General features: G+C 36.3%; 1 protein-coding gene across 1 annotated transcript; it reads left to right on the top strand.

The window, feature by feature from the left end:
• The first annotated feature begins 719 nt into the window (after positions 1 to 719).
• LOC306853989 (galactose-3-O-sulfotransferase 2-like) lies at positions 720 to 12,281 on the top strand. Its single transcript, XM_079391748.1, has 4 exons — positions 720 to 1,245; positions 6,902 to 7,012; positions 7,354 to 7,990; positions 9,326 to 12,281. Exons 1-4 carry the CDS (start codon positions 1,172 to 1,174, stop codon positions 10,316 to 10,318), a joined length of 1,815 nt encoding a protein of 604 aa, XP_079247874.1. The 5' UTR covers positions 720 to 1,171; the 3' UTR covers positions 10,319 to 12,281.
• The last annotated feature ends 48,667 nt before the right edge of the window (positions 12,282 to 60,948 follow it).

The raw sequence follows: 60,948 nt of genomic DNA, 5'->3' as shown, positions 1-60,948 counted from the left end.
ACTTAACCAAAAAAATAATATAGAGAATATTGCCTATTTTATATTCAACTAGACATGCTCTTGTTAAAGTGTTGTTAAACTGTTTTTATAGGGAACATCTATTTGAAATTTACAGTGAAATCAGTAAAAGCATGTTCTCGTATGTCCCTGAATGATGCATTGATTATATTTTGTCAATAGTATTTTTTTTTCTCATTATTTGTTGATTTCCAAAAGCGTGTTTTGTCGTTTAGTGACGCTGTGCACATATTGTATTATTTTATACATGCATGTTTTCCTAAGGCATGTTTTCTCAAGGGTTTGTTCTAAAAAAAAAAAAACACCCACCCACACACAAGATTCCAATTTTGTTCCCAATTGTCATTATTTTCTTATACGTAAATTTGTTTTTGTATAATTTTTTTTCTATTTGTAAATTTTCTGCTAAGCATCTGGCTAAAAAAAAGAAACTTGCAAGTCACCCTAAATAAAGACTTTAAGCAGTGTATACACTAAGATCCTTCATGCTTTACTCCATCCTCCTCTTTCTTGTATTCTTGCCTCCATTTTTTACCTGCTGCTCCCCTGATACAGTACATTTATTAGGGCACAAAGATATCATTGTGCTCTAAGCAGTCAGAAAGAGCTCAGAATTTCAGCATCAAGTTCCCTCATCAGCGAAGAACAACAAGGGGACATAGAGCGGATTATACTTCTTGCTCTCCTCCAATACCATCGGTGCAGACAGAAAGAGAGAGGGAGGGAAGACAGGTGTGCTCAGTCTGTAATGAACTCAGTATTATAGGATCACAGTAAGACAGGAATGGATTATGTCTGTTGTCATTAGTATTAACATCATTGCTTGTGTCTTAAATAAACACCAAAGTCACTGAAGGAGCTTTTGGGACTGTTCTTCAAACTTCAAGTGGTTTCTACATTCTTCCTAAAAGCTAGGCTACCTTTTGTGCAATGGCTATAAATTTAGCCTCTGGAAGCTCTCTTTATCTGTCACTCTTTTCTCTCTCTCTCTCTTCCTCGGAACCAATCCGTTGTTAGCGGGAGGAGTCCCACCAGTGGACCTGAGGGACGGGTGGCAGTGTTTCACGAGCTCGGCGGAGCATTTGACGACTCCGAAGGTCCTTGGTCCGGTGGGGGGGTTTATCGGGGGTGTCTGCTCCGGTAAAAGCGAGACATGTTCCCGCATCAGAGAACCGCGGGCCGAGAGCGGAGAGCGTTTCACTTGCGTACCGCCTCACCGTGGACCACGTAAGTGAACTCCGAATGTACAATATAGATGCTTCTGTATCAGTTTTCCCTCAGAAAGACTCTTACTTACCGTCTTCGTCGTAGAAAAATGTGAGTTTAAGTGACATTTCAACGACCGTGTCTTCGGGGAGCGCCACAGTGTTTTCCCGCTGGATGCGCGAGCCGCGCAGGATTAGTAACGGTCGCTTCTCATCATCTCGCACGAGCTTGATAAAATATTCTGGCGCGAAGAGTGTGTGATGCGCGCGCTGCTCCTGAAATTATTCACTGATTAGTGTTTTCCTTTGGGTTTGAAAAGAACCGAGTCGAGTTTGATTCCGGTCTCATTCAGTCCGGTTTTGTTTTATTTTTCACTTATACTTAATATGTACACAGTTCCCGCATTCGCGGAAAATAACAGTGTTATTTAATGTCATAGATATTATATTGAATACGGCTTTGTAGTTTAATTTTCTCTAATGTAATTAATCAGTAAATAATCTAAACGATGCACTTGTTTAATCAGGACATTTATGTCTAGGAATACAGTTTTAATAAAAATGTGTTTGTGCTTTCCCTTATCAAAACCAGATTCAGTTCTGCTATAGATTTGGAGTCTATTTATTTAGGCTATGTCTGTTTATTTATGGGTTAGTCTTTACATTAAAGGGATCATGTTACTTTTGGTTTACATTAGCATGTATATTAGGTCTATACACTTTAAAATTGCAAAAGATACTTGAGAAACCATCTGTAGTTTCTCAGATCACCCAACCCTCTGGAGAACTTCTAAACCCTTTGAGGAACTGGAAGATAAAACCATAAGCTCCTGTTAGAAATCTATAGACTGTCAATGGTTGCTCCAATATCCTCTTATTAAAGAAAGCTTTTGAGGCACTTGAAACAGGTATTGAAGTTCCCACAACAATAAAGGGTGCTTGGAGGTTCACCAGAAATCTCATGTTGCTTGAGTGAATTACTTAAAGTAACATGGACACTGTGTAAAGTGTTAAATTTCATTGTTTACTGTTTATTTATTTATGATATCCATTGTGCATTTAAGCTAAAGCAATGTTTCATATGCATGTAAAGGCTGTTGAAGCAACAGGCTGCAGCCAGATGTTTGTGTTAGATACTGAAGCTGGTTGTGGTCCGTGGATGCATAATGTCATACTGGGAAGATGTGTTCATGTATTCATCCTCTCAGTTAAAGAATTCAATCCTATTAGGGAGAACTGGCATGCATGTGTGTTTTGTGTGCATATGTGTTATGTGACGAGAAGAGGTTGAACTCCCTATTCCAGATGTTTTTGTGGCCTGAGGGAACGTACAAAGTTTTGTTAGAATTAAAATTTTTTCCTGATGTTTGCATGCGTTTCTTTCTATGTGACCACCAAATCATTGTTTGCAGAATGAGGGGGAAAAAAAACAATTAAAAGACTAATTACTGTGCATTGTGGTGTACAGTTGAAAACAAGTTGAGTATAAACATTCAGTACGTGTAGGAATATAATTAGTTTAAAATGTGACAATACTAAGTCTTTATATGCCCTCCAATTCTTATAAAACGTTTTAATGCACTTGTTCATGAGTTCATAATAAATCCAGGCTGCTCTCATTAAAGGAGTTCAAGCGTGCCAGAAAATTAAAGATGTTTACCTCACTCCTTTATTCTTCTTTTGATAAATTAAATGCAGACTTTCATTCCAAACTCAATTTCATGCAAGTCAATATGGTTCTTATAAAGCATAGATTCACAAGAAAATATGTTTAGCTTTGTAACTTTCATAATGAAATGCATTTGTGGATGCTTAAAACAGGATCCCATTTAGACAACAATTTAATTTAAACCCCCACATACTTTAAACTGGATCTCTTGTGCTTTGCATTGAAGACACAAAGTAAATTAGCCTAAGAGGTAGTCATTTGCAACAAGCCATATGAAGTACATCATATTTTAGAATACGTAAATGGAGCAGCCAAAGCCAGTTAACACACTATAAGTAAGGTTTTCTGTTGCCTGACTGTGATTTGTGCTGTCTTTTATGAATTGACTTTGATGTTAAACAGTTTTGCTGAAGTTTTTGCACTAGTGCTGTTTCAGCACTAGTGGTTTCCTTGGTCTGAAGCAAAACATTCTGTGTGTGTGACTCGAAAGTGCAGTCATTGGCAGCCGCAGTCTGTAATTCATTTATGCTGATCTGTAACATGACTCAAACCAAGCAATTTATGCTTGGGCCAAATAAAAACAAGATCGAGAGAAAAAGAGGAGGAGAGAATTACACTGCTTAAACTAATGCCCTCTAAGGAACACATTCTTTTCTCATTTTGCAAACAGCCAACTGAATTGCAATGGAAATCAAATACTCACGAACTCTCTTAAGATGAAACCCTGGTAAAGGACCAACCAGTGGGATACAAACATCAAAAACAACCGGCTCACTTTTGATATGTAAAGAATGTAATATGAATGTGTATATATAGCATGACAAACTTTGTGTGTGTAAATATAAATAATATTAAAGTCCCCCTGTAGTGAAAATCAAGTTTTTTGTTGTTTGTCTTGGTAGTGTTTTTAATTTGCTTTTAGACAAACCATGTGCCAATCCATTAATCAACATCATTAAGTATTTTCTCCTTAAAAGGCCCAAAGGCTGACCCAGAAACGCCATTTGAAACAGCCCTAGGTTTGCTATGTCAAAAAAAAAAACTCAACCAATCACGTCAAGGGATAGATTCCTAGTATATCCCTCTCTCCATTTACACAAACGCGGCACGCATAGAAAGAGATTGCATGCAAAATATGCAAATAGGATTACCAGCAAAAAAAAAAAAAAAAATAGTGCAAAAAAAACCAATGAAGCCGTGGTTTAATGTGAATTTAGAACCGCTAACTTGAATAATAACCCGCGGCAACAGTGTAAAGTAGCCCAGAGTGTATGCTTCGCGAATCAAGAATCACAAACTTGCCTGCGTTCGAGTGTTCAAGGCATGTTGAGGACAAAACATGTCAAGTGAGTAACTTTAGTTACTGTTACAGTATCCACTGTAGTTGTCCGCTATTAAAACATTTTTTTTCCGTTTTCTCCGTGGATTAGGAGGACCTGGCTGGTGTGACTGAGTGGAGGGCAGGGCTAATTTGCATATTCATAGATCCACGTATAGTAATTGAGGCAAGGGTGTAGTTACATTCAAGGTATTTTAAGGTACGAGAAAATTTTCACAAGAAAAAATAAAATTGATCAAAGATGAGTTAAGGGATAGAGTTCCTGACTACAATTTATTCATTTAATATTAATCCAACTTTTACTCTATCAAAATAAGACTGCATTTATTTGATCAAAATGCTTTGTTTTTAGATATGTTGTTTGTAACTGTGATGCAAAGCTGCATTTTCAGCATTGTTACTCCAGCCTTCATAGAAATTCTTTATAATATGCTGATTTGCAGCTCAAGATGTCTTATTATCAGTGTTGAAAACCGTTGCACTGCTTAATATTTTTTAAAGATTCTTGATGAATATGAAGTTCAAAACAACCGCATTTAAAGACAAAATTTGTAACGTTTTAAATGCCTTTAACTTTTGATCAATTTAATGCATTCTTGCTGAATAAAAGTTACTTTCTCTTATTTTCCTTTTCGTGATATTGTACTGCCATAAGACAATTAGTGCACCGGTTTTCAACAGTGACTCTTTATTACTTTGCCATTTAGCTGCTCTTTACCCAAAGTGTTATGGTACACTATAATACTAGTGGTGGCTGCTTTCAAAGCACTGCTTTGTGAAACTTTTGTGAATCATTTTTCAAAACAGTGGTTCAGAGCTCGCATCAAACCGCCAAAGTCATGATTTCAGTAAACGAGGCTTCATTACGTCATAACTGTTTTTGAAATGTTTAGAAACTTCAATGATTTGCCATTGGGGGGGGGGGGGGGGGGGGGGGGGGTCTCTGTGAACCAGTGAATCATGCGACCCCCCCCCCCCCAGCGGAGAACCATTGAACCAACGTCTATGGTTTTTACCTCATCTCGGATCAGTTTCATCAATTTGTAGACATTTAGAACGAGTCACTTGTGTAATTAAAAGGATGATTAGTAAAGTCTCTTTCCGGCCACACACACACACGATCTCCATAAAACAAAACAAGCCCTGCATATTATACAGACACTTCATATTTAATGGTATTATATCATTTTATGGCATTTAATGTATTAAGCTGTTTTTATGCACGTTTTAGCCTGAGTTTGTTGCATTTACACACTTTTGACCAGCAGGCATCACAAGCGCTTTGAAACCGTGAATCATTTTGCAAAGCAATTGGTTCAATTGATAGTTTTCATGTGATATCACACCTAGGAACCCCCACCTGAAGGGCAAAACGAAGCTTTGCGCCACTGACCGCCAGTTATTTTTGTGCAGTTTGCATTTAGTAATGTAGTAAAACGCAGATATAAAGGCGAAATTCAGTAAACACCTGATTATGTATATTTTGTACAGGCAAGCAGATGAAACCAGAATATAAACGCAATGTGCAAAGTTTCAGGTTAAATGGTTTCTCATAGATAACCATTAGAAGGAAAACACTAAACCATTAAGCAGATTGCGTTCATATTCCGCACTCATCTGCTTGCCTATGTAAACTATGCATCATTAATATAGAGAATATTACTGTTTTAAATATACTTAGGCACTTTAAGTGTTTTTACAATGTTTTGTCGCACTGTTTAACGATTGAAATATTGCCACGGGTGCTTAATATGGATTGCAAATGGACAAAACTTGCATTTTGTTCACATACCTTTGTTTTATTCTTTTCTAAATCTAAATATGTGCGGCTCTGAAACAGATGGAACATTGACAGGTTTGTCCTGTAGTTCTATGGATGTTTTGCCCTCCAGGTCTTCGAGCCAGTCACGTGACTGAAAGCTATGAATTGATTCAAAGCTTTAAAAAGGTTTGTTTCTCCCATCACTACTTAATGCTGAGAAACTCCGTCTCTGATCCTTGAGATAAATGTCATACAGGTACACTTGTTATATGGTTCTTAATAACAGGGATTACTGATGCCTTCACAATGTTTGCATCACTGACCACAGTAGTCAGGTAGTCACCAAATGATCTCCCATGCTGCTTATATTTGCACATTTACACTTGACCTTATCTGTAAAAAAAAATAGTCCACTGGAGGCAAGTTGTGATGAACCCAAGTGCAGTTTAATAATGTCCTAAGTAAAATCCAAAATCCAAATGAAGTCTTGACTGGAACAGACTTGACATGAACAGAAACACAAACTCACCAACAGCAGGTTACACGGATCAATACACAACAAGAGACAAATGCTACATGAGGGATATATATACACCAAACAATCATGGTCACATGACACAATCCAGCCAATGGGAAACAAGACACATGACTGAGACAACCAATGAGAACATGACACATGAACCAAAGAACCAATCAGAGCATGACACATACACTAGGTAGGAATACATAAAGGCAAGGGAAGCAAGACACCAACATTTTACAAAGTAAAAGACATGAGACCAAGAACATGAAACCAATCGCAAAACCAGGCGTGACATTATCATCTGTTCAGCTAGGATGTATATGCACATATATCACTTACATTTATTTTGTTGTTGAATTTCTTTCTGAACTGCATGTGTTTACAGGTGTGTGAGTGTGGCATGTTGCAGTCGCCTGCGCTTTATGTGGTTCGCTCTGATGGTCCTGACAGTCCTCTGCGTGGCGCTGCAGATGCTGGGAGTCGTCCGACAGGCCAGGTTGATCATGTTTTACAAACAAAAAAAATGCATGGTGACTTATACAAAACAAATTATAAACAGATTGAGGAAGACTTTGAAATTAGATTGAACAGTTTGCAACAAAATTTCAAGCTAAATATTAACAATTATATATTATATTATAAACATTTAGAGAGATATTTTAACAGCTTTTATTGGATGGTCTTTCTATTACAATTACCTTTCTTGACAAAATTTCACACACACAAACACAGAGAGAGAGACAGACAGACACACAGAGACAGACAGATAGATAGAGAGGGAGACTTTTTAACTCATCACTGTCTCTTTCTTTCTTTCTCTCTCTCTCTATCTCTCAGAAGTGTCAAGGTTTTGAAACTTGTGAGTGAGCAGCTGGTCAGAAAGCCTGCAGAGATCCACAGGCCCATAAAGCGCAAAGACTGGGAAAAATTTTGGTCTGTCTCAGCAGCTATTGCTGAAGAACCAGTGGACCAGCATCCTTTCATACAGAGACGAGACGAGAGCGAAAATCCTCGTTCAGAAGAGGGAAGGGACCAAGTCTTGGAGAATACAAGAAAACAGCTTAGTAGCACCACCAAAGCAGCTTCACCAATAGAGGCGAATAAACTCTGGCTTGACCAAGAATTTCCAAAAAGGCATAGACCAGCTTTCACTAAAAGGACCCCAGAAATAAAAAAAACACCACACTCTGATGACAATAATGATAAATATACAGTAAAATCACGAGCTGTCACGTGTCAGCCCAAAAACCACATCGTCTTCCTCAAGACGCACAAGACTGCAAGCAGCTCTATACTGAACATTCTCTATCGTTATGGGGAAAGCCATAACCTGACCTTTGCCTTGCCACTGAACATGCACAGCCAGTTATTTTACCCAGCATTCTTTGCAGCACACTTTGTGGAGGGTATCAGGACTCGCAGTGTGAAGGAGTTCCACATCCTGTGCAATCATATGAGATTCAGCTCACAAGAGGTCAGTCCGAGAGCACAATACCCATACCATTGTACCAAAGCATGCATCCAAAAGTTGTTTTGCAAGATTGGATGAATAATAGAATATTCATGACATTAAGTCAAGACACTACAGGCACAACATTATGCAAACTCTTATGCACTGGTCAATTTTGAGACTTTGGGCTTTAAGCTTCCATGTCTTTTAGACTTGTGGATAGAAAACATCCAAAATACACCTTTAAGGGTTTATTTTGATACACATTTTCTATTTGCTTCTGTAGATTTCGATTACAATACATATCTTTAAAGGCCATTTTCTCAAAATGAGTTTTCTCATGTACTGAGCCAGAAATCTCCACTTTACCAAACCCATCTATATTGTATTGTATAAGGTTTGTTGTTCATAGATCATTCACCTGATTTAAATTACATTTTAGTCCTACAACCAATGAAATTTTTTTTTTCCTGGTTGTTGACAGTATTTTTTGATTTATGGTGTGATAAAAAAAAAGAAAGATCCCAAATTACCTCTGTAAAACCCTTTATCTTTAATATGTCACCAAAATGAAACAAGCCATATACAATTTTCAGATTTCCATTGTGCAAAGGTATGCACTTGTGTTTATATTAACATTTTATAATGTTTAATTTGCATATTTAAACAACATTTCAGAAAACTTGTAATACAAAACAATTGTCTTAATGTACTGTGAATAATCAACTGGGGAATATAATCTATTAGTTAAAAAATGTACCATATTTGCCTATATTGTTTTGTCTTTAAAATTAAAGAGTGTCAAAAGAAAAAAAATAAATGATAGTAAATATTAAATAAATCATGCAATGCTTTAAGACATGGTAACTGTTTTTGATTAAATAAGTAGCATGATAGGAGTTTTTTAATTTTTTTTATTATTCCTAATGATGCATGTGAACAGAGACTCCAAATAAAAAATAATGCTTTCTCTTGTTTATTTTTATTAAAAAATTTTCTAAATGATTTATTATTCTGTATTTATAATGTTATATTTATTTGCCCATATATATAACTGCATATACCATTAAACACCTTTTGAGGTGAAAATGTTTGCAACTTTATCAAGACTGTGGTGTGAAAGCAATCCTAGATATGCGTAGACCACTTAGCAAGCACATAAATCATTTGATACAACTGACTATTTTCATTTTCAAGAGGAAGACGAAGCATGTAGATTGCATTCCGGGATGGAACTTCAGTTGAGCGGAATGTGTTTATGATTCTGAAGCAAAGAGCAAGAGGTCAAATTTTTATCGACTTGGAAAGCTGAATAAAATATTTTATTCATAAGTTCATATTGTTTTTTCTGGCTTGCAGGTGAGGAAAGTAATGCCTAAAGACACGTTCTACTTTTCCATTCTTCGGAATCCAGTGGCGATGATGGAATCCTTGTTTGTTTACTACAAAGCGATCCCAGCTTTCCGTGCTGTCAAAAGCCTTGAGCAGTTTCTGATCCAGGGTGGGCGGAACTTCAATGCGTCTGTGCCTAATAACCACTATGCACGTAACATTTTGACCTTTGACTTTGGTTTGGATAATACACCACCTGAGAACAACACCGAGCTGGACAGACGTAGCGCCGAGGTCATTGCCGCTGTGGAACACGACTTTCCGCTAATCCTCATCTCAGAGTATTTCGATGAATCGCTGGTGCTTCTAAAACACGTGCTCTGCTGGTCACTGGATGACGTTTCATCTTTCCGCCTCAATAGTCGCAGTGAACGCTCTCGCAGGCCCTTGAGTGCAGAGACCGCAGAGCGGGTAAAAGAGTGGAATTCACTAGACTGGCGATTGTACCAGCACTTTAATGCCACTTTCTGGAAACACATAGACTCCACACTTGGGCGGACAAAGCTCCAACAGGAAGTTGAACTTCTGAGGGCAAAGAGGAGGAATCTTGAGCAAATGTGTCTTCGGGAAGGAGGGGCAGTAGATCCGGCGCAGGTCCAAGATTCATCACTGAAGCCGTTTCAGTATGGCGCAGCAGTTATTCAAGGTTATAACCTTCGACTGGAGTTAAATAATGACACTCGTCAGCTTTGTCAGAAGTTGATTACACCTGAACTACAGTACACCTCAGCTTTGTACACCAAACAGTTCCCTCAGCTGGCAGCCGCTGCAGCAAAAAAGATTGCGGCTTCCAGAAACACTGCAACACACAGAGCTGTTAAGCGCTATATTGAGACAAATGCTCATACAGCAATGATGAAAAATACCTCACATAGCAATACAAATAAAGCCATTGTGGATGAACATAGCTTACACATTTTAGCTAACTCTGTTGTTCATAATGAGACAAAACTATTTTGATGTAACGAGTATAAAGAAATAAAAAGAAACTCACGTAAACATACCACACAAAACCACTTTATAAACTCAAACATAAGGAACCACAAGAACCTGGTTTATTGAGATGAATTCATCAATTAGAACTCATAACAGAAATAATTAACTAAAGAACAGTCAGAAATGAACGCATTAAAAGATTTAGCTGGCAAAAAATCTCTGCTGTCCAATGTAAATAGTGTTGCGATGTATGAAGCACAGTTCGTATAAAAGTTACTTTCAAAGCAAGCAATTTTTGGTAGGTGAACGCTGTAAATTCACGTTACCAACTTGGAAAAAGAGGGAGCTTTTTTGCCGTCACTCACTCCTGATTAGGGTTGGTTTGGTGTCGTTTGAATTTTATCAGTTCCGATTCTGCTTATCGATTCCAATTCATATCGATTGCCAGTTTCAATTCCAATGCGGTTAAAAAAATGAAGTCAAACATTTAGATATCAAACATATTTATTCTGTGCCTCTTTTTGCAAAACATTTAATTGCTGCTGAACACCATGAACAAAAATCAGCCAGCTACATAAAAACTGGACTTCATTTAGAAGCCTGCAAAATAGAGCTACACGATTCTGGATAAATTGAGACTTTTTAAAAAAAATTTTATGGAGGTTGTAGTTTCTAAAAAATCTCATGGAATTTATGAATGGAATCAGTGTTTTTGAATGAATCTCTTGAATGAATGATTCAAAGACGAATACATTTTTTAACAGTTCCTTTTTGCCTCCAAAAAAAAACAAAAACAGGAATTGATAGGCGGAATTGGAATTTACAACAAGTATCCGATTCTGAAATTGGAATTGATTTTTGATTCCCAACACTACTCCTGATTCCAATTGAACTGACTGGATTTTGCCAGCAAAATTTAGCTGAGCAACGTTAAATTTGACCTCACATTTAGAATACAACCAACACCGTTCCATTCAGTACAGTTTATATTTATTTTTTACAATGCATTTAACAACTGTAATCATCGCAGTGCAACTTTATACATATTTAAGGTGTTCCCACCCAGTGAGCAGTGTTTCTGCATCGCTTTTTCAGCAGCTGCTTTCCTCCATTGCTCAATCGCTGCAGCAAAATAAATCATATTTTACCTGAATTGCAAATTTGAATTTGATGCAACAAAAATAAATGTTTTGCTATTGAGTTCTCACAGACTGCTCGTAATAATAAAAATACAGTACAACGATACCAATGTAGTCCGATTCACGGACAAATGACTCTTATGAGCTGGTTCTTTTTGTGAGTCAAAAATATATGAGATGACAAACCATCGACTCCTACGATGAGATGGTTATTTTTAGTGAATCAAAAGCATATATCGAGATCAGTTGTAGTCCAATTAAGGAGGAAATTACTCTTATGAGCAGGTGCAGTTTAGTGAATCAAAAACATACATTCCAACCAGATTCATTGAAGAATGAGCCGGTTCTTTAATGAGTCGTTCAAAAAGATGAATCGAAGACGGAGAGACAATGAATCAACATCTGATTCACTTACGGAATTGGCCTAGTATTCATTATTTTTAGTGATGTCTGTATCGAAATGAATCAAGGTTTATGTCAGTATCATTAACGATGTTCATATGACAGCGTTTTGTTAAAGATAGCCTACAGTTTTTTGTTGTTGTTGTTGTTGAAATAGGCTTCATTTTTATTTTTAATATTTGTTAGGAATGGTAGCCTATTATCAAAGTTTTGATTAAAATATTGTGTCTCCATATGACATCTATTAATGTATTTCTGATTTACCCTCCAGCAAAACCAATGATACCTAATGTACCTGATAATTTGGGATCTTAAAATGTCACAGGCTATGATTATGGTGTGAGACAATAATAATCATGTGTGATTCACTGTCTTAGAAGACTAAGTAATGTCTCGTTTACCTTGTTTGCGCTTTCTCTTTGGAAATAAATCATCTCATTTTTATGAAAATGATTTTCCATTTGTAGACCAGAAGAGGCTTATTGTGCCTGTTCAGCTGTGTTTTGGAAAATGCAATGCTTTCTGCTCATTTTGGCTAAGCTATTTCTCTAAAACTAATGGTTTGAGTTTCCAATGCGAGTCAGAAGTTTATATAACATGGATAAAGTGTGTTTTTGGCCTCTGTAGAAGTACATATTCAGATCAACTAGGTTTTTGTTATAATGCTAATTGGAAATTGACCTATACAGCAATATTGTGGATAAGCTAGAGAATAGGCATACACTTTTTTAAATCCAGCTATTTATTTTTGCACCGTGTGGCTTTTCAATTTGATTTGTTGTTAAATGTCACTGGAAGAAAGTGGAAAATATGTCACTGGCATTTTCAGACACATGAATCAGAGCCTAATGCAAAATACACTGAACAGATCTATTAGATTTGTCTGTGCTATTTCTGACATTCCAGTATTAGAAATACAGTGGCCTCTGAAAGTATTCAGACACTAAGGACACACACCTAAAGTTTGCTAGTGCTGTGGCATATTTGTGCAAAGGACAATAGGAGCTGTCGGCTCAGGTTTGAGCCTGACCTGGTTCATGTCCTGATCCCATTTTATTTTAAATCTGCATTCTGCTGTCCTATAAATAACAACAAAATGCCCTAAAATAAAATGATATATAAACAGAATGTATGAACTTCATTGTATTAGATAAAAATATCAAACCAGATGAAATCAACAAACAAAACATTAAAGTTTTCTCAGAATTAACCGATGTTAATGTGATGTTTATGAAGTCGGGTTTACACATCAGATCGGTTACTTGTAGTTCACTATGAACATGATCCAAGTCTAAAAGTCCAGATAATTTGGTTTTATCGGTTAATCCTATCATTTAAAGTCTAATAAATGTAATTTCATACAATAATTTAATTGAAAAGTGAGCATTCTTTTAAAATTAACACTCCTTGGTTGGGTATTTTATTATGCAACACAATGACAAGTGTGTGTAAGTATTTGAGTATTTAATGGAGCCTCTGGTTCTCACAAGTGGAACCCTAATTAATGTAAATGTTCTGTATTATGATGGATTTAATACAATGGCCATCTACAAAACCAGTCTGCAAATCCAATGCATTATTGAGGCCAATTTGAATGAAGAAAGCAGTCCATCTCAATGAAGAAAGCAGACTTCTGCTAAGGGATAATGCTGATTGCCAAGTTTTACCAGCCTTACTGAGACTCTGAAGGACCTGGACATTGACTTGCCAGCTCTCATAAAAGATCATCTGAACCAAAGTCTCAGAGCTTTAATCTAAAGTTGGCTTTGATGTTAGAGAGCAATATACTGTATATGTGCGGCACCTTATTTCAAATCTCTGAAAGCTACAGTATATGTTTCGTATTTATTAATAAAAGATTATTCTCTGGTCTTCTCTGTACAAAACAAGAAATTTGTGCCCTGAGGTCACATATTTTCTAGTGGATTGAGTTTTGTGGCATAAGTTAAGAACCAAACCAACAGTCTTGTGTAACTGTGGATTTGTCACTCACCCAAAAGCCAAAAGAGCAGAGGAGCTGTTGTGTTTGAAGGTTAGCGCTCAGAGATGTTTTTCATCAGTATTGTTAAAAGAATGTGTTTGGACAGACATGAGAGACTTTTTAATCATCTTGGTTTTAGAATGGAGATCTGAATTCATCACCTGTAACCAAAAAAGCTTGTAGACCCATGTCTCAACAGCAGAATGTTAAACAAGTGCACAAACAATTCATCTGCAACAACAACAACAAAAAAACAGTTATCGATTTGTGAATGCTGCTATTTTCATTGACTGGCAAAATCACCAAATTTGCTGAACTAGAATTGATGTTTATAACAAACAGTAGAAGTTAAATTAAAACAAATTAGATTGAATTAGATTGTCTTTAGATTGTCTAATTATATATTGGCTATGGGTGTCTTATTTGCATTATAATGTGCATGTGTTGAAGTTACTGTGAAATATTTTAATATTAATCATCCATAATAATTATATATATATATATATATACATTAAAATAATAATAATTATATATATATATAATTATAATTATTTTAATGTATATATATATATATATAATTTATTATAGTTAATCTATTAATTTATTTTTATTTTATTATTTAGTCTCATCTTAAAGAGTGGACAGCCTTAAGTATAATTATTATTATTTTAATGTATGCAAGATAAAATTACACTCCCTTTGTTCAATAACCACACATAAAAATGATAGGTGAACTTTTATTTTGTGGTTGAAGGTGTTTGTGGCAATGCTTGTCTCAACACTTTAAGATGAGTGTAGAGAAAAAACAATTTAAAATATTATTATAATTGTTTTAATGCATACATGATATAATTGCATTCCATTTGTTCAATAACCATGCATCAAAATGATAGGTGAACTTTTATTTTGTGTTTTAGTGTGTTTGTGGCAATAACTGTATAAAATAAATTAAAAATAAATAAAATAAAATAAAATAACAACAACTTCGGTAATAATAGTAATAAATCCACTATAATACATTTTAAATATTAAATGTATTATTATTATTAATTTTTAAACAACGTGTACATGATAAAAACGGCATTCCATCAGTTCAATAACCATGCATCGGTGAAACAACTTTTATGTGTGTTTGAGTCGATGACTGTCACCCTCTTGTGGAGACATTTGCAACATTTAGCACGCAGAATTGCAGATGAAGTTGCTGTAGGCTCATGGCTTCCCTCCAAACACTAACAGCTGAGGATGTCTTTTCAGCTTTGCATCTACAGATCCAGTTGGAGATGAACCAGATGGACTGGTGCTGGTGAGTAACTTACCAGATATTACATGGCTGCTCAGCAAAAAGTGGAAAAAGTACGCTAGTTACCACAAAACTGAGGAAAACCAAACAGACTCTCAGGCCAATTGGTATCAGAAAGGCATTTACTATGTTATTTAACATCGATTTATTGATTTTGTTGTTGTTGTACTTAATTAAGTTTGATGCGGAATATCAGAATAGTGTTCAAAAGTGATCTGTCCATAAATAGTGTAAACAATTGGTCTCGAACTCAATTCCTGGAGGGCCACAGCTCTGCACAGTTTAGCTCCAACCCTAATCAAACACACCTGATCCAGCTAATCAAGCTCTTCAGGATCACTAGAAACTTCCAAGCAGGTGTGATTGGACCTGAACCAAGATGGCGCCGAGCATGGCAGCCGTGTTGCGAGCTCCAAGAAAACTCTGCAGTTTTTCTTATGTTTCTTATGTTTTATTTGTTATTTTGTTGTTTCACGTGTTAGATGTTGTCAGTATAACTGTCTACGATAGACAGACGCTTTTAAACATTGGTTCCTTCGTCGCGCAACGCAAACCGGACTTTGAGTTCCTGAACGCCGGCGCCTTGTTTACAGACACCGCATCAGAGCCCTTTGTCTGGGCTGCACGATCGCGACCGAAGAAACGCCGCCGGAAAAGGGGGAAGAGAGCCGGCGTCCTTGTCAGACTCAGACGCCGTCCCCTCCGACCTCCTCTCCCAACTATTTTGCTGGCTAACGTTCAGTCACTGGACAACAAACTCTGTGAACTGCGGGCACGCATCTCATACCAACGGGAAACAAGGGACTGCTGCATTATTTGCCTCACAGAAACCTGGATGTCGGCAGTGGTTCCAGACTCAGCCATCGAGCTCACGGGGTTCTCCGTGCACCGCTCGGACAGAACGAAAGAGCTCACAGGGAAAAGCAGAGGTGGGGGCGTCTGTTTATTTATCAACAACTCGTGGTGTGATGAACGGAACCTACACTCTATTAAATCCTCCTGCTCCCCTGATCTGGAATTTCATATGCTTCTGTGTCGACCATTCTGGCTACCGAGGGAATTTACAGCGATCATAATCACAGCTGTTTACATTCCCCCTCAAGCCAACACAGACCAGGCACTCAAGGAACTGTACGGGAATATAAGTGAGCAGGAAACCGCGTACCCAGATGCAGCGTTTATTGTTACGGGGGACTTCAACAAAGCCAACTTCAGAACAATAGCTCCAAAATACTTTCAACACATCACCATCAACACGCGTGGTGATCGTGTACTTGATCACTGCTACTCTCCTTTCCGGGACGCCTACAAATCGCTCCCCCGCCCACCTTTCGGCAAATCGGACCACACTTCCGTTCTGCTCCTGCCTGCTTATAGGCAGAAACTGAAACGAGAAGCACCCGCCCTCAGGACAATTCAATGCTGGTCGGACCAATCAGACGCTATACTACAGGACTGTTTTGATCACGTGGACTGGGACATGTTCCGGGCAGCGTCTGATGACGACATAGAGGTGTACTCAGATACTGTAACGTGTTTCATCAGGAAGTGTGTAGAGGATGTAGTACCGACAAAAACAATCCGCATCTACCCCAACCAAAAACCGTGGATTAACAGCGATGTTCGAGCAGCCTTGTCAGCGCGGACATCTGCCTTTAAATCCGGAAACTCTGACGATCACAAACAAGCCAGTTACGATCTCAGGAAATCAATCAAAGCTGCCAAACGACAATATAAAAACAAAGTTGAAGAACAATTCAAAACCAACAACGCAAGAAGCATGTGGCAGGGTATCAACAACATCACAGATTTCAGAGGGAATAAACCAGCTACTGTGAACATTGCCGCCTCTGTACCGGACGAACTTAATCACTTTTATACTCGTTTCGAGGCTCACAACACAGCCCACACAGAGCGCGCTCCCGCGGCTGTAGCAGAAGAGGCGAGCGCACTTTCCTTTTCCGTCGCAGATGTAACCCGATCCTTCCGACGGGTGAACATCCGCAAGGCTGTGGGTCCCGATGGCATCCCAGGCCGTGTGCTCCGAGCATGCGCATTCCAACTGGCCGGGGTTTTCACAGACATTTTTAACCTTTCCCTCTCTCTGTCTGTGGTTCCCGCATGCTTCAAAAAATCCACCATTGTGCCCATACCAAAGAAAAATAAAATCACATGCTTGAATGACTGGAGGCCCATTGCTCTGACACCCATCTTCAGCAAGTGCTTTGAGAAACTCATCAGAGACTACATCTGCTCTGTGCTGCCTGACTCACTGGATCCCCTACAATTTGCATATCGCAGAAACCGTTCCACAGACGATGCTATTGCCTTCACCCTGCACACTGCTCTCTCTCACCTGGAAAATAAGAACACCTATGTGAGAATGCTGTTTGTGGACTACAGCTCAGCATTCAATACCATAGTGCCTGCCACACTGGTTGAGAAGCTCCAGACTCTGGGACTAAACGGATCTCTGTGCAGCTGGATCCTGGACTTCCTGACAGGCAGATGTCAGGTGGTCAGAATGGGCAACAACACTTCATCCCCGCTGACCCTCAACACTGGTGCTCCTCAGGGCTGCGTCCTCAGCCCACTCCTGTACTCCCTGTACACACATGACTGTACAGCAACACACAGCTCCAACGTCATCGTCAAATTTGCTGACGACACAACGGTGATAGGCCTGATCACTGACAACGATGAGACGGCCTACAGAGAGGAGGTGAGAACCCTGACTAAATGGTGTCAAGAGAACCACCTCTCACTCAACATCGACAAGACCAAGGAGCTGGTGGTGGATTTCAGGAGACAGAGCAGAGAACACACACCCATCACCATCGACATGACACCTGTGGAGCGAGTAAACAGCTTCAAATTCCTCGGTGTTCACATCACTGAGGATCTCACATGGTCCGCTCACACAGATGCAGTGCTGAAGAAGACACACCAACGCCTCTTCTTCCTGAGACGGCTGAGGAAGTTTGGAATGAGCCCCAGCATCCTCAGATCATTCTACACCTGCACTGTGGAGAGCATCCTGACCGGCTGCATCACCGCCTGGTTTGGAAACAGCACTGCTGGCAACCGCAAAGCTCTGCAAAGGGTCGTGCGAACTGCCCGTCACATTGTTGGAGGTGAGCTTCCCTCCCTCCAGGACATCTACACCAGGCGGTGTATAAAGAAATCTCGGAGGATCATCAGTGACTCCAGCCACCCGTCCCACAGACTGCTCTCTCTGCTGCCCTCAGGAAGACGTCTCCGCAGCATCCGATCCCGCACTAGCCGACTGAGGGATAGCTTTTTTCCTCAGGCTATAAGGCTAATGAACAGTCAAAACTAACACACCCTACAGCACACTCCCACTTTACAATATACCACGCACTGCACTTTAATTCCATACAGTTCAAACTGGACTACCAGTACACTACTGCACAAATACAACAATCTTTTTGCCAGCACTGGATACCATCCAATGCACATCCATGACATTTGCACATCCGGTTTATATATAATCTGCTGCATCTCGCATATTACTGTGTGTATATAACGTAGAATGTGTACTACATACTGTGTATAATGTGTATCGGTAACTGTATGTCTGTCTAATAGTACACTGTGTGTACTGAGTATATGTATGTGTATATTACACATTGTCATCTGTATAAGTCTGTACGTATGTATGATAATGTCTATATGTAAATTGTTTTTGCAGTGTCTGGAGCACGCTCTCAAGAATTTCACTCACGAAGGCACACGTGCTGTGGTGATGTGACAATAAAAGTGATTTGATTTGATTTGATTTGATTTGGAGCTAAACTCTGCAGAGCTGTGGTCCTCCAGGAATTGAGTTTGAGACCTAGTGTTTTAAGCCTAATCGTTAAAATTAATGAGGCAATTGACAATCCTTCAAACACTGTAAGCTGTCAAAATGCTATTTAGTTTGTTTCATTTTTATATTGACTTTGATCGACAACACCAAATTACCTCAGTTTCGTCATATAACTATGTGAACAATGGTGTTCTGTTGAAAACAGAAAAAAGTTGGTTGTCTTGTCTGTTTTATGATTTATAATGTAACATGAACTTTTCAGACAGAATTTTTCACACGCCTACTGCTTAATCTTTGCTTTCATAAAATGTGAAATTCTTTCATGTTTCTGCTTTTGATCATTCCACAATCGACAGAGAGGAGCAGAACTGATTATGTATATTCAAAGGAATGGTGAGGCTGATGTTGTAATGACTGCCAGGATAATGCCTCAGGATTGTGGATCTTTTGGAGCGTAATGTGGGTTGAAAACACCTCTATCCTTAGAGGTTTCTATCTTTCAGGTGTGTTGCATTTGGAGGAATGTTGCCTGATGTAATTTTGACTTTATTTGCACTGGAGGTTTGTCGTGACAGAGTCTGTGCTGTGCCTGGAGAAAGAAATGAAGTCATGTGGATCAAAATACAGAAAGACTAGAAAGTTAGAGAGGGTTTAAGAGAGACATATTTGAAAACTTTTTTTCTCTTTTATTTGTCATAATTACAAGCAGTCCAAAGTTTCACCCTCCCACAGCGTCTCCAGCATCCTCAGACACGGACTGAAAGCAGCAGCCGTTCTGAAACACCCACACCATCCACAGTAATACAGTCATTAGTGTCAGAGTTTCAGCGTGAATCATGAGACCTGAAAAGCATATGTGCTCACATTATTCTGACTGACAATCCAGCAACGAAACAATCCACCAGTTACGATTCACTGTCGCATTGTTCTGAAAGTGTAACCATAACGTAGTTAAGCATTAGCGTTGACAGTGTGAGACTGGAGTGATTCAGTCATTACTGACCTGTGCAGAGTTGTAATCCAGTGCTACACTGTAAAAAAAGAAAAGTTGAGCCAACTTAAACTTGAGAAAGTTGTGAGAACTCAAAAATCTGCTGAAGCTGGTTGCCTTAAAAGTTCGCTCAACTTTTATTTTTTAATTTTTTTTTACAGTGTATTGTTCACCTATTTAACACAATTTAGTTGGATTTAAGGCCAAACAAATTCTGTTTAAATATATATAACATTATTTTTGAGTGATTGATAATAAATATGAAATATGACGGCGATGCTGGATTGATTCACACAGATATTAAATTAACAGCACTTACACTTTCAATCAAAAGTTTGGAGTTGGTAAGATTTTATGTTTTTGAATAAAGTCTGCAAGGCTGCATTTATTTGATCAAAAATACAGTAAAAATTGTAACACTGTAAAAAAAAAAAAAAAAAAAAATCCGTAAAACTGGAGAAAAAGTGCTTTTAGCGCATTACACGTGATATTATCCATTAATTTTACGGACATTTCTGTTAACTCTAAAACACAATATGAAGTGCAAAATTCAAAATACTGGTTTAACACTTGTAAAAAATAAATACGGAACAATTCCTTCAAATTATACAGCATATTGTGCCCTATTTTTTACTTTTTTAGAGTGAAATATTTAAAATTGTAAAATTTTAATTAGAATATTTCTAATATGTGATTTATTCTTGTGATGCAAAGCTGCATTTTCAGTATCATTACTGCATGATCCTTCAGAAATCATTCTAATTAGCCGATTTGCTGCTCAAGAAACATTTATTAGCATTATAGGCCTTTTTTTGTAAATTGCAACATATATGTCATGATTAAGTCCCTGCTGAATAAAAGTAAATAAAATGTCAAAAAAAATCCAAACAATGGTAATATAATTTCTTTTATATTTTTCATTATTGTATTTTAGAATTTATATTATATGCATATACTATGCATACTATATTATATACATAGCTACTAATGTTTACATGAACTCTGTCTTCAATATCTTCAGTGTGTGTGTATGCCATTACGCTGAGGGACATTAATGAGCGCGTTTTAAGCATCCAGTTGGCTAGTTTACAAATGACCGGTGCTCTTTTTTTTTTATGAGGTTTATGTTTATGAGGTTATGTAGCTGCAGGCTTTCACTGAAGAAGTGCAGTTTGTTGAGTGGAGCTGAACATGTGCCGTTCTGATGACGTCTGATAAAACGCTAGACGTCAGACATCACGACTCACAAGATCAGCGGTGATTTATTTATGGTTACACACAGCTTTAAGACCGGTTAAATTAAAGGACATTGTTAGACTTGAATCCATTTGTGGATTTATTATGAATGGTAATAAAAAAGCAGTCAAAAACAAGTCCAGATTTTCTCAAACCAAGCTAATAATAACAGCCATATTCATCATGCAATCTCACAAAATCCATGAAATTAACACAAAGGGGAGTAAATTTAAACCAAAATGTAATAAGATGTAGGCTACCACAGACGAAAGGGAGTATTTAACTGCTCTTTAATTACTTTAAAATGTAGAACAGATGTGCTGTGACTGAAGCAATGAATCTTTAGCAAGTCTAAAGAGAGTGCCCTCTACTGACTGATGCAGATATTTCATTTTATTATTTGTTTTAATAATTATTATTATTTTTTTTATTTTATATTTTATTATAACATATTTATTTTTTATTTAATTTTAGTATAACTTTTTTTTTTTTTTTTCCTGGAGTCATTTAATGATCTCCATTAATTTGCTGTAAGACTGCGATCTTGTCTTAGACCATAAGCCGAGACCCAGACCAGGACTCTGCTGTAAGTAATGAGACCCCGAGGCAGATGAAGGCCAGGTTAATGTAGTTTCAAGAGTTCACAGGACCGCGACCGTTGGTTAGGACTCCGGCTCTGCCATATGATTATTTTAAGAGCTTCACCAGGTTTTCAGCACCTGCAGGCAGAGCCGTTCACAAGGGGGATCCCAGGGGTCAGAGTTTGACTGGTTAGCATGGCCCGGATAGCCTCTGCTAGCAGATGTCATAGCTGCACCATCTGGCAACAAAAACATCTCTCTTCATTCACTGACAGACTTTCAGAAGGAGTTTTGTGTTCTGGTGGAATACAGTTTGGTGTGTCCAACCTGAATTGCAAACATTATATTAAAGAATATGGTTTTTAATATTTTATGCAGTCCAAAATGCTTTTCAAAGATATACTAAACATGAACAGCATGGCCTAAGGAGATATATTTTTAAATTGACTTGTTTGAACCTTCAAATGTACTAATTTATTACAAAATGTACTTAAAGAGGCAAGATAATATATTTCCAGTCTTAAAATATTGAGAAATATTATTACAATTTAAAATAGCTTTTCAGTGTGAATATATTTTAAAATGTAACTTATTTCTATGATTCAAAGCTGAATTTCTTGTCCAGTGTTTAGTGTCACATGATCCTTCAGAAATCATTCTGATATTCAAGAAGCATTTCCTGTTATTATCAATGTTGGAAACAGTTGTGCTGCATATTTCTGAAATCTTTTGTAAGATTATAAATGTCTTTAGTGTCACTTTTAATCATTTCAATGCATCATTACTAAATAAAAGTGTTAATTTATTAAAAACAACATCTTCAAAAACTTCAATAGATTTATTAAAATAATATTTTCATATATGCATTTATATCAAAAGGACAAGAAATAGAATATTTGTGTGAATGTTTAATTAAAAATCTGTATTTGCTATTTGTGACCCTGGACCACAAAACCAGTCTTAAGTCGCTGGGGTATATTTGTAGCAAAAATATATTGTATGGGTCAAAATTATTATTATTATTATTTTTCTTTTATGCCAAAATTTATTAGGATATTAAGTAAAGATCATGTTCCATAAAGATATTTTGTAAATCTCCTACCGTAAATATATCAAAACTTAATTTTTGATTAGTAATATGCATAGCTAAGAACTTCATTTGGACAACTTTAAAGGTGATTTTCTCAATATTTTGATTTTTTTGCACCCTCAGATTCCAGATATTCAAATAGCTGCATCTCAGCCAAATATTGTCCTATCCTAACAAACCATACATCTTATTTATTCAGCTTTCCGATGATGCATACATCTCAATTTTGAAAAATTGACCCTTATGACTGGTTTTGTGGTCCACATTTGGCCTTTTTTGTACATTTTAAAATGAATGTAAAATATATTTGAAAATGTATATTTTTGTATATTTTGAAAAATATTAAATGTTTTTTATCTAAAAATATATATACATTTTTTGTTTTGGAAAAAAAATCTAAATGTAAGTCTTATATTTTGTATGTTTTATGAACTGTCTAAAAAATATATATATTAAATATATATAAAAAAAATCTAATCTATTTTTTATATTTTGCAATTAAAAAAATCTACACACGCACATATATATATATATATATATATATATATATATATATATATATATATATATATATATATTTAATAATATTATTATTATTGATTGATTGATGTAAGGGATGCACCAATTGAACATCTCGCATTGAAATGAATAGTGATGCTATATAAAGGATAGCTTTCTTCATATTATATGGTTTGTATTTCTGTGTCATCTTCTCCATAAGTCTGCGCTAAATGTCACAGTAGAAATTGATCTGACTTTTGTTATCTTCACAATAATTGCTTGGATGCCACTATTAAAGGTCTGTAATGCCGTGATAATTGCTTAATTGATTAGAATCAATAACAGAACGGTCCTTTTCAATTAAAGTCCAGAGGCGATGTGCTGGATGTCATGACAGTATGCACTGCTTTCACACATCAGGTGGGTGTTGTACGGCTAGGACTTCTGTTAACAAGGATGCTTTGGAGGCCAGTATCTGTCTCTACACCGGTTCCACACAGACAGACTCTTCAGTGAACTGTCATGTGTGACTGCTGATAGAGCAGAAGGGGTTAGTCAGGCAGGCAGTTTGTCTTCCTGTAGGGTTTCAGGAAAATAAAAGCAACCACTGCAGCTCTTCTTGCTATTCCTTCTGAATACCGATTCCTCTTGAAGTGTTTTTGTGTGTGTGCTTATGTTTCAGTCATATGTATATATTACATTTGTTTTTAAGTATTTTCTGCTCACAAAGACTGCATTTATTAATGAATAAATACAGTAAAATAAATAATGTTATATAATTTAGCAATTTTTCTGTCAATAAATTTTAAAATGTAATGCAACGCTGTATTTTCAGCATCATTACTCCAGTCTTCAGTGTCACATGATCCTTCAGAAATCATTATAATATACTGATTTGCTGCTCAAGAAACATTTCTTATAAAAATGTTGTATACAGTTGCGCTGCTTCATATTTCTGAAAAACTGTGATATTTATTTCCAGGTTTCTTTGAATAGAAAGTTATAAAAGAACAGCATCTGTTTGAATTTTTTCCATGTGCGTGTGCAAATTTAAAAGTATTTACTCTGGCTTTTCATCTGTGTAATGCATTATTGCTTATTTGAATAAAAATATTAATTTCTTAAACTAATACTTTTAAATGGTATGATATTTGCTTTTTGTTCCAGATTTATTTTAATCTAGTAATTAATTACTAATAATGGCAAAACTGCTCTTTTCCATGTAAAGAAAGTGAATGGTAATAATAACACTTAAGTTTTGTTCTGTTTTTCATATAAAGTTGTCATATGATATTACAAAGCTTATGGTAAAATGCATAAGTTATATTGACTACTGTTATTCTTTTTATGGTGCTTTATTCTTTTTTTGTATGTATGTACCTCAAACATTCTGCTAAACATTGATATTACACTAAATTATGCCAGGTTTATGGGTTCTGATGTCACAATATTAATTTATGGGTGAAAAATTGCTTTAAGGAACTCAATTTACTCAAATACAAACAAAACTAAACTCATTTTGAGGCCTGTCAAACAATCTCTCCCTTACAACCCGACCCTTAGTCCCCTCTAGAGTTTTATGGGGAAAAGAAGTTAAACTGGAGGAAAAGCAATTACCTTCAACAAAGCCATTGTTTGACACACAAATTTTTATATATATATATATATATATATATATATATATATATATATATATATATTTATGTAGGAGACCTTCTCAGCAGATCATGTTCTTAACACTAGGTGGAGCTGTGGATGAAGCCACAGTTCATTCCTATACACTCAATTTGTATATGCAGTTATAAAGTCTTTATTCTGCAACTATACATTTTTATCAATTAAAAGGAATAAATGAATATGCAAGTATTTTTGCATTCAAAATGTATCTTTATAGCTGAGGAGTTTATGGGCAAACAGGCTAATGTAAACTCGCATGCATGTGGCCGCACATAAATCTTTCTGTTTCCATCTGTGTATATCCATATTCATAGAGCTACATGCTGAGTGAGCGTGTATGTCTTTGAGAGAGACACTTGTTGAATAGATGGTATGAATCATGCTGAGTGTTTGGGATTAGCACTTCAAAAGGATTATTAATTTATCAAAGGCAAGATGGTACTGCAGCACCGGCTCAAAGCCAGCAAGAATAATCGACTTCACACTCACACACAAAGCAACATATATCTCAACATCTCGCAAACACAATGGCACAACCCACACAAGCACATTTACACACATCCATACACCCACACACTGATAACCTGCTGACATATTCATACTACAAAAAATCAGACAAACACAACAAAAAAGTCAAATAAGTCTGGATTATTTATATATATATATATATATATATATATATATATATATATACACACGCACACACACTGCCCATACAAAAAAGAAAAAGTCACACACTAATATTTAGTTGGACCGCCTTTAGGCATGCACTTGCTGTGGCATCGTTTCGATAAGCTTCTGCAATGTCACAACATTTATTCCCATCCAGAGTTGCATTAATTTTTCATCAAGATCCTGTATTGATGATGGGAGAGTAGTCACTATGTATGATGTATGTGTCTCTTCATCCGCCTCTCTTCTTACCCTGATGCACCCATCACTCTGGAACAGGGTAAATCTGTACTCATCAGACCCCATGATCTTCTTCCATTGCTCCAAAGTCCAATATTTATGCTCCCTAGCAAATTGAAGCATTTTTTTCCCGACTAGCCTTACTGATAAGTGGTTTTCTTAAGGCTACATAGCTGTTTAGTCCAATCCCCTGAGTTCCATTGAGATGATGGTTCCCCACTATCCTTCCAGTTTTTAATAATGCTTTGACCGTTCTTAACCCAATTTTAGTAGTTTCAGCAATCTCCTCAGATGTTTTCTTTGCATGCCAATAATTTGACCCTTCTGAAACAGATTAACATCTTTTCCATAACCACAGGATGTGTCTTCGACCTGGTTGTTTAAGAAATGAGAAGCTACTCACTGCATCAGTTAGGGTTAAATAACTTATTGCCAGCTGAAACATAATCATCCATGCAGTAGATATCCAATGGGAGGCTCTTACCTTTTTGCTAAGTTAAATCCAGGTGGTGACTCTTTATCCTGTAAAAGAATCAGAGCTTTATTGGCCAAGTAAGTTTACACATACAAGGAATTTGTTGTAGTGACAGAAGCTCCACAGTGCAACCGAAAGACCGCAACAAGACACAGATAATAAAAGAATAACAACAATTAACCAAAAGGCAATGTACAAATCAGCAAAAACACAATATATAATATAGACAACTATGTATGTACAGGTCAAGTACGTACAAATTAGAAATGAGAAAATAAAGAAAATTAGTGAGTGTGGTGAATGGATAGTGTATTATAGTTGTGTGTTCCACGTTTATTGTTGAGTGTTCATGAGATGGATTGCCTGAGGGAAGAAACTGTTCCTGTGTCTGGTCGTTCTGGTTCTCAGAGCTCTGTAGCGTCGACCAGACGGTAACAGTTCAAAGAGGGAGTGTGCTGGATGTGAGGGGTCCAGAGTGATTTTACCAGCCCTTTTTCTCACTCTGGATGAGTACAGTTCTTGGAGAGTGGGGAGGGTTGTACCAATGATTCGCTCAGCAGTCCGGACTACCCTCCGTAGTCTTCTGAGGTCAGATTTGGTAGCTGAGCTGAACCAGACAGTTATTGAAGTGCAGAGGATGGATTCAATGATGGCGGAGTATAACTGTTTCAGCAGCTCCTGTGGCAGGTTGAACTTCCTCAGCTGGCGAAGGAAGTGTAACCTCTGCTGGGCCTTCCTGACAATGGAGTCTATGTGATTGTCCCACTTCAGGTCCTGGGAGATGGTGGTGCTCAGGAATCTGAATGACTCCACTGCAGTCACAGTGCTGTTCATGATGGTGAGTTGTAACTGGTGATATCCTTCATTCCTATCCACACTGAAGCAGGATCACTGGAAGAGATTTTTTTCCTGAGCTTGTCAGAATAATTCCACTTTGCCACTCTGATCTCCTATTCCAGTGTGTATTTGACCTGTTTGTACAAGACTTTATCCCCTTTTCTGTAAGCATCTTCTTTGGCCTGACGGAGCTGTCTGAGTTTGGCATTGAACCATGGTTTGTCATTGTTGTAGATTAGATGAGTCCTGTTAGGAATGCACATATCCTCACAGAAACTGATATAAGATGTTACAGTCTCTGTGAGCTCGTCCAGATCGGTGGCAGCGGCTTCAAAAACAGTCCAATCAGTGAGAGAGAAACAGGCTTGTAGATCCCGCTCTGTTTCATTAGTCCATCTTGTAACAGATCTTAATACAGGCTTTGCAGACTTAAGTTTCTGCCTGTAGGACGGAATAAGATGAACCAAACAGTGATCAGAGAGTCCTAAAGCTGCTCGTGGAACCGAGTGATATGCATACTTTATTGTTGTGTAACAGTGATCCAATATATTACTGTCTCTGGTGGGACATGTGATGTGCTGTCTGTATTTTGGCAGTTCGCGGGAGAGATTTGCTTTATTAAAGTCCCCGAGAATGATTAAAACAGAGTCCGGGTGTTGTTGCTCACTCTCTGTGATCTGATCAGCGAGTTTCTGTAAAGCTGTGCTCACGTGCGCTTGCGGTGGAATGTAGACACTCACGAGAATGAACGAGCAGAACTCCCGCGGCGAATAGAACGGCTTGCAGTTAATTAAGAGCGTTTCTAGAGCACATCTTCTTTAACACAGTTACATCTGTACACCACCTCTCATTGATGTAAAAGCACGTCCCGCCGCCGTGCGATTTCCCCGTTGATTCCGTGTCCCGATCTGCTCTGATCAGCTGATAATTAGGCAGATGTAGCACGCTGTCCGGTATGTCGCCATTCAGCCAGGTTTCCGTGAAACACAGAGCGGCAGAGTTAGAAAAGTCCTTGTTTGTCCGGGAGAGCAGGAGTTCGTCCGTTTTGTTGTGTAGAGAGCGGAGATTCGCTAGCTCGCTTCCCCGTCTGCGCCTCCTGTAGCGTTTGACCAGAGCTACGGCTCCGCCAACTACAATGTCCAGCAAAACGTACGAAAAATCAAAATCCGGTAAAAGATTTTGTGGTGTGTTCTGCCGAATGTTCAGCAGGTATTTGAAAAACAAACAAAAACAGTACAAACACCTGAAGAGCAACGCACAATAGCTACCATCATCGGCACCATTTTTCTATATCATTTTATATATGGATGCTTCAATATCAGAAGCGTCTGATATTTATAGTCAGACAATTACACGCAGTTATCCCTATTACAGTTCCTACTCATAAAACACGTGCACTACATGTTGACTTTTAAACCTTAATTTAATGTACAACAACAGATATTTCAGCACAATGAATGTTTTTGCGCTGCATATTAATAGTTCCGTCTGTCTGACACGAGTGCAAGCGCTTATAAAAAAAATAAAACTTAACACAGACTGTCAGGACGGGCCTTGATGCAAACATGGAAATGCTCGCATGAATATGAAACTGAAAGTGTTTGCGCTGAAGACGCACACGCATCTTGCCGCATGACAGGGCAAGCCATTACGCTAATGCATTAAGTTAAAATAAAGAATTCTCATGTTTTGGGCAGCTTGGATCATGTACTTCTCCCTCAGCATCTAATTCTGTTTCTTCCACTATTTTTCGATGCATTTTGTCCACAGAAATGCATTATTCAGGGCTGTAATTTGACGTGGTCGGCTGAAGTTGGGCGTGCATGTGGGCAGACCCGACTTAATCTATAATGAGAATCGTTGTCGATGATTTTCATTATCGATAATAATCGATTAGTTGTTGCAGCCCTAAGTATGACAATTTCTTATCACGATTATAGTGATCACAGTTATCACGGTTATGAGTATTATCATGGTATTGTTCAAATGTGCTGAAGATGTTCAAAAAGTTTTATATTTAAAAATCAACAAACAACAAATAAAATAACTTTTTGTTTGCATAATCACTAAAACAATAACAGTACCACTGATGTTTGGATTTTAAATGACAACTTGACCTACAAAAGTTTAATAGCATGTTCAAATATCTAATGTAAACTTTCAAATAAAGCATTGACAAGGTTTCATAAAAAGGCAAACCTCACATTTCATATATAACACACACACACACACACACACACACACACACATACGGTACATCTAAAAAAAATTGAATATCGTGAAAAACGAGTGTTTTGTAACATTTCAAAAAGTGAAACTTTCTTATTTCATTACATGTAAAGTAAGACATTTCAAAAGTTTTTTTTAAATTTAGATGATTAGAGCTTACAGCTCATGAAAGTCAAAATCTAGTATCTCAAAATATTAGAATATTTCCTAAGATCAATCAAAAAAAGGATTTGCAAAGCAGAAAAGTTCAAGTTCTTTAAAGTATGTTCATTTATGCACGCAATGCTTTGTCAGGGCTCGTTTAGCACAAACTCCAGCATCAGTGAGGAATGACATGGAAGCGATCAGCATCTGATCGCTTGGTGACGTCTGAGCGTGGAGACTCTTGATGCACTGACTCCAGCTTCAGTTCACTCCTTGTGAAACTCTCCCAAGTGTTTGAATCAGCTTTGCTTGACAGTATTCTCAAGCTTGCGGTCATCCCTGTTGCTTGTGCACCTTTTCCTACTCAATTTCTTCCTTCCAGTCAACTTTGCATTTAATATGCTTTGATACAGCACTCTGTAAACAGCCACACCTTTCAGTAATGACCCTCTGTGACTTACCCTCTTTGTGGAGGGTGTCAATGTTCGTCTTCTGGATCATTGCCAAGTCAGCAGTGTTCCCCGTTATTGTGGTTTCAAAGAACAAGATATACCCTGAATTTATACTGTAGAGATGGTCATTTAATGAAACTCAAATATAAATATTCTAATATATTGAGATACTGGATTTTGACTTTCATGAGCTACAAAATGTTTTTCACGATATTCTAAATTTTTTAGATGTATCTGTGTGTGTGTATGTGTATGTATATATATATATATATATATATATGTGTTATTTGGCAACCCAGCTCTGGGTAAATATTTGACAGAACACATGCTGGGTTATTTTTACCCACCATGCTGAGTTGTTTAATTTAAGTCATCTATTGTTTAAAAATTATTATATTGCAGGCTTAAAATGGACTGGAAATTAAAAATCACACACACAGTTACTATAGGCAACAGTAAAAATCAAAAGATTAACATTTTATACTTAAGCAAGAACACCCATGGACAAAATGCAAGACAAATTGAATTTATTTGGGTGAATACAGCATTGTTTACTATATTACATGCATTTAAACTTGTTTAACAAGCATTTTAGAAATAAAAAGGCATATTTAGAAGTAGCATTTTAATTTAAGTGTATTCAACCGTTCTCTGTAATCGCTTTTTACCAAAATAGTGCTAATTCTCGTGCCGGTGTGTCGCCAAAATCTGAGCCGGTGAGGGGCTGCTGTTCGCAGGGGAACTGCAAACTTTAGACTGCTGCAAATTAAATTACACCCAGTATTATAACAAATAAAATCCATTTATGTTCTGCAAGGCAAAGGCGTTTCCAGCTCGAAACGACGACAGCCGCTGACGCAGCTGACATCTCGTCCTTATGTTGCGTAAAATAATATTAAAGACTTTATAAATGAAATAACAACATGTATACAAACCTTTGTTTCCCAGAAAGAGTGCACCAAATCGGTGGCAGCGGCGCTGAGAACCGCTCTCTCATGTGGACTTAAAAATGCTGTCTATGGGATCAGATTCTCGCCAAAAGTATTGCAGTCACGGATAAAAAAAATAAGAAGCGTGAAAACAAAATTTAAAAACGCAAGTAAAAATATATTACACAAGATTTAAAATTGAAAGCAAAGTTTTCAGAATAGCAAACGATGGTCACGGATCGAAAAATAATAAGCGTAAATAAAAAAAAATAATAACGTATTTTTAAAAATAAGCATGCAACAAAAATTTAAACACATTTAAAATCATATTGCGCAAAATTATCTGACTTGTGCACAAAATCATGTTTTCTTTGGTTATACTTCTGTTTTTTCTGCTCTTTTCTGTTTTTCCCTTCGCTTGTTTCCACGTTCTGCGCTTGCTATTCCAAATGTTGCGGTTCGAGTTTCATGTAAATCAGGGCGGGGTTAAGCGTCATCATTGGTCCACTAGTTCTTGATTGACAGCTCCTTCTCAGCCAATCAGTCGAAGAGGGGCAGTGACATCACTCCAGTGTGCCTCATTAGCTATAGATGCAGCGTTCACTTGTACAGGTGAAAATGTTTAACTGTCAGCTGGGTAACATCTTTCAATACAGGACACCGTTATATGTGTCTGTCTGTCACTGCTGTACGCCTGCAATATATTTTTACTTGTGTTTTTAAATTTTGTTTTCACGCTTGTTTTTTTTTTTTTTTTTTTTTTTTTTATCCGTGATTGCAATACTTTTGGAAGGAATCTGATCCCATAGGCTGTCCTCTCAGCGTTGTTGAGAAGTTTCACCGGAGACAGGGTCAACCCTGCGGGTTAGGTAGAAAAAAATAACCCAGCATTAAAATGACCCTGGGTAAAAATATTAAAAATAACCCAATAAAATAACCCAACAGTCTGAACCCAGCATTTGGGTTAAAAAAAAATTACCCAGAACATTTTAGAGTGTGTGTGTGTGTGTATATATTTATTTATACACACACACTATTATTTTAAATAATATTTATTTTATATATATATATATGTATATATATGTATATATATATATATGTAAAATAAATATTATTTAAAATAATAAATAAATATATATATTTTTACATTAAAATAAATAAAATCCAATTCATTTTTTACTCAAAACAATTGAACATTTTATGGATTTTATTTAATTTAATAAAAAAAAAAAAAAAAAAAAAATATATATATATATATTATTTTAAATAAAGCTGATTTCCAAAAGAACGACACTTTAAAGTATGATGCACCAGGCTGTTCATAATTGCTTACTATACTTCTCCTCTCATGCAAATGTTTGCAGTGTATATAGTGTATCTTTCTTCACATATTGTTTTTCACATATATGCAACCCTTGTTTTTGTACTCTACATATACTCCCTAGTAAGTATTCTGAAGCAGTATATGTATTACATCAGGCTATGTGAGGCTGGTGGAAGCATTTGTTTCTTAGCAGCTTCATTTTTTTATTTATTGGTCTATGCAGCCCAACAAATGCAACTGCTTTACACATACTCTCACACACCTGGATTCTCGCCTTGATTTGTTTTGCACTCAAACAATGTGCGAGCAAGAAAACAACAGACAGTCGTGCATGTTTTCTCCTCATGCACACACAAACACACATGCTCAGACACACACGCACATCTTGGGGGACTGTGTTGCATTCAGGCATTACAAAATGCTCACACAGAGTCTGTTCCACACCTTCACAGATTCAAACTGCCATCTGGACCCATCTGGAGGATTTGGCCACCAGAAACGCACACGTACACACAGTGTCTCTCAAACAAACAGCCTACATGTTCATGCATGCATGGAAAAACAAATATGCATGTGCACAGTTCAGTTACTGAGATGAAGAATGTTGCCGCTCTATAGGGTTTACATTCGTAAAAGTGTGTGTCATTTCCTCTAATTTACATGTGAACATGCACATGCTGGAAAGCTGCCCAGATCACTCTGAGGACGAACAGAACATCAGTTCAGTCTTCCAATATGTTCCCAAACGTGGCAGTCGGCCAGCAGACACATGCACGCATTCGCAGACAGTGAATGGGGAAAGTTAATGAGAGGGAAACCTGGAAAGAAGAGGTTATTGATTACAGGTGTGATTCCTAATAAAGCTGCATGTACAGTAGAATAATGCAACCCTGTGTGTGGTTGTTTACATAACTATACTTTAGAAACAATATTGTCTTGGGAAGTTCAAATCTGAATAGTTCACCCAAAAATGTAAATTTGCTGAAAATGTGGTCACCCTCAGGCCATCCATATCATTGCTTCACTTGCTCACCAGTGGATCCTCTGCAGTGAATGGGTGCCGTCAGAATGAGAGTCCAAACAGCTGAAAAAAAATAATCCACAAGTAATCCACACCACTTCAGTCCATAAATTAACATTTTATGAAGCCAAAAGCTGCGTGTTTGTAAGAAACTAATCCATCAAGATGTTTTTAATTTCAAATTGTCCTAAAATCTCTATAATAATATCGTCTCGTCTGAATCAGGAGAGACATATGCACAGATCAAGCACCGTTTACAAGTGAAAACAGTCCAAAACGGTTCTAAACAAATTTTGATTTTGATGTGAGAGGATGACAGTGGATGGGGTTTTCCACTGGAAGAAGCGATATAATTGATTATGTACTGGAAAAATACCAAAGTTTTGGGCAGAAGTGTCGGTTATTCACATTAAAATGCTTTAATAATGGATTTGTTTCTTACAGACACACATTTTTGCTTCATAAGACATTAATTGATGGACTGTAGTGGTGTGGATTACTTGTGGATTTTGATGATGTTTTTATCAGCTGTTTGGACTCTCATTCTGACGGCACCCATTCACTGCAGAGGATCCACTGCTGAAGTGATGTAATGCTACATTTCTCCATTTCTCCAAATCTGTTCCCATGAAGAAACAAACTCGTTTACGTTTTTGATGGCTTAAGGGTGAGTAAATTTTCAGGAAATTGTCTTTTTTTACTAAGCTATTCCTTTCGTGAAGTAAATTGTTGTTTCTAAAATGCATAGTTTTTTGTATGGTTTATTATGTAGTCAGGTGTTTGTGAGTGTTTTCATGAGCTCTCCTCATCCGTGCGCAGCTGCTCTACTGATGCACTGCAACACTAGAATTTATTTGAGCTGTTAAGCTGCAGAATTGACACCATCAAACTCTCTTGACTCGACTGAAAGCCCTTAGTGTGTTTCTCCCATTATTAGTGCCACTAGTTTATACAGAAATGCATGAACACACACAATGTTTATATGGTGCATGAGAGGTAGTATTCTTAATGGTATACTTTGTGTGTGTGTGTGTGTGTAGATGTCAGTTTGAGTTGAAGGATGTACAGAAAGACTCAATCAACCTCTCCCTGACTTTCTATTACACATACAGCAGGCAGGTTTATGTGGGGCGTGTTTGTGTCATCTCGGTGCTGACTGATGAGGTCAGATACCTTGGTATATGAGAGAGAGGAGACAGACACACACACTGTGACACCGACACAGCAGCAGAACACTAGATGGAGTGTGAATACACAGCCCCGTTTATGCTTTTTTGGAAGCAAGTTGTTTTAATATGAAAGATCTTTTTGTCTGGTGCAAAATGATTGGCTTTTGAAGTTTACTGTGAATCATTTGGTTTCTTGAAAAATTCTTGGAACTAAATAGTAACACAATTAACTGATTACCAGCATTTAAAAATAACATTTTTACTCTGGAGCAATTGAAAAGGATTTTCCCTCCATGTTTTCTATTCTGTTCTGCAAAACAATTAATTCATTTCTTGTGCCGCTTCTAATCCCAGACCATAATAATAGACCGACCTGGAAACTCATTCAAGTAATGGCACAGTCTTCTGCGTGACCAGCTGTACAGAAAATTCTCAAGACATTATTAGAAAATGTGTGTACGTCTGAAAGTAATAGCGTATGGATAATTTCACTGGTGTATTAGAAAATGAAAATGAAATGGAATATATAGTTATCCTATAGTGGATATTTAGGTGAATCAATTAATTCACTGAAATGAACTACTTTTCATGATATCAAAATTTCAGTAAACAACAGTAAACTATGATTCTCAATACTGATACCGCAGCGATAACTGGATTTGCTGAAAATAATTGTGTGGGAGGTAAATCCAGCAGAAACGATTTTTTATATTCTACATTTATTAAGTCAGTTCAAGCATGAAAATACTTGAAAATATTAAGTATATTTTACATGTGTACTTAATTAAATTGTTGAAGTATGTATTACTTAGGGTTATTGTTATATTTGTATAGAGTTCTTAAGTATTGATTCTAAAGTAGAAAACCTTGTACAATTTAACACATTTGAGTAATTTGTAACAAATATAATTGAGGAAAATCTTTCTTTGCATTGCATACACTGAAATAAAATTAGGCGTGGAAACAATTTTCACTTAGAAATGGCTAATTTTCACAAATAATTTCAAACAAATGGGAAGTAACACATTTATTTAAACTTTTGAAGTATAAAAAAATGAAAGTATTTTCTTGTAAAACATACTCCGGTAATGTTTGTTTTATGTAGGATTATTATTATTATTTTTACTGTGCAGAATAAGTAATAATTAATAAAGTTGCATTGACATACAGTTACAGTTCCATTACATACAATTTACATTTTTTGATTTTGTTGCTAAGTTTGATGACTTATTTTATTAAAATTCAAAACCCAAATGAGCCTTGTATGGCAGTTCAACATCTGTATATGTTGTATATTTAACAGTTATTTTAATTGCCGTTGTATCAGATTTGCAAGTAAAAGCTACTTTATAAACTGAAATATATTTATAACTGTATATGGCTGAGAAATATTATAAGTTATTTTAATTTGTTCGATTAAGTAGATTTTATACCATTGACCTCTGCTCAAAAAAACCAAAAAGCCAGTGAAAACTTACCTGAGCTGATGCCACTAACCTGGCAAACTTTGGCAAATTCATTGATTTAGTTCTTACTTAAAAGCGCTTAGAGGAGCAGCCCGGCGGCTTGTTAATGCATCTGTTGAAATTCTGTGTTTTGCCAGCCAACCAGATTAGAGCTTGCCAAGCTGAGAAAGTGCCCGTTTTGTGTGCAATATGCATCAGGCGTTCGGTGAATGCACTGCGGATGTGCCATCTGAGGATGAGACAGAATGCACTCTCCCTCACTAGACGTGCTGCATTCATTCAGAATGAAGAACAGTTGTGTGTGTGTGTGTGTGTGTGTGTGTGTGTGAGAGAGAGAATGTTTGACCTTGACTTGCAAAAAATCCAGACTTTATCAAGTACTTGGTGTCAGCGTTTATGCTACAATGAAACCCAGTTGCTCAACATGAGATATTAGAAACTATTTTGATTTGCTTTTAAAAATTTGTGTCAGACATTTAATCTTTTTGATTCATTTTGTATTAGCCAACTGTTCTGAAAGTCTTCTGCTGTAATTTAGTGCTCTACGGGGTCTGTGCCTAAAGAGAATGTCAGTTTAATTGCAATCTGAATAAAAAGTTCAGTCTCACTAATCGTTCATTATTTGCACTCACATTTCTCTCCATTAAGGGACTCTGTGTTACTTAAATGAACAGACTTGCTGCCAGTTCTTAAATACAGCTCCATCTTAGCCATCAAGGATTTATAAAGATAAAAAAAAAACACTTTCTTACTGCAGGTTGTTTTCTAGCACATCGCAAAATAACCATCTGTTCTGCTTAAAGGAATAAATCACCCAAAAATTACCCTCAGGCCATCCAAGATATAGATAGGTTTGTTTGTTCATCAGAACAGATTTGGAGAAATGTAGCATTACATCACTTGCTCACCAATGGATCCCTTGCAGTGAATGGGTGCCGTCAGAATTAGAGTCCAAACAGCTGATAAAAAATATCACAAAAATCCACACCACTCCAGTCCATCTAGTGAAGTTAAAAAACTGTTTGTAAGATGTGTTTAACTTAAAATCACCACTTCCAGCTAAAATATGAGCATTATTATGGATTCATATTTTGGCCAGAAGTGATGATTAAAAGTTAAAATGCATTAATGGTAGATTTGTTTTTGGCTTCACAAGACATTAATTGATGAACTGGAGTGGCATGGATTACTTGTGGATTATTGCAATGTTTTTATCAGCTGTTTAGACTCTCATTCTGACGGCACCCATTCACTGCAGAGGATCCATTTTTGAGCAAGTGATGTAATGCTACATTTCTGCAAATATGATGAAGAAACAAACTCATCTATATCTTCGATGGCCTGAGGGTGAGTACATTTTCAGCAAATTGAAATTTTTGGGGGAACTATTCCTTACCATGGTTAAAATAAATGCAGTACTGAGCACTGTCTGATTCTACAAATGACTGCAGTGCCACGACACAATCAAAGGTGAGCTTGTGTGTGTTTCCGCACCATTGCACGCGTATGAAGTGTACACGTGTCTCTGTCATTACTGATCGACAGGGTGCCGAGTCAGTGTGCTGTGTGGGAACAGACGTGACTGAACATCCGACTAATTTTGGCTCACATAGCACGCACACACTTGTCCTGCAGATAAATGGTTCTCCTGTGCTGACGGACTGCTGGATTGCTTATTGTCTCTCCTCTTGTCTCGTACTACCTCAGTGAACACCTCTGTCTCTGTCTTTCAGTCTGTTCATCCACCCCCCGTTTCTGTTCTCTTTTTATGTCTTTCTGATCTGTCAGGCCGTATGTGTCTGGCTGTGTAACCTCTGCTGCTTTAAGTTAACATTTGAACGTTTGGATTAGAGATGTGAAAACTATCGTTACTCGAAATGCTTGTCGGTACTATATTCTTCAAACTGGCAGGTGGCGAAAGAGCAGTGGGAAGTAGTAGTTTACAAAACTTCACCAATTAACCAGGAATAATATTATTAGTTCATGTTCTCTGATTGTTTTGCTGCAAAAAAATTACTTAATGAGTTTTTAATTAGTCTTTTTTGACTTGTTTTCCAGTTAAAACATCTAAAGATCCTTAAAATTAGTTAAACTTACTCAAAAAGCAACGCCGCATATAATAAGACTTTTTTTTTTAAGTTTCTTGAATACGAGTGTATATTTTCTCTGCACTGGCAGATTTATTTTAAGCATAAAGAAGTTAAAACGAGTGGAAAGATGTGCTATGGAGTAACTCAATATGAGAACTATGAAAACAAGTCTTAATCTTATGCAGAGTTGCTTCTCAAGTGAAGTTTTTATATTTTAATATCTAACAATCAGGAACTAGTAGTGGAAAGTAGTACTTTACCTTTTAAGTATAAAGTTAATTGTTATTGTTCTCTAATTATTGCACAGCAATAAATGACTTGTTAGCAAGTTTCGAGTTCTTTTTTGACGTTTTCAAATAAAAACATCCAAAGTTCCTTCAAATGAGTTAAACTTATCTATCTATCTGTCTGTCTGTTTGTCGATATACATGCACACACACAGATAGATTTTTGAGCAGTCAAGTGAATTTATTAACACACAAATCTGTACAAGAGCCTGAATTTATTTGAAGTAAAATCATTAAACGATGTATTGTTTTGCCATTTATTATTTATTTTACAGGTTAAAACACGGTGCTTTTATATTGTTTGGCATGTTTATTCTCGGCTTTGAAAACAACAATGCATCTGCTTTGCAATATTTGCTTGAAATCCATCTAATCGAATGTAAGTTACATAAATTTAGATGCATGGCTGCACAAAGCAGGGACGTTCATCACTTATTTTCTCTTTCTCTCAAGTATAAACCAGGCTGATGTGACTAAGCATATGTATGTGTTTCTTTGCCAAAATGCCCATCTTGGCGAGGTATTAATGTAAACACAGTCACTTTGTCTTAAATGAATGTACACAGACAAGACAAAAAATTATAAATATTGGATTTATGTCAAAATATGGGATCTGTGCGATATGCTTTGCAATGTAAATGCAACCTAATAGACCTACCAATGTTGATTGTTGTTAATATTAATAAAAACAATGTGTGTAATTAAAAACAAAATTACTCATTGCTCTTAATTTATTTCTTTGTCAAATGTTTACAGGAATAATTAGTAGAAATGCACAATATTTACTTGAATGAATGCTGTAGGTTTATTCGGATTGAATTAATATGGCAATAAATTACAGCACAGTTACATTATTAACATTAGCTAATATGAAATCATAATTTTAAAGCATTTGCTAATCTTGGATTATGCGAATAACTTTTTAGCCTTCAAATATTTTGCACAAACATGAATTAACAAATATTTATCAGTTTACATTATTAATACATTTTGTAAGTTGTGCATTGTTAGCTCATGACACCCAACGATGTAAGTGTTACTGTTATTATAACTTAATATTACTAATATCAGCTAATATTTCAAAATAACTTTTTAAATAAAGCAGTGTGCTCAGTTGTGTATTATTTTTTTACTGTGGTTTTGACTATATATACTTCAGACAACTGACAATTTGGCATTGTTACAAGCCCGGTTTGTACGCTGTTAGCTTTTGAACAGTTCATGTTGACTGCGGCCGAGTGAAAGAGCTCCAGTAATACAGAAACCGTGTTTCTTTCTGTGTATTTTTTAGTCTCAGTCTGTTGGGAGAGTGGAGATCTCAGCGGTCGGTTACAATGCCTCTGCAGCTCTTGAGCTGAACTTCCATCAAAGCGTGTCAGGCCGCAGCATGCTTGACTCGCACTGGGTCTGTGTGTGTTTAGCAGTCCAGAAGTCCAGAAGCAGTCCACGGGTGTGGTGATGGCGCAGTGGATAAGACACATGCCTTTGGTGTGAGAGACCCGGGTTCGAATCCACTGTGAGACACCAATGTGTCCCTGAGCAAGACACTTAACCCCTAGTTGCTCCAGAGGCGTGTGACCTCTGACATATACAGGTCCTTTTCAAAAAATTAGCATATTGTGATAAAGTTCATTATTTTCTGTAATGTACTGATAAACATTAGACTTTCATATATTTTAGATTCATTACAACACAACTGAAGTAGTTCAAGCCTTTTATTGTTTTAATATTGATGATTTTGGCATACAGCTCATGAAAACCCAAAATTCCTATCTCAAAAAATTAGCATATCATGAAAAGGTTCTCTAAACGAGCTATTAACCTAATCATCTGAATCAACTAATTAACTCTAAACACCTGCAAAAGATTCCTGAGGCTTTTAAAAACTCCCAGCCTGGTTCATTACTCAAAACCGCAATCATGGGTAAGACTGCCGACCTGACTGCTGTCCAGAAGGCCATCATTGACACCCTCAAGCAAGAGGGTAAGACACAGAAAGAAATTTCTGAACGAATAGGCTGTTCCCAGAGTGCTGTATCAAGGAACCTCAGTGGGAAGTCTGTGGGAAGGAAAAAGTGTGGCAGAAAACGCAGCACAACGAGAAGAGGTGACCGGACCCTGAGGAAGATTGTGGAGAAGGACCGATTCCAGACCTTGGCGGACCTGCGGAAGCAGTGGACTGAGTCTGGAGTAGAAACATCCAGAGCCACCGTGTTCAGGCGTGTGCAGGAAATGGGCTACAGGTGCCGCATTCCCCAGGTCAAGCCACTTTTGAACCAGAAACAGCGGCAGAAGCGCCTGACCTGGGCTACAGAGAAGCAGCACTGGACTGTTGCTCAGTGGTCCAAAGTACTTTTTTCGGATGAAAGCAAATTTTGCATGCAATTCGGAAATCAAGGTGCCAGAGTCTGGAGGAAGACTGGGGAGAGGGAAATGCCAAAATGCCTGAAGTCCAGTGTCAAGTACCCACAGTCAGTGATGCTGGTGTTGGTCCACTGTGTTTTATCAAGGGCAGGGTCAATGCAGCTAGCTATCAGGAGATTTTGGAGCACTTCATGCTTCCATCTGCTGAAAAGCTTTATGGAGATGAAGATTTCATTTTTCAGCACGACCTGGCACCTGCTCACAGTGCCAAAACCACTGGTAAATGGTTTACTGACCATGGTATTACTGTGCTCAATTGGCCTGCCAACTCTCCTGACCTGAACCCCATAGAGAATCTGTGGGATATTGTGAAGAGAAAGTTGAGAGACGCAAGACCCAACACTCTGGATGAGCTTAAGGCCGCTATCGAAGCATCCTGGGCCTCCATAACACCTCAGCAGTGCCACAGGCTGATTGCCTCCATGCCACGCCGCATTGAAGCAGTCATTTCTGCAAAAGGATTCCCGACCAAGTATTGAGTGCATAACTGAACGTAATTATTTGAAGGTTGACTTTTTTTTTTGTATTAAAAACACTTTTCTTTTATTGGTCGGATGAAATATGCTAATTTTTTGAGATAGGAATTTTGGGTTTTCATGAGCTGTATGCCAAAATCATCAATATTAAAACAATAAAAGGCTTGAACTACTTCAGTTGTGTTGTAATGAATCTAAAATATATGAAAGTCTAATGTTTATCAGTACATTACAGAAAATAATGAACTTTATCACAATATGCTAATTTTACAAGAAAATACTATTTCATGCCGTTTTTAACTCGTTAATTTTTTTTATTATTTGTGAAATTTACTAGCAACTTATAAATAAAAAATATTTAAAATTAAAAGATTCTAACAATTTTCACTTTGAAACTGCTATTAGATTTTATGTACAAAGAAACAGCTAGTAACGTTAAATTTTGAACAGAAAAAATTCTGTATTTTCTTTTAAAACTTACTCTGATAATCTTTGCTTGATTAACAACTTAAATAAATAAATAAATATATATATATATATATATATATATATATATATATATATATATATATATATATATATATATATATATAATTTTTTTTTTTGTTTTTTTTTTTACAGTGTACTGATAATTATTTCCATGTTATGCCCAAAATTCAAATACTATACTTTTTTTGTCAAAGAAAACAATAAAAACTAAAAGCACTAAAATTCATTTTAATGCACATTATTATAATGAACAACATTAAAATTGCACATTAATTTCAAGATTTCAATGTAATTTAGTCTTAAATACTATTATAGTATTTCTATTTTGAATTAGCTTTTTAATATTATCTTTTTTTAATATATAACATAATAATTCAATTGAATGTGCATTTAATTAGTTAAAACACACACAAATACATGCAGTATACAGGCCCATGTTTTACTGATTTTAATACTTCAACTTAAACCTAGTTCAGTTAGTTTCAACATTTCTAATTTTTCATTTATATTTATATTTGACTTTATTTGAACTTTGGGGTTTAGTTTTATTTACAAAAAAAATTCAAATATTAATGTTTTTAATATTAACTTTGAGACTTGGATGACAGCAAAGTTGATCTAAATGTAAAAACAGGGAAATAAGCATGCACAATTAAATATGCAATATTGGCTGATGCTCATTTAAAATATTTAATAATTAATAAATGACCAGTATATATCATGCATTACTAATGTTTTTAATATCTAGCCACTCATGATGCAAAAAATCTGAACAAATTGCCTGTTCTCTTTACATGTCAATAAGTCAAATAAGTACAAATCGGCAAACTGGACAAGACTTTGCCAAAGTCAGGCTATGTGACACAATGTTATTTGACGTAAAAGCAAGCCAGAGGTTGTTTCTCGTTGTTGACCGACCCTTCAATTGTCATATTGTTCTTATGATTCTCCTCACACGCACGTTCTGCAGTCTGCTGCTGTTTTAGATTTAAATGAGTGCAGTAATGACCTTATATTCCCTCTAGCAGAGAGACGGACAGAGAGAGCGCGAGAGGAAGCGCCTGATCGTGATGTCACATTTGCATTGATTACGGTTCAGCAGGTTTAATAAAGAATTTAGCTTTAATTCATTGGCAGTGGCATGAACATGGAAGTGCAAGTGCACGCGTGCATACAAAAGTGATTTTTCTGTGCTGAATCCGGTGTGTGTGCAATAACGGAAAAGTTTGCACATTATACCTACTTTTTGCCTTCTCTGATGATGAAAATGAAATCAAGTCCTCCTACGCATAATGCACCTAAGAAAGAGAGGCCCGGCTGATGGCGTAAATGTGCGAGCAAAATAAAATGCTTCCATTAGGCATGAAGTGGAGAGCGAGCCGATCCTTTTTTCCACTTTTTTTTCTGTCTGTCTGCCAGCGGCAGCATTGCATTTCACACCCAGGTGTTTGAACATGGATTTCCAGCCTTGTGTTGGAAACAGGCCAGTTTAGCATCCATGCTAGCAAGTTCACAGGCACACATGCTCGGTCTGGCCAGTGGCCATGTGGTCTCAATACGTGGCGGGTTTCATTTGCAACCAGGCCTGTTGTGGCCGCGCTGATGCTAAAACGCTCTGATCTGAACTACCCAGAGTCTAACCTCATTCATTACTACAGCGTACACAACACAACGCCCAGATCTATAGCCAAAGGCAGCTGTCATGCTAGCAGCTTTATCGTTGCTCACACTGCTAGAAAGAGCATTAGCCCTCGTGCTACCTGGCGTCTGTGGCTTTTAAATGTTAGGTGGGTATTTTGTGCTGGGAGGTAAAGTGTTCGGGTTGATGGGTGGCATATGTTTCAAGACAGAGCTGTCAGAGAGTTTTAGTCTTGCTGTTTACCCTTCAGTGTTTTAGTTGATGGATCTGAGCTGTGAGCTTTTATACTGGGGCTTTTTACAGTAAGCGAGCCAAACTTTAGCTCAATTAGCTTCGTGGCTGTTTTTTTTTTTTTAGTGGTTCAGTTTTAGATGGAGCCCCCATTGGGACATAAAACCACAAATGAGATTTCAATCAGGAATGAAGTTATATGAAGAGCAAAATGATACAATTACCAGCAGGACATTCGCTCACACTCACTGGATAAATTCGCTCAATGGATAAATTTAATGACTTTGTGTGTGTGTGTGTGTGTGTGTATGTATGTATGTATGTATGTATATATTAGTATAGTATACGTTTGTGTGTGCGTATATAAATGTATTATATATAATACAATTGTATAACATGTGGTTTGACATTACTTTTGGCTAATCGCGTTTCTACATACTGGCTAATTGTTTCTTTGGTGGAATGTTTTTGATATATTTATGTTTGTTTGGTAAAAAAAAACAAAAATCTGTATAATTCGTACTGTTTTTGTGCATTTTTCCATACCTATAAATGTTTGTGCATATACTTGGATTTCATGAAATTTTAGGTCCACTTTTTGAATTCATTTATTAGATTTATTACGTTAAATTTCATTGAATAGAATCAGGTGTGCTATTGTTTATGATGCTGACGATGTAAATCTAAAACACTTTGCACTAAGCACTTTGAAAAAAAATTTGGTACAAATTTGACCTCTAAATAAAGCATTTTTGTAAGTGTTATTTTTATTTTATTATTAGTATTTTACAATTATGAGTAATATATATTTTTTTAATTATAAAAGAAAAAAGGAAAATAAAATGTGTGATTTATTTAATGTAAAAATATATTATGTTTTGCAACAATATGTTTGTACTTGAGTATTGTAAATGAGTATTTAATACATAATTTATGGTACAACTCTAAAATTGCAGTACTGATATTTACGTTTTAAATTTTCAAACATTAAACTGGTGGTTTGTCGACAAATAATATATGCCCTGCTGTTTCATAGTGAAGCGCAGCACTGTGTTTATTTACATGATACAGTGCTTTCCAGTGTCTCGATTTGCAGTAAATGAACTAAGCCACTAAACTCATTTGTTTAAATTTTTCATTTGTCTTAATTTTGGCGACACATCTGAGACAGAGTTGATACTTGAATGACCTATAACATCTGCTCATATACCTTAATTTAGGTTTCCTAGATTATAAAAGACCAAAAATAAACCCAAGACCAAACAGCATGAACAGACAGACTGCCTCCAGTACAAGTTGATCTGTATAACCTCTTGAGAAATAAAAGCTGGGTTTGAATGTGCTCTCCAGTGACCTGCGGGATGAAATCTCTGAGCACGTTCCTCAAAAGACATCCTGCGGTGAGAAGATCTCATTAGTGCACCCAGAACTTTGGTAAGGGCCCTTAAATGGAGAGAGGCGCTGTACTAATGGCAGAGATGAGGTAGCCGGTCATCAATGATACAACCAGACGTACATTTATCTTCATAACAGCGAGCGCTTCCATCAGTCTGACAGATATCCATTAATGTTAACTACTGAGAATAAGAGAGGAGAGGAAGGGCATGAGAAACGCTTGTGCGGTTATGTGTGTAAAATTGGGCTTGCTTGGACTTACTAGAGTGTAAATGTGATTAAATGAAGTTACATTTTCTGAATAAAGGTGTTCTTAGTGGTTAGAATGTCTGGGTGGTTTTAGTGTGTTATGATACAGTTGTTTTAGTGTGTTGCCATGCTGTAACTAATGCATTCTGAATCAGTTAAATGCAGGGTTGGGGAAAGTGATTTTTAAAAGTGATGCATTACAATATCGTGTTACTCCCTAAAAAGTAACTAATTACGTTACTTACGTTTTATTTAAAGTAATGCGTTGCGTTACTTTACTTTTCACATCTGGGTGGGACTGACTTGCTTGTTCTGTTTTTGGCAAACATAAAAGGCTCTTTCACACCAAAAGTGAAATGAATAGGCCTCAGGCTGAAGGAAATATAAATTCAGAATTCATGTTTGTACAGTAGATGGTGCAGATCAAACCTTTCAGCTGTGCTGTCATTCTGGATCGCATGAACAACAGGATACAGGAGAAGAAAGTTAAACAATCTTCAGCAATAAAAGAAACACAAATGCCATGTTTATCTAAAGTCATTTTTGCTTATTTATTTGGTTTAACTGGATCATCGCAGGTCAGCAGCAAAGACATCGGTTAGTAAAATTTGCATTGGTTAATAAGCATTTGGCAGATGCTTTTATCCAAATTTACATTGCACAGAGGTAAATACGGCAAAATAACCTTTTTCCTAAAAATTCTTAAAGCAAGATAAATGGTCAATGCTGCATAATATATTTAGACTTGTTTTCAGAGAGTATAACATGAGAAAGTGTATTTGGTCTTACTTCAAAGGCAAATTTATTTGTTTTCAACTTGAGACACTCATATTAAATATACTTGATTAAAGAGACATTCTCTAAAAACAAGTCTTAATATCTCATGCAGTGTTCATTTTTAAGTATCTTATCTTGTTTAAATGATTTTCAGATATTTTAACTGGAAAATTGTACTTTATGTATTTGAGTGGTAGTAAGCATGAGCAATAGTACTGATGCTTCACTTGGCAAACACCACTAATAAAGATCTGATGTATTTTATGAACCCTTGATATTTGGCAAGGTGTGACTAACTTCAGAGGAACAGACTGATCTGTTTGGAGAGAAAGCTCAGAAAAGTTCTTTGGGAGGACAGATATTTTTTTCCCCTCTTGGCTTGCATGACATGCTGGAAGACAGAGAAAGAGAGAGTGTGTGTTTGAACGGCGAGTCTGTGGACTGCTGATACGGATTTGGTGTTTGATTGGCGAGTGTGTCGCTGGATTGACCCAACGCCGCATCTCAGAGTCACTCAAAAGAGCACTGCGACACTGTCCCAAATGCACTGTGTGAGAGAGAGACTGAGAAAAAAAATGAACTTATCTGCGTTCTCACAATGGCGATAATTATCCATGGTGTGACAGACAATAACAGCTGCTTTATAGAGATGCTGTTCTGACTTTTCCGCTGTCTGACAGGCGAACTGTGAAAATATCTCTCCCGACACTCTCTGGCAGTGAAATAATGTGATTGTTCTGACAAACTCTCCTAATCAATCAAGCTTCCTCAGCCAGTGTTTGTCTGTCACTGCAAAACTGGGTTGCTGAGCTTGCTAAATGTAGTTTTTTATGCCAATAGTGGTTTGCTTATACTTTGGATTATCTTTCTTTTGTTTGTATTCATCATTTTTTAAATTAATTTTTAATTAAATTTATGTTTTGATCAATAATCATACATCTAATCAAACAAGCTTCTATACCAGTATTTGTCTGTCACTTTTTTATTAGTTTACAAACTATTATATCATATTTATTATTATTTAATTAATTATATGAATTAATTAATATTTCCATTTTGACCAACTAGGGCTGGGTAAACACACACACACACACACACACACACACACACACGCATTTGTTTCTGTGAATTGTGGGGACTTTCCATAGACTTCTATTACTTTTGTACTGACCAAACTATATTTTATATCCCCTAACCCAACCTTAACCATAAACCTACCCCTTACAGAAAACCTGTTTGCCTGTTTGACCGCAGGCCGGTCCCCACAATGTCAAAAATTTCAGGTTTTTACTATCCTTGTGGGGACATTTGGTCCCCACAATGTAGCATAAACAAGTACACACACACACACACGGTGTGTGCTACACACATGAATGATAACTCAGTTTGAGCAGATTGGGTGATTTTCGTCTGGCATGAATGCATGAATTGATAAAATGTTTGTTTTTGAATGCTGTGTGAGTTGTTTTGGATAAAATCTTATGGTAAATGTTATGTAAAATGTGGCTGTGAGTTTTGCATGAACAAGCACCACTCACATTTTCTTCAGGAAAAAAAATAAATAAATACTTAAGTGTTATGTAAAGAATATACACAGCATGCCACAAGGGTTTATGGAAAGACATTTAGTTGATGTACCAGGACCACTTCGGTCTTCGTTTCCATGGCGAATGAGATGATGCTGGCAGAATGACTGAACTGAGTGAAACCTGTCCAAAACTGTGTTTGCAGGATTATCTTCAAGATGCTTTGTTTTACGCAGTAGGTAAAAGACAGATGTTGGCATCCTCACATGTGTTGACAGACTTGCCGTATTGAATGTTCACATTCCTGAGCCTGGTCAACAAAAAATCAGAGCGGACCCCATTTACTTTTGTAACTATTACACATTTCTTGTCCCATATATTAAGAATTTATCAGTGCATGTTACGCCAAAGAATAACATGCACTGAGTTTTTAATCTTTTATCAAAATTTAACTGGATCCACCTTTGAATTGCTGTGCATATTCAACAATTTGTTGTTCATAACCACTCTCCATTCTGGTAACGTGAACTTTTATTCAAGTCATTTCCTGATGGATAAAAGCTTTAATTTCTTTTAAATTAATGTGTTGATTTTATTGTAGTCTTCTCAATTTTGATGCTTAAAATAGCACTGAATCTGTCATCTGATGAAATATTGAACAATAATGAAATATTCACATATTTTGTTTTTTTTACTTGATTTAGTTGTATAATAATTACAAAAAAAATATTCTATTTAAATTTCAGATTATTTCAGATTGTTGTTGTTTTTATTATCATGTATTCTAATGTAGGCAAAATATTGAAATATGGCAGTCAAATTCAAGATTTGTCTTTCAGTGACTTTCTACTGCTGGGTAAAATGATTTGATTTTTGTGATTGAGAATCAGTAGTCTTCTGAATTTCGATTTTAGACTCAGATTGGAAGTTTTTGGTTGTTCTGATTAGCTCTTAAATAAGTTTATATTAAATAAATCACAGCTGATCAGCATAGTTTGGGCCCTGTTGTTTATTTTTATTTTCATATTTTTATATTACAAAGTTAGAAAGTTCTTTTTATAATTTACAGAGAGATTGTCTTTCATATTTTTAAGCAAATTGATTTTTACCCAAATAAATTGGAATTGGAATCAGAAATCTGTATTGATACCAGAGATGCTCACAAGTCTCTGAGCTAGAGTCCAAGTCAAGTCTCAAGTCTCTTTATTATATTAAGTCTCTGGTTATAATAAGTGTTGCATCACGTACAGCGACCCATCCAACACTGCATAGCTATATATAAGGAATTCAAAGCATGTAATATGTTATTATGACTCCTTTATCTATTAGCATACAGTATCAGCTTTGATTTTGGTATATAATCAGTGTAAACAGGCTATTGCAACATGACAAAAACACCAAGAATGCTTTACTTTTAAGTTAATATTATCTGTATTTTGCCTTGTAGCATGAACACACAGTACAGTACAGACCAAAAATTAAGAAAGACTTAATATGGTCAAACATCACATTGTAGCTAAATGCAAAACACTATTGCAACAAACCAAAGGATGTGAAATATATGAAGAGTTCAGATGCAAAAGCCATCTGAAATTTTCTTTAGAATGATCATTTTTATCAAGCTTGTATATTTAAGTTCAATAATTTCACTTAAATGACAATGAAAATGCAACTAATCATAGTTTATAAACTACTGTAAGTCAACACATCCCAAACTCTCAAACCAGTGTAATGTTACATGATCAACAATAATCCTGAAACCTGTTTGCAGACAACGTTAACCCTTGTATGGTGTTCGGATCTGTAGGACCCGTTTTCATTTTTTACTAGAGAAAAATTATACGATTAATAATTTTTTCAAACTCAGACTCATTGGCCTTGGCTCATTTTCTGTGAAGAATATATATCTGAACACATTTTCAATGACCACACTGGTCACACACTCTCTCACACGCAAGCACTCAAGCACACGCGCACACACACGCACGCACGCACGCACACACACTCACTCACTCGGATATGTGGTTTACGGGACTCTCCATAGGCGTAATGGTTTTACTAATGTACCAACTGTATAATCTATCCTTAAATCCAAAGCTAACGATGAATAGCACAGCAGTCGCCATGTTTGTTCGTTGTCCTCTAATGTATGGCGGCCGCGCCTAAAATAAAATTTAAAAAAAAGTGTGGCCGCGCCTGTGCGCAGCAGATACGTAGTACGTCACGTGTTACATGGGCAGGTTATAGGTAACGGAGGGAGGGGAATAACAGCGAGCTCATCATTCCTAAAAATAAACATTGTTCACGAGTCCCGCAGCTCGAGTCCGAGTCGAGTCTGAAGTCTTTCGAGGACGAGTCTCAAGTCGAGTCTGAAGTCACTGTGTGTGCGACTTAAGTCGCACTCGAGTCCGAGTCTCAAACTCGAGTCCCCATCACTGATTGATACTGATACCCAGCTCTAACCTCAGTGTTGTCTTTCCAAGCTGGAAGAGTCACCGTCACACACTGGTTGGGTTTTGATGGACATTTGAAAGGGCCATTTGAAGCAATTATTTGAGCACTTTTTGTTTTTGAAAGTCTCTTCCTTTTGAAGTCTGAGGTTTGGATCAGACTGTCTGTCTATCCTCTATTACATTTCGATATGACATTACCAGTCATGATGATGTATTAAATGATTTTTGCAGAATTGCGAGCATCCGTGTTTCTCCACCTTCTTGACCTCATTGTCTTGTGTGGTTCATGGACGGTTGGACACATGACTGAATTTGTGACAGGCAGGTGGACTCAAAAACTGATGTACAAAGTTACTGTGGACAAGATGTTCTCGGCTGCTTTAGAGTAGCTGTCCATCACAAGCTCAGCGGAGCATCATGAGTTTGCTTTCTGAAGACTTCACCTGTGCACCGTTTCGCCCACACAAACAAAGCACTTAATCACAGGCTTATTACAGTTTACTAAAACTTAAGCATTTTGTTAATATTATTAATAATAACTGAAATAATAATAATAAAAAAAAAAAAAAAAAAAAAAAAAAAAATATATATATATATATATATATATATATATATATATATATATATATATATATATATATATATAAAACAACATTTTCAGCTATTATTTCACAATTTCTCTGTCTCTCTTTTTATTTATTTTATTTTATTTTTTGGTTTAACATGGTACTAAAACAACAGTACAACTGAAACAAAGATAATAAAAACTGTACATACATATTTAAAAAAATATTACGTGATTGTTCCTGTAAGTGAATTTCCAAACCGTGTTTTTGGCTTATCCTGAATCACTATGGTACACCTGTAATACATTTTTATATTCTGACTATTTCAGACTGGTACTGGTGGAACTGCTGCAGAGAAGCCCAGTAGGCTTCCTGCGTGATTCATCATAGACATAAACAGAGAGAAGTAGCTCCGGCTACAATGTTCTTCCATAAGATGCACGCAGTTCTGTTTATTAACCGCTAGTGTGCCAAAAGTTACGGACTTCATAAAACTAATTTTTGTTACTTGCAATAAATTAAAAAACAAACAAACTTGATTTGCCTCAGCTAATTGCCAAGACTTATTTTTATAAAAATTAGAGTAAAATAATAACACATTTTTGTTACTTGAAATTAAATGAACGTTGACTAAAAAAAAGAATATATTCTTTTTTTTTTTTTTTTCTCATTTTCATTTAGTTAACTTTATGTAGTAAAATAAAACACTAAAGCGAAAAAAATGTATATGTAAATGTTTAAAAAAATAATAATTACTGGGTTATTAACTAAAACCATAAAAACACATTTTCATTTTTAAATATTTTATTCAACTAGTTGCCAAGACACCATTTCTCATTTTTATTTAGTTTAACTTTATGTACTAAAATAACTAACCGAAAATGAAATGCCTCTTTTTTTTTTTTTTTCCTTAAACATTTGTCTAAAAAAAACAGTTAACTAATGCTAGCTAACTTTTATTTCAGCTAGTTGCCAAGGCAACAGTTTTCAAACTAAATACTTTTCTATACTAAAATAATGAACACTTAAACTAATTTTAAAACAAATAAAAACTAAATAGACATACAAAAAACAAAATGACTAAATCTTTAAAAGTATGAAATATGAATAAAACATATTAAACAAACACATAATATAATATGAATAATAACTACTATAGTATCTCACTAATACTAAAATAGCACCACTTAATCAGCGTTCTGATGGAGCACTGCATTGTCTTCTCTAAGGAGCCGATTCGATTGATGATCTGGCTTGACTTCGTATGATCCGTGACTAAGCATTCGCTCTAGGAAAAAATGCAGACCGTTTCTTTAAATGCAGACAGTAAATAGTATATTAGCTTTAGCTTGAGTGGCTAAATAACCCATAAAAAAACTGGGAAATGAGTAATGGACTAGCATAGCAGGTTTAACATTAGCGAAGCGCTAACGCGAGCAGTCGCCCCTGTGACGGATCGTCCCATTAAAGCTGAGTGCTAAAGAGTAATGGGCCCCGAGCCTCAAGCCAGTGCCGGGTTTAGCTCCACTGGCTAAACCGACTATTACGGCTTCCCACGGGAAAGTGCGAAAGCGTGTGTACAGAAAAAAGTGTCTTTGCACACATCTAAACCTATATATGTGCGCGCCGGACCGGCTCTGTGAGAAATGGATGTATCCTTCTCTGTTTCGGCTCCCTTGCTGACTGCACAGCTATGTAATGATGCCCAGTTTTGTGGTTAAAGCGGCTCCTCAAATGATAGTTTTTCTAAAGATAAAGGCTCAACGTGAGTCACAGCTCTAGCGTCTGTCTCAGATAGGACTGGAGGTGAGTTTTAGCCTGAATGCTTTTGATCATTTACCAGCTCGGAAAAGAAAACGCAAGTGGCATTTTGGCAAATTTGGGATGTTTGGACGGGTAGGCGGGTAATTTGACTGTAGGGTTTAATTGCTTGATTGAAGTCTTTAATTAGATAGGAAATTGCATCATCTGGTGTCGGGAGAGAGAAAGATGGTGGAGAAATCCTACAGGAACACACATTTTGTATTGCATACAATACAAGCCTCCTGCTGACTGCAGAAACATGCGGATGCTTACAACCCGTGGCGAGCTAACAATTCACTGCACTTCCAGGAGACTTGAGTGCAGGGGTCAGTGCCACAAATTGGCTGGACATCTCAAATAAATGGTGTAAATAGGCATGCAAGCAGTAGATGTGTGGTACAGTGTAGACGTGTGAACAATATTTTTCACGTTTAGTTGATTTAAAAACCTTAGTTAAGTGCTTTATGCTTATTAAATGCATCAAATTAATCACATACATCAGTATTTGCTAAGGAAAGATGTACACTATACAGTTTACAAATTTAGGTCAAGATATTTTTTTAAGAAATTAAAAGGATAGTCCACCTGAAAAAAAAAAAAAATACATCCATACATAAATAAACAAATAAATAAATACATTTACTCAACCTCCCAAACACAATTATAAAAGAATATATTTTGAAGAAAGTTGGTATCCAAACAATTTTGGTTCCCATTGACTTCCATTGTATTTTTTGGACCAGTATATTGGAAGTCAATAGTAAAAGTATTTGGTTGACATCATTCCTCAAAATAACTTCTTTTATGTTCCACAGAAGAAAAAGTCATTCAGGTTTGAAAGAACATGAGGGAGGATGTAAAATATGTAAATTATGAGTGATTTACAACAGCATTTTTTTGAACTGATCATTTTATTCAACAAGGATGATCAAAAGTGACCGTAAAAGTCAGTAAAAAAGTCTTTCTATTAATAAAAGAATCCTGAAAAAAATATTAGGCAAAAATATTAGGCAGCACAACTGTTTTCAACATTGATAATAATCAGAAATGTTTATTGAGCAGCAAATTAGCATATTATAATGATTTCTGAAGAATCATGTGACACTGAAGACTGGAGTAATGATGCTGAAAATACAGCTTTGATCACAGGAATAAATTGCATTTTAAAATATATTCCCATAGAAAATTGTATAGTAATAATATTTCACAATATTGTGGCTTTTACTGTATTTGTCATCAAATAAACGCATCCTTTGTGAACATGAGACTTGCTTACAAAATGTACAAAAATCAAAAAAATCTTACAAACCCCAAGCTTTTGAATACCAGTGTTTTGTATGGGTAGCATGGTAAGAAAATCCTTTTTAATGCAATTTCTGTTCTCTGTGTCACTGCTGAATTATGGATACAGCCAATATAGCAACACTGAAGCTGGTGAGACGAGACTGAATTTGCAGTCATTCCACAAGTGAGGTTAAAACAGGCACATTTCATTTTTACTATAGATTTGGCCGATATAAAAGCAATCGAACACCTTCTAAAGACCTTTCAGAACGGGTCAATGGAGGAATAAAATGATGAATCTCTTGTCAGAGGAAGGTCACGTTGACTTTACAATCTAGACAGAAAGTTGAAATGTGCATGATATGACCCTGGAAGCATCAACTTTGTCTCAAATGTTTCTCTTAAAAATAAAGGTTCTTTATTGGCATTGGTGGATCCAGGAAGAACCTTCAACATCCATGCAACTTTTCACTGCACAAAAGGTTCTTTGCAGTATAAAAGAACAAAAAATGGTTATTTTAAGAACTGATTACTGAAAGGTTCTTTGAGGAACCAAAAGTTTCTGTGTAAACCCTCTTTTGGAACATTTATTTTTAAGAGTGTAGGAAGAATAAAAATAGACATAAATGTCTTTAGTTTTAGCATAAATCTGGATTAATGGGATCCATTTCTCAGAACAGAATCTGAAAATGAAAAGCAAAAACTTTTCCTTTCCATTTGATCTCATTGCTGACTAGGAGAAGTAGCAATCTCACTGGCGATTTGTCTTTCCTATGGACGCGTAGTAAATTATAATTTCTCATTTTCACCTCATTATCATCACTGTTATCCCAGAGTCTGTGCAAGTCAGCTATTGATTTATTGGTTTCCTACATAAGCTTCAAGTCGTCTCTCATATGCTAATATAATAATCCTAATGCGTATGCTGCCTTCAGGTCACGTTGCAATAATTATATTTACGAGATGAGTGCATATGAACGCCACCGCAGTGTCGTATTTACCCGGATTTTCTTTAAGCTTCGACTTGTAGTGGAGGCCGTGTCGATCTGAAGAATCGAGGGGGAAGCAAATTGGTATTGATCATAATTAAGTTGACTGTACGATTCAGCATGCATCTTGTATAGGCCACCGTTAATGCAGAACAGCAATAAATCTTATCCCAAAATCTTCAGCCCGTCTCAAAAATGATAAAATACTCCAATAAACTTCAATTACACACCTTGTGCGCATCCTTTGCAGTTTTATTTTATTAGTGCTCAAAAACTTCCCATGTTTGTCGCCAAGTACTGATAAAGAGATACAAAATTGCCCAATCCGTCAATTTTATTACGACCAAAATTACTTGAACACCCATCACATCATAATTAGGACTTCCTCACTTGTAAGTAGGAGCGTCCCAGGCGGATTTGAAAGCAGCATTGGGCCATTTGCCGAGACTGATGGAGAGATGCTGTACTCGAAGTGAAGTTATTCCCACATAGACACTGAAGTGCACTATATCAGCCTATTAATTTAGAGACTCCAAGTTGCGCAGTTAGCTATGGAAAAGCATCTAAATGTGCTTGAGAAATGCTGGGCTTTGTGAGAAGAATATGCAACTGGAGCGTGTGTGGCCGCAGGTTTTCGTGTCCGTAATCAGTCTTTGAGCGCGCAAAACTGTGTGATATTGATTATACATGGTGAGAGCATTTTCAATTAGCGTGCTCAGAAAGAGGCTAATCAAATTTAAGCATGCGCTAATCACCCTGACTTGAACGAGTCGGCAAATGAAATGCTGAAGACTCGCACCTGATTATGCTTTCTGCTTTCTACATCCCTCAGTCTCTCCATTTCATTTAAATGAGCATGATAAACATGTTTCCTGAGAGAAATGACAGCGGAATGTTGATATTGGATGGGAAGCGAATTTTCTTTGATTAAAAATGTAGGAGTACAAACAACTCCGCATTCAATATTAACCACATATTTTTCAGAAGTCTTGTGATGGTTTCTCACCTTAATGTTCAGACTCTGCATGTGTTATAGATTTGACTCTTTGAAAGCAGTGGACTGGTTTGGATTGGTATGTTTATTCTTTTGATTCTTCTCATAATAGTATCCATTCCAAAATTGTGTCTTTTGATTGCTTTTGTACGTTTGTCAGGAATCTACAGCATCACAGAAAAACAATATATACATGCATGCATGCATACACACACACACACAACACGTTCATATACGCATTTATATAACATGTAGTTGAAAATGATTTCTATAATAATAGTGCTTTAAAATATTACAAAAATGCAGTTTTTGTTTAGTACATTTATTAAGTATACAGTGAGGCGCAGTTATTCTTAAAGGAATGCCTAATGAAAGAATCGTTAATGGAATCATTAAGGACGTGCAGCAGTGAGATTAATCGTTAAAGGAAATTGATACTAAATCTCCTGCTTGTCAGATTTTCTTCTGAGAAACAGACCCTTATAATCTTCCACGTCTCCAACAGTTTCAGGGGATGTTTTCAACATCTCAAATGTTCTAGTGATGTGCAGTCTTTCATAAATCCCAGCTTTGGTCTCATCAGGCCATCAAACTTTTCTTTAAGGTTGTCATTGGTCTCTTGGAGGCCTCCCGCTTTTCTCTCCTAGTTGTTCAGGATGGCCTGCTCTAGATAGATTTATAGCTGTGCCATACTTAATTATTGATTTAACTGTCCTCCACGGGATATTCAATGACTTGGATATCTTCCTGTTACCATCATCATCCCCCGTCTGGTGCTTTTCAATTACTTTTGATGTGCCAGGAGTTTTCTTTTTCCTTCACAGCGTAAGATCTGCCACAATACTGACTCAGCAAAAGTTAGACCTGCAAATAGTGCTGTATTTATACTACAAACGACTGAAAGCATGTGAATACACACAGTTTGACATTTTATAATAATACTATAACATATATATGTATGCATGTGTGTGTATGTATGTATGTGTGTGTGTGTGTGTGTATATATGTTTTATTTTATTCTATTTTGATTTTATAACTGCAAACTATAAAAGCCTAATTAGCCTTTTAAGGGTGTCATGTTAGCTTGTGTAAATGAAGTGCTAAGTAAGTCTTGAGCTACAGAGGTTTGACCACTGACCTCTGTGTTTAATCTGGGGCTGGGTGTACGTCACAAGAGTGAAGAAATACGATTGGACATGTTGAAGCAGCTTTCACAGCTTAAGTTGATTCAGCACCATGGACAGTGACACAGGCTGACTACAGCACACAATGAACCTGAGCTTTCCACAGGTGACCGCTTAATATTCACCCATCACTCCTGATTTAATACAAATCTTATTGACTTTATTGTGAAAAATGCACTAAAATGTAACTTTTATAAAGGAATAGTACACTCAATAATATTTTTTTCATTTACTCTCCTTTTTGTTCCAAACCTATATGCTTTAACACATCCATAAACACAAAATGCAAAGTTTCTCAAAGATATTTGCATACAACAGTCTATCAACCTTAATAGTAGTAATAATAATAATAATAATAATAAAGCATTAGAAAAGTAGTCTATATGACTTGTCTGTTATATAGGGCTTGTAAACAATGTTTTGTGATGACTGAAATGTAAGTCATTATTGCCTGAAAATAAAATAAAAATATTAAAATTGACAAAAACCAGTAACATTTTCTGTCAATTATTTACAACTTTAAATGGAAAATGTTTTATGCTTTTTGGCTATTCATTTAGTGTTTTGGGGGCCTGAAAACTCGAAGTAGAAGTTTTTTTTTTTTTTTTTTAACAATACTGTTATTGTCTCTTTATTTAAACTAAAAACGTGAATTTGTGAATATGGAGACATTGTATGCATATAGAATTATATCAAAAGAAGAAAATAAATAAACAAACAACGATTAATATCTATAAGATGAAGTACAAAGCGGTTAAAAAATATTAAATTTTGTTAATAATAAAAATGAAATAGCCACAAATAAGTTATGTTGGGTCGAAAAAATTACAGTATCTGTTTTTTTTATTGATATTCTATTGTTATTTTTTGCAATTAGGTGTAAAGATGCTCTTAATTTATCAAAGTCATTTGTAAAATGTTGAAACAAAGAAGGGGTTTAATGAATCTGCACTTAAATGCATGAAATCAACTTGAAATTAGCAGTGTTGTCTTGACGTCATCATAACACTGCAAATTTAGAATAATTAGTCACATGACATTTACGACTCTGCTGATTGGCTCAAAAGTGTTGTGGTAGATTTCAAATCACATACTTTCTTTGGCAGTCAGACACCTGCTGTTGAGATGAATGGGAATGATAACGGATGTCTCTTTCCGGGTATTATCGACTCCATGGGTGTGCCTATGTGTCAGATTATCATTTATCTTTTAACAAAGATGTGAACACACTTTTGGCTCCGAGAAGGCTTGTGATGAATGCAAGGAGATCAATCCTTATTTAGTACACAGACGGTTAAAGCATTCTGCTGTCTGCTCTATTGCTTGATGAATGGCCTCTTTTATACAATGAGTGTCGGTGATGAAAAGACTCACAGTGAAGTTTTGCATAAGTGCTCTGTTCTGTATCGATGCTTTAGTGCATCATGTCTCGAGAGGACTGTCGTCGGTCTAGCGCTCTCTCTTAAACGTATAGCTACCCCATACAGGTAAGAGTGTGATTAATGCCCCTTTTGCATTAAGGGCCCATTGAAGGACCTCCGCTCCAATAAATCAATCACCAATTCATGCCACTCTCGCTCTCTGTTCTGCTGTTTAACTCTCTGATCACACAGTCGCCGACTGAACTCTGGAAATGAGAACAGATTTACAAGCCGGCACGCGAGCCGCTATCACAGAGATTATACAGAAGAGAGAGCGGGAGGGAATGAGATAGCAGGGAAGAATCGAGAAGGGAAGTAATGAGGTGGAGGAATCGATAGTGGGAGAAACAGGAAGTGGACACGGAGAGCAACAGGAAGCACAAAGTACGAAGAACAGATGCGTGATGTGAGGTGAAACCATCTGTATTTATCTGATAACGTGAGCTGGTCGTTATCGCGAAATAAACAGGCAGGATGACGTCCCAAAATGAGTTTATTTTGTAAGAATGACCGACTGACAAGCTTGAGAAGTGAGAGAGCATGAAAGAAGCACAGGAATCATTTAAAACTAACAAGACATTAAAAAAGAAATCTTGTCCAGAGAGTTAGAAATAGATTTAAAAGCTGTAAGTCAGAAGGTTTTATGGTTGAAGTAGTTATAAGTTTGAGTAGATAGATATAGATTGTTCATTCTAACATTCCATCATTCATTCCATTTTTAGAAAACCGATCAATTAAAAGTTAAAATCAGTTAAACCAATTATCAAAGTATAAGTAAAAATAATAATAATAAATAAATGTATCAATACCAATTACATTTAAAATCAGTTAAAACTATTATCGATTTGTCAAAGTTTATCGAATTATCAAATTTATCGACGTATCCAAAAGTATAAAGATATAAGATGTAATAACAGTATCGGTATTGATTACTTTTAAAATAAGTTAAAAAAAAAATCAATTAGAAGTATAAAAAAGTATAAAAATAATAGTATAAAAGTAATAAAAGTATCTGACTACTTTTAAAACCAGCTATTACTATTACCGATTAAAAATATAAAAGGTTTATATAAAAGTATAAGTATAAATAGTAATGAAAGTATCGATACAGATTACTTTTAAAAAGAGTTAAATGTCCAATCAGTTAGAAAATATATAGCAATCTCATTCAGAACAGTCTGAAGGTCTGACCAGAGTTTGGTGGCTGCAGCTGTAAAGCACTAAAGGAGTTACAGTCACCAGTTTTATTTCCAGAAGAAGAACATTAAGTTTAAATTGATTTCTCAATCGATTCACAATCTTTCTCAATCTTATTCAACTGTATGATATGATTAATAGGAAAACGTATGATTTTTAGTAAAAACGCTTAAATCTAACCATCAGTGGGGTCAGTAACCATAAGTAGCTCGTATAAAACCATACAAATTATATTTTCTGCCAATTCTCCAAAAAGTAAAATTTTTATAAATTGCCCTGAGACAGTGTTGAATCGAGCAATCAGAAACAAGTCTTCCAGAGATCGAAGGGTAAAAAAGTATGTTTTTGAAGGTTGTAAACTGTACAGGAAAATGGCAAACTTGAAATCAAACAGAAATACAGCAGAAGAAAAATGGACATTGGGACTGTAATGTGGGTTAAACAGCTATCCATTAGCATTCCCATTCATCTCAGTGGCAGTTACACAATCGTTTTCAATTCTGTTATTGGGTTCATTTCATTTATATGTTTTATTTCACAAGAATACGTGGCTACTTTTAAATGACAGTCGATTATAGCCTAATGTTGCAGATGCAAATTCCTATTTGGCTGCACTTTATTTTGATAGTCCACTTTAGACATTCTACTAACTATAAGTAACTTTGTAACTACATGTGAACTAATTCTCATTACTTTGCAACTACATATCTACTAACTCTGGTTAGGGTAGGTTTAGGGTTAGCAGAATAAGTTGACATACTTGCAAAGTTTCTCATGGTCATTATGTTGTGGACCCATCAAAATAAAGTGTTAGAAGTTAATAAGCTGACAGTCTATTAATACTCTAATGACTGCTAGTGGACATGTAGTTGCAAAGTTACTTACTGTTAGTAGAATGTCTAAAGTGGACTATCGAAATAAAGTGTTACCTCCTATTCTACCCAGCCAAACCAAAGACATAAAGCCAGTTAAAATGCATTAAGATTTACTTGCTGTAAACTTGCAAAGACATCAACAGGTTTAGTTCAAGAACAGTGACATTGTCATTGGTCAGATGTTGCAACTTTTTGGTTGCATGACAGATAATTTATTTCCCAAATGCTTGTTTTTCCTCTACATTTTTGCACCATCTCCTTTGAAATAAATGGTTTTCGCAGTGTTATCTGATAAACTGGTGTGTAGACATCTGTACCTTTTATTATGTGTGTGTGTGTGTGTGTGTGTGTGTGTATTTGCCACAACTGCCCTCAACATATTATTCTTACACAGTACCTGAGAGACCCACTGGTGTCAGAAAACCATGACAATACATCAGCCTCATTGCTTTAAAGAGAAAAAGAGACAGAAGATGCCTGTCTTCTCTCAGCCTCTGCTTCCTGTCCTCTAAAAGTTACTTAATTAATTATGTCCGCATTTATAATTGATGGGCGTTGAGCAACCTGTCTCTCTCACACACATGCACGTGGAATATTAAAGCGTGTCTCAAAGCAAC

This window comes from Barbus barbus (assembly GCF_936440315.1).
Source record: "Barbus barbus genome assembly, chromosome: 34".
NCBI classification, from domain to species: domain Eukaryota; kingdom Metazoa; phylum Chordata; class Actinopteri; order Cypriniformes; family Cyprinidae; genus Barbus; species Barbus barbus.
The sequence above is the reverse complement of the archived record's forward strand: the minus strand, read 5'-3'. Positions and strand labels throughout refer to the sequence as shown.

What these genes read in the sequence shown, in the direction of transcription:
- LOC306853989 (XM_079391748.1), top strand. Translation starts at nt 1,172, where the DNA reads ATGTTCCCGCATCAGAGAACCGCGGGCCGAGAGCGGAGAGCGTTTCAC. An exon ending in ACCGCCTCACCGTGGACCAC is followed by an intron (nt 1,246 to 6,901) that starts GTAAGTGAACTC and finishes ATGTGTTTACAG; the next exon opens with GTGTGTGAGTGTGGCATGTT. An exon ending in TGAGATTCAGCTCACAAGAG is followed by an intron (nt 7,991 to 9,325) that starts GTCAGTCCGAGA and finishes TCTGGCTTGCAG; the next exon opens with GTGAGGAAAGTAATGCCTAA.